Source organism: Pleurodeles waltl, chromosome 6 (assembly GCF_031143425.1).
Source record: "Pleurodeles waltl isolate 20211129_DDA chromosome 6, aPleWal1.hap1.20221129, whole genome shotgun sequence".
Classification (NCBI taxonomy): domain Eukaryota; kingdom Metazoa; phylum Chordata; class Amphibia; order Caudata; family Salamandridae; genus Pleurodeles; species Pleurodeles waltl.
In genome coordinates this window covers 1,718,212,379-1,718,281,980 of record NC_090445.1, presented here as the reverse complement: position 1 = coordinate 1,718,281,980, position 69,602 = coordinate 1,718,212,379, and the positions used below count along the sequence as shown (strand labels likewise).

Below are 69,602 nucleotides of genomic sequence, written 5' to 3'. Positions count from 1 at the left end.
TTAGCGAAACAAGTGTTATTGCCTCTTGTCTTTCTCTACATTTTTTTTTTCAAATATAAGAGAGTGTGTAAAAAAGACATCTATTTGAGAAATGCCCTGTAATTCACATGCTAGTATGGTCACCCCGGAATTCAGAGATGTGCAAATAACCACTGCTCCTCAACACCTTATCTTGTGCCCTTTTTGGAAATACAAAGGTTTTCTTGATAGCTATTTTTCACTCTTTATATGTCAGCAAATGAATTGCTGTATACACGGTATAGACTGAAAACGCACTGCAGGGTGCAGCTCATTTATTGGCTCTGGGTACCTAGGGTTCTTGATGAACCTACAAGCCAGATATATCCCCACAACCAGAGGAGTCCAGCAGATGTAACGGTATATTGCTTTCGAAAATCTGACATTGCAGGAAAAAGTTACAGAGTAAAACGTAGAGAAAAATTGATGTTTTTTTCACCTCAATTTCAATATTTTTCTTTTTCAGTTGTTATTTTCTGTAGGAAACCCTTGTAGGATCTACACACATTACCCCTTGCTGAATTCAGAATTTTGTCTACTTTTCCGAAATGTTGTGGTTTCTGGGATCCAGCATTGGTTTCATGCCCATTTCTGTCACTGACTGGAAGGAGGCTGAAAGCACAAAAAATCGTAAAAATGGGGTATGTCCCAGTAACATGCCAAAATTGTGTTGAAAAATTGGGTTTTCTGATTTAAGTCTGCCTGTTCCTGAAAACTGGGAAGCTGGTGATTTTAGCACCGCAAACCCTTTGTTGATGCCATTTTCAGGCAAAAAAACCACAAGCCTTCTTCTGCAGCCCCTTTTTCCCATTTTTTTGAAAAAAATGAAATTTTCACTGTATTTTGGCTAATTTCTTGGCCTCCTTCTGGGGAACCCACAAAGTCTGGGTACCTCTAGAATCCCTAGGACGTTGGAAAAAAAGGACGCAAATTTGGCGTGGGTAGCTTATGTGAACAAAAAGTTATGAGGGCCTAAGCGCAAACTGCACCAAATAGCCAAAAAAAGGTTCGGCACAGGAGGGGGAAAAGGCCTGGCAGCGAAGGGGTTAAACGTATTATTTTGGAATGTGTTTATTGATAAATTATTTTGCTGACTTTTTCTTCATAAAGCCACTAGCTCTGCTTTACGTAGGTTGATGTGCTGAATCCTTGCTAAAACCAATAGTCCAGCCTTTTATATTTTGGTATTCTGATTCTTTGACAAAGCCAGTAGGTCTGCCTTACTCAAAACAACATATATTTATTTTGTTACATTAAAAGGTTAAAGTAATATTATAGAAAGGTAAAAATGCTGCTTAAAACATAACTTTTTAAACTAAAAAAACATTGAAATTCACCAGTTATTGCTAACTGAAGTAACTCTAAAGCATGCCCTCGCCATACACTGCATATGACCCCAGAAATCTTTCCAAAAAGGTGCTACTCTTCAACCAGTATGTACATGGAAAGTGTTGGAGTGACCTGTCAAGTGGGCTGAGAAGAAAAGGGGGGTCGCAAAATGCAAAATCACCCACGCACTTTCCATAGACTTCCTTAGATAGGGCTACAGCAAAAACTTCTGAACAGAATTGCAACAAATTTGTCAAGAAGGTAGGACTTGGTCCGCAGATTGTGCTGAGCGTGATTTGGTGTAAATCAGTTCAGGAGGTTTTGAGAAATTAAGGTTAAAAAACTATAAATATCTGGGCAGTTGGGTCTGTGAGAGGCTAGAGAGACGTTCGCGATAGCGCCAGTTCAAAAATGAAGTGCTCTGATTGGCCTAGTGAGCATTTTTCCCTTGGGCCAATTTTCCCCTGCTGGAGTCTGATTGACCGGCAGAAGCATCTGAAACATGTTGCTGGCAGCCATTGCAGGACTCGGATCTTGGTCCCTTGCACTGGAGGGTTAAATAAAAAAAATATGTCAAATGTTAGGGTAGGGGTACCTTTCCCCCCCATGCCACTTACGTGGGGACTTACAGAAACTGCCCGGGACCAAAATAAATTTAAAAAATCAGCAATTTTTGTAGCGATCCTTGGCTGCTGTCTTTTATTAAAAGAAGGGGACTCACTTCTCACCTTGTTGAGTTTTTATAGGCCCCAGGGGGCCCACTCCTGTATTCAATAAGTGGAGGGGGCCATGTAGCTCTCCTTCCTGAACCATTATAGGCCCTGGGGAGCCCACTTTAGGGCTGAAATCATACAAAAAGGGGAAGGGAACATGCTCCCCCTCCTTGAGCCACCACATGCCCCGGGGAGACCACCCCTGCGGCTGAAATGTAATCAAAAGGAAAGAAGGGACCCCCTTACAGTGCCTTGAAAAGACCTGGGGGACCTCATCCCTCAGGCTTACTATCTTTTTTAAAAGGGATCAGGGCCCCCTTCCCTAAGCCAATAATGGCCCTAGGGACCCCAACCGCCAGGGCCAGCTCACATGCTGTGTCTGGGAGAACCCACTTCCGGGACACAGTGGTTTTCCTACGTGCACCAGCGTGGAGAGGGAAATCTGTGTTTGCTCCCACCTGGCAGGATTATTTTAAAACTCTTGCCAAACCGGAGCAAGCACTGAGGGCCTCATTACGAGTCTGGTGGTCCGTCAGTCAAATTAGGAGTTTGGCGGTCAGACTGCCAAAAGACCACCATCTCCGCTGGGAACATTTATCCCAATGGGCTGATGGTGGTCCTAGTTGTAATTAGCCAGGGCGGCACTGACACCAAGAAAAGGCTTGTGGAGAGCAAGTGCAGGTGGCCAATGGGGGGGTCCCTTCACTGCCCATGCCGGTGGCATGGGTAGTTCAGGCCTCCCCCTGCCCAGCACCCTTGTAATGTGCTCTGTCTGCTGTGCAGACAGTGCGCATTTCGAGGGTGTTGCCCCACCTTTCCAACTGGACTGACTGGCCCGGCCAGCCCAGTGGGAAAGTTATAATGAGGTCTGTGGAGAGGTCGGCAGCAACGCAGGGATCTCCCCGTCGGGGGTTTTGGCAGATGGATGTTTCCATCTGTCAAACTCACAATCAGCCCCTGAGTCTGCCCCCAATGGGTGGGAGGTTTGAAAATGCTCCTGCTGGCGGGGAGCAGACTTTTGATCTATTTCTTTGTCCAAACTGATGTGGGCAGGGAAACGTAACAAGATCTTTCTCCCATCTGGAGGGAGCAACATAAGTAGCTGCTCACTCTGGGCAGGAGCAACATCAGTGATGTCATCAACTATGTCATTTGAGACATCAACAGTAATGTCGTATATGATGTCATAGAACATGTCATGAATGAAATAATATGTGATGTCCGATGTAGTGTGTGGGAGGGACGTACGTTATAGTTAGCTCTGCATGCCCTAGACCCAGCCCTACACATGCTGCTGCATCGCTCTTCTTCATGTCTTTTCCTTGCTTTTCCCCACATTTTTTGAGTGCCTTCTTTTTGCTTTTCCTTTCTTCTGCTTTCTCCTTCCTTTTCCCCCTTGTTTTTTGTGTGCCTTCTCCTTGGTCTTCCCTTGTTTTTACTGCTTTCTCCTTGTTTTTTTCTCCCATTTTTTGAGTGCCTTCACCTTGCTTTTCTCTTGTTCTCGCTATTTTCTCTATGCTTTTAGCCTGTTTTTGTGTCAGACTTTTGTCAGACTATAGTTGACAAAAATATCATCCCACTGGGTGTAGTTTTTATATTACAAAAGGAGGGTATATATTTGCAAACAATATTTCTGTCATTGTACTTAATTTGTAAAATCATATGCAGTGGAGCACAAAGTTCGGCTGAAAAGTCCATGGCTGACACTTCGATTATCAGGGATGCTGAATGCCAAGGCTGTGTTTTCATTCTGTCTCATGGCTCTTTCATCCAACACCAGATACTCCTGTCCCCTTTATCTTACTTGTGCAGATTTGTTTTCTTCCTTACAATCCCCCTTTGTCACTGTTTTCTATCTTCCTTTTCCTCCTTCTTTCTTTTTCATTCTTGATGAAAGTCTGGGAAAAAATAAGTGCCAGTCCCCAAAAATGATTGGCCCAACCTGCAACCACTGGCTTAAATTAAGCACTGTCTGTCAGATGCCATTTTAGTTACAATATCCTGATACCATACGCCCACACGGATCAGCCTTCAGTGTCCTAGAACAGAGACAAACTGCATTAGCAAAGATTAAAACAGGATGCTGAATAGGCTATTTTTTAAGTAACTTCATTTTATTGTAGGCACATGGGTTGGTTTCTAGACGGTCTTCACAAGCAGTTCATCATTAGCCATGATGTGCATTTATGGTGTTTTTTTCATTCATGCCAACAAGACCATCCACCTCACCTTAATTCACATACACTCAGAATGTCTGAATGCCTCACAGATATACAGAGAGTATAAATTAATTATTTGCATTATAAATATCAATAATAAATACGTTGCAGTGTAGATTAGCACACAAGATGCCGTTTCAGATATACAGGAGACACAGAGCTGTAGTCCACCAGTAAGGGCTACTCATAGTTCTAGTGTCCGTTTAAGTGTGGCTGAAGACCCTCAACGCAGCCCACTTCCACCACGCAAGAGAGTGTCAATGAGTGCATAGTCTGCCCCTCTTTGCTAGGTGGAGGGAATGAGTGTAGACTTCACCCAATCTTCCCCACCAAGAAGTGTTTGGGCTGGATCACTGAGCCATAGAGGGTTTTCAGCAAATGGAGCACCAGCTTGACAGGGAGGGTGTTAGGTAGCAGAAAGTTACATTCTCTTTAGCAAACTGGGAACCTGAGAAATTATGCCTGATTAGCTTGAAGGAATGGCGATTGGGTTCATATTGTGTGCTATGGCCTCTGAGCAGGGAAGCATTAGTTTGTGCCTGAATTGCTGATGCTCAGGATGTAATCATCAGAAGGAGTCAATTCCTCAAGGGTAAAACCGATCCATTCTGCTGCTACGTTCCCCATAATCGTCATTTCTGTCTTGGTGGTGATGATCCCGGATATTGTCTTGAGCCCTATGTCTATTGCTGTGATCCAGGGTGTGGTGGTGGGATGGTTCCCATTGACTCTGAAGTTGAGGACCTCTTTGATGATAGTGAGTGTTGTATCTTGGTATGTTCGATGTCAAATCTGTCCTGGCGCTTGCAGAGCTGGCAGCTGTTAGGGAATAGGAGCCTCCGAAGATCCCAAACAAACCTCCTGAGGCAAGCTGAAAGAGAAGGAAGGAAGAATGTGTAAATAGCAGCACCAAACCAATGAGAGATGTAGTCAAGATGGAATGGCATAATTAACAGACTGATGACAAGCACTGGAAGAGATTTCTCAAAATCAAATATGGGCAACACCAGAAGACTTTTCTCAATATTAAAAACCCTGCAACCGCTGCTGCTGTGGGGAGAGCTTCATACTGAAGACATGCTCTGTGAACTTCCACAGGGGGTGTAAGTAGCTGTCCTTTTCAGAGACGTGTGTTCTTATCATACATATGTCCCTACAGAAAGATGTGTTCAAGCTGTGGAGAGATGTTTATTCACACAATTCTCAAGTTATAGAAAATATCACCATACAGAAGGACATCCTGGAGCTGTGGAAAATGGCTAGTATCAGGGACATGGCCTCTCATCATGAATGACCCCTTACAGAAGGACATACCCTGGAGCTGTGGAGAGATGTTTCCATCAGGGACACATCTTATCATAATTAATGATCCCTTTACAGAAGGACATCCTCGAGCTCTGAAGAATGATTAGTATCAGGGGCATGTCTCATCATAATTATTGACTCCTTACAGAAGGCGATATCCTGGGGCTGTGTAGAGATGTTTCTATCAGGGTCACGTCTTATCATCATTAATGACTCCCTCACAGAAAGATATCCTGGAGCTGTGAAGAATCGTTAGTATCAGGGACATGGCTGATAATCATTAATGACCCCCTTACAGAAGTACATCCTGGAGCAGTGGAGAATTTTTAGTGTCAGGGACATGTTTGGTTATAATTAATGACCCCCTTACTGGAGGAAATCCTGGAGCTGTGAAGAATCGTTAGTGTCAGGGACATGTCTTATCATCATTATTGACACCCTCACAGAAGGACATATCCTGGAGCTGTGGAGAAGTGTTAGTGTCAGGGATATGTCTTATCATAATTAATGACCCCCTTACAGGAGAAAATCCTGGAACAGTGAAGAATCGTTAGTATCAGGGGCATGTCTCATCATCATTAAGGACCTCCTTACAGAAGGACATCTTGGAGCTGTGAAGAATTGTCAGTATCAGGGACATGGCTCATAATTATCAATGACCCCCTTACATAAGTATATCCTGGAGCTGTGGAGAATTGTTAGTATGAGGGACTTGTCTTATCATCATTAATGACCCCTTACAGAAGGACTTCCTGGAGATGTGGGGAGATGTTTCTAACAGGAGCATGGCTTATCATAAAAACAAACCAGAAGAGCCAGCTGGACCTGTGCAGGGATGTTTCTTTATGCAATTGTGATTCTATATGAACTATTTTTCAACATCCTGGAGCTGTAAAAAGATATTTCTTTGAAGGAGATGTCACATAAAGTAACAATTATTCACCAGATTTAAAACTCTGGTGGCATGTTCCAAGTCTAATTTGGCCACCAGACTTAAGGCTCCAGTACATGATTTTTAATAACAATCTTTAGTAGCACTCTTACAAGTTCAGGATGGCAGAATGCCCAATAGTTTTGTAATGGCAGATTGTGTTTCCATCACATTACCAGTTCTGCCTTGCTGAATGCCCTTGGCATTACGTATCCTGGGAGACTGGGAGAGAGGAGGCACTGATCGGTCCATTGATTTATCCAACACACAGTTTAAATAACCCCCAGTAATTCAGTGTGCATGTTTCCAGTTCACAAGGCAGGTTGATGGATGGCACCATTATTTAGTTAGTTTAGTTTAGGTTTTGGGGCACAGAGATAGCCCAGTATTAGCAGCTTCCCCATATAACCTACCTTTAAGAAGTACCTGAGAACCCTCATAATCAGCATATGTTCATCCAACACTGAAGGAAACAACAGACTTCATCCCAATGAAAGCCCGCCTCACGTATCCTTAGTATATTGTGCTGTTTAGTTGGCCATACCATCAGCATTGCAGTTTGGAAACTTTCACACATACAAGATGGGTCTCTTGCTTTGCAAAAAAGCAAGCTGGGTTTTCCACCCCAGTAAAGCAGAGTGAACTTTGCAATATTTCTGCATATAATTAATTCCCCTCAGTTTCCATGTTATGCACTTATATAGAATTGGAAATGGTGCAGCATAGATAATGTGCAAGGAAGAATTATTGCCTAAACATATAACTGGGAGTTCAAGCACCTTCGCAGACCGAGCTTCCCATTGGAAGGGAAGAATGATCTTTTGGAAAATCAATTCTCTACATGACCGGTTACCCCCCAAAGGACAAATCACCCAACTTGTTTGGCCAGGACAGAAACTTAAACATAAAAAAGCTATCAGTTCCATTCCCAACAGTAGGATGAGGAACAAAAGGTGGGGCATGAGGAGTAGACCAGCGGAGACACCAGGACCTACTGATAGGAATGAATAGTGGGAGGAGTTCTCTGCATTTAAAGCATTCCTGATTCTTCCTATGTTTGAAAATAATAGGTGTAAGAAGATTCACACATTGGAGGCTTAGGTATATTACTGCAGAAAGGTCATAGGTGATGGAAACATTTGACATATTTCATAGCAGGGCAGGAGATCAAGCTTGGCACATCGCAGCAAAGAGTATTATTAAAGAAAGAACAAGATATAGGGGGTCATTCTGACCCTGGCGGCCGGTGACCGCCAGGGTCACCGACCACGGGAGCACCGCCAACAGGCTGGCGGTGCTCCCAAGGGCATTCTGACCGCGGCGGTTCAGCCGCGGTCAGAAAGGGTAAACCGGCGGTCTCCCGCCGGTTTACCGCTGCCCCATTGAATCCTCCATGGTGGCGGAGCGCGCTCCGCCGCCATGGGGATTCAGACACCCCCTACCGCCATCCTGTTCATGGCGGGAAACCCGCTGGTTTACCGCTGCCCCATTGAATCCTCCATGGCGGCGGAGCGCGCTCCGCCGCCATGGGGATTCAGACACCCCCTACCGCCATCCTGTTCATGGCGGGAAACCCGCCATGAACAGGATGGCGGTAGGGGGTGCCGCGGGGCCCCTGGGGGCCCCTGCAGTGCCCATGCCAATGGCATGGGCACTGCAGGGGCCCCCGTAAGAGGGCCCCACAAAGTATTTCAGTGTCTGCTTTGCAGACACTGAAATACGCGACGGGTGCAACTGCACCCGTCGCACCCCTGCAACTACGCCGGCTCAATTCTGAGGCGGCGTCCTCGTTGCAGGGGCATTTCCACTGGGCCGGCGGGCGCTCTTTTGGAGAGCGCCCGCCGGCCCAGCGGAAATGTTTGAATGGCCGCCGCGGTCTTTTGACCGCAGTGCGGTCATTTGTCGGCGGTACCTTGGCGGACGGCCTCTGCCGTCCGCCAAGGTCTGAATGACCCCCATAGTTTTAGATAAGTTCATCAGCAGTTTGTGGACTAACCAATTCTGCGGGTGTGGCGTCCAATTCCTCTGTGGCCATCCGGGGGTCATCACCCTATTTTCTTGATTCAGTGGAGATTAATATTGGGATGTTCGTTGGGTAGTACAAAGCTGCAGCCACCACCTTTCACTGTCCTTGCCATGCCAAAGATGGAGAGGGGCCACTTCGACTGGACCTGCGTGATCAGGTACTCTGCCGCCACCTAGCTGCGACCAGGCATTGAGGCAGCTGAGGACTGTGTAGGGCATGAGCTGTGTTCTCCTTCGACGTTAGACTAAGCCCAGTCAGAGGCCACGTCTTCTTCTATAAAAAAGTGTGTCTGCTGACCACCTGATGTACACATTTGTTCGTGGAATTATAGTGTATTTTTCATACCAAGATTTTGTAGCTTCTCCTTACCTTAGGTAAATTAATACAACATTATGTTGTATATCAATGGTATATTCTTTAACTTCGCATTTTTAACTTTAGTACAATCCTTTTTCGGACTACTATCAGAATAGCATCTCTGTCACAATAATTTTTAATTGTGGTGAAAATTGGCCTTGGTGATGATCCTGGAGGTGGAAGTCTCACTGTGTCTCTGGGAGCCTGTTCCACTACAAACTGCAAACATATGGATTCAGAAACTATATCGTTTTTTAAGGAGTCTTTAAGATAGCCAGCTGCATCTGTGCATCTGTGTCTTCAAGGCCTTTTGGCAAGCCTATAATGTGTACATTATTGCGGCTGGAGCAGAACTCTAAATCTTCAAGTCTGTCTTCCATGAATTTCACCCGCTCTGCAAGATTGTGACCCTGCCAAGCTAAAGCATCTGTGCGATAGTGCAATTTTGTGAGAGCACGGTAGGTATTTGGAGGTTTCTAAGAAGTTTGCATTGATTTTCACATAGTAGAGTCAGAGCTGAACGGGTCTCTGCTATTGTCATCAAAATCAAGTCCAGTTTATCAGGTGTTTCATCATAACCCCGAAAGAGGGCTAAAATAGTCTCAATACCTGACGTATCTGTGCTTGCAGCATAAGCAGTCCGTTGCTTATCGCTATTCGAAAGATGTTTGTTTACTTGAACTGTGGAATTCCTGCATGCCCATTTGCAACTAGAAGTGTCAGTGTAATCAATGTGGGCTATAGATCAAGAGACAAACCAATGCATGTTAGGTGTGACTAAGAATGAAAGTTGCAGGTCAGTATTATGTAGTGGCCAATAAAGAGACTGGGATTGCTGGTGGTGGTTGTGAACATGAAATAGGCCCGCCACGCCCAGTGCTTACTGGTCATTTTCATTACTCCGAAACCTGGTCTTCCTTGATCCAGTTCTGAGTCTTGCTATCCCACTTTCTGATTTTTAGGATCAGAAGAGGTTGAGAGGTTGATGAGCCAAGATACCAAGCAGAAGTATACAAATGAATCTCCTTTACATGAAAATGCGGGCCGTCACCTGAGAGAGCTTTAAGAGTAAGGCAATACATTTTAAATCTAATTATCCGCTCCCACTGCACCCAGTAGAGGGGTCTTAGGATATACCGTGGCAATTTGTGAATCAGTCTGCCTGCTTCGTTCTGAATGGCCTGAACTCTATGGCTCAACATTTTTGGAAGGAGTATTGCAATAGTCCCTAAAGCGGTCAGTGAAGTTGGAATATTGCAACACTCTCTCATGCAATCTGTGGGGGTGGAGCATTTCAAAAGTCCCCTACAGGAGCTATTAAGAGAAGAGAAGTACAATAGCGCCATAATCTGCCAATGAGGGTGGGGTATTACAATAGTCTGTAAAAACGGCCAGGGAGGGGGGAGTATTGCAATAGCACCTGAAGCGGCCAGTGAGTGTTGAGTACTGCAAATATCTATCAACATGCCCAGTGAGGATTGAGTATTGAAATAGCCCATAAACTAGTAAGTGAGGGTGGTGTATTTCAATAGCCCTTAAAGCTGCCAGTGAGGGTGGTGTCTTACAATAGCCTCTAAAGGGGTCAGTGAAGGTGGAGTATTTCAGTAACCTCAAAAACATTCAGTGTGGTTGCTGATTTTCCACAGTCCTTAAAACTCTCACTGAACGTGGTTTATGGCAATATGCTCTAACTCAGTCTGCGAGGGGTGAGTATTGCAATATCTCTGATAGCAGCCACTGAGGGTGGAATACTGCAGAAAGCAGTGAGTGAGGGTGGAAAATGTTAATAGTCCCTAAACCCTTCAGTGAAGGTGAAACACTGTGATGCTCTCTAACATGGTCTGTGAGAGTGGAAGGTGGCAAAAGCCTCTCAAGCAGCCAGTGAAGGTGGAATATACCAATAGTTTCTACGGCGGTCAGTGAGTGTGGACTCCTGCAGTAGTTTCTGAGGTGGCCACTGAGGGTAGAACATTACAATGCTCTTTGACACAGCCTCTTAAAATAGAGCATTGCCATAACCCCTAGAGCACTCAATGAGGGTGGAATATTGCAATAGTCCCTAATGGGTCAATGAGGGTGGAGTCGTTCAACATACCATAAAGTGGTATGTTTACACAATGTGAGGAAGAGTGAGAACTATCAAAACCAAGACTGAAAGAAAATCTTCAGAATGGGAACATCCAAACTCAGCGGGATCTTGGAGCCGGGTCAAAGCTTCTCCGTAGGGTTCTCCCTTGGATATTTGCAATTGACTCCCACCAAGAACAAGCACCACTCTTTGGATTAACTTTAAGATGTATTCATGGGAGAGAACCTACTATCAATCCTCTTAAAAAAAGCATGAAAACTGGTTCCACTGCACATATAATACTCCGGTGTATACTTCGCAGCACAAGCTAATTTTTTATAGTGGGTTTTGTCATTCCGTTGCTGTCACTGGTAGACTACATGTGTCACTTCCATACAAGAAAACAGGTAAATACAAGGCTGTCACCTGTTACTGTTGTCTACACAAGAATTGTGATCATTCACTCTCATTGGCTCAATGAGCATCTCTCCAACAATGACTCATAACAAAGATTCTGAAATTGGGATACCTGATTTTAATTCCACCCTCATATTCAGCATAGCATTTGACTATTTAAATGATGCCCCTCTGAATGATTGTACGTAAATGAATCTCTCATGGATATCCAGAAATCTGCTATAGATTCAGACGTTGCAGATGAGCGTGTGCGCGCCCAAAGCCAACAACACTTGTTTGATGAATCCCTGACTCCCCAACCCATAACTCAGAATTTTTAATTTCCTGTTTATCGATTCTTATTCAAAGTCCATGAATGAATACAAAATGAAGACACATTTAAATCCAAATAATGACAACCAAAAATGTCCATTAATTGACACCCAATCAGGGACTATAAATCAATTACCCTTCTGCTCTCAAACAACAACTAACAATTTATGACTACTAGTGACCCCCAGTCATTAAAGACCAAGGAGAACTTAGAAAATAAAACTTGCATCAACAGCTCTGAAAAAGTAACTAAAAATAAATGTCTCCCAGTAACCTTCAACTATTGACTCCAATTGCTGTCTCTAAATCAGTGACTCTGAACAATCAATCCAACTGATGATGTCAATTAATGATTCCTAATTAATGACTCCCAGTTCCCCAATCTAATCAACACCTACAAATCAATGTCTCTAAACTGACTCTGAATCTTTGACTCCCATTTATTATTTCCCCCAAACAATGACTCAGATTGAGGGATTGTTATTGATTATCCCCAGTGAATGAGTGCCATTCAACAAGTGCCATCCTAAGACTAAAGACTACAGCGAATGGGAGCAATTTGATGGCTCCTAACCAATGATCTCTGATTAATACTAACTGGTAACCCAATTCAATCACTCCAAACAATCACTCGGAATTAATGACACACGATTAATCACGACTTACTGCCTATCACTTGCTCCTGGTGGAGCACTCATGATCAAGGCCTCTCAAAGCATAATGCTCAGTTTGTAATTCCAGATCAATGATTTCATGTCACTGACTCCAAATCCTTGGCTGAAAGTCTCTGGAGCCTATGGTCTTTGACCCCAGATGAGGTGCCTGCCGTTGATGGTTTCTGATCGATGACTCTTATCGATGGTACCTCAACGATCCCTGCCAAATGCTACCAATCAGTCCCTTCACTCTGTAGTTACCAGTCAAAGGACATCATGAACAGACACCTGATTCAGGATCTCATTTAGTGAAATTTCTGGAATTACTCCCAGTCAGGGACCATTAAGTGATCAAACTATCCCTCTTCTGATGATCTCATTCAATGTTTCACCCTAAACGACTCTCAATTAATGACTCCCATTCAGTAATCTCCATTCACGTACCCCCATCCCATGAATCGCATTCAGTAACTCTAATTCAGACTTCCATTTAGATACTTCTATTCAGTGACTTATATTCAGTGAGTCACTCTCAGAGACTACCAGTCACTGACTCATATTCAGTGACTGATGCTCAGTGATTCCATTTAAGCAATTTCATTTCTTTGATTTCTATTCTGTCTGAGGCTCACAGTCAGTGATTCTCAATAAGTACTTTTGTTCAGTGATTCCAGTTCAGTGACCCCCATTCAGGAGGCCCTGCCCCATGTATAAGGTATTTTCACCATCCCACCAAGCCTCAGCGATGATGATGCAGCCGCCATGTTTGTCCTTACCATGCAGAAGAGGCCGACCAGTGTGGCTGCGAGCCCAATAGCCCCCAGGCTGATGAGGATGATCTGCCAGTCACTCAGACCTTCAACACTGACTGAGCCTCCTCCGCTGAGCGTGGTTGTCCCTGGGGGAAATGCAAGAAAAAGGGTTATGGGTATTGGGTGCAACAGTCTTTAGCAGTCCTTACAAGACGTCCATTAAACCAGACAGTAGTATTCTAGATGTAGATAAGGCTGGTTGCAGACCACCTCCAAGGGCACACTCAAGGGGACCAATGGATGTCATTCCGCCGTTAAGAAGATGCAGGTGGCCAGGACTGAACCCAATTCCATACCGAGTCAGGCTACTTTAGGTCAGTGTTCCTATAAGTTGGCAGTGGCAGAAAGACTACCTGAAGACTGCAGGAGCTAGGGGTGTTGCAGACACCCCCCAGGCCCAGTGGTGCGTGGCACCAGTCTCTGTCTCCTGGGGAGACCTCTCATCCCCTTGTTCCATCTTGCAGCAGGCTCCAGCCTGCTCTTCTGTGTGCAGAGACAGAGAAGCTGGTGCTGCTCTGCAAAAATTAAAGGAACAAACATTTTATTTTGTTTCAGTTTGTAAACCATGGGCATGGTCCAAGCAGCGGTCTTTTCATGTCAGAAGTGGGTGTGGGCCCATGGAGATAGGCACACAGTGGAGCAGTGAGTGAGCTGGGCCCCTCAGTCAGTGTTAACCTGAAAAGATGACACAAATCAAGAGAAATCTGTGTTTCGGTTGTATGCTTTGTCTGGAAGTGGCAGCAGCCTCTCCGAGTGACAGCTGGAAATGAGTGGAGCTACGACTCACAACTCAGCAGCTGTTGGACAGGTGAGCACAGGGTAAAGCATTCCTTATTGGCTAATTCCTTGTTGGGTTACAACACATGCCTTCACCAAGCTATGCTTTATATATATATATATATATTTTACCTGATTGCCAGTAGGTAGGATATTTTGGACCTAGTTTCCATAGGAAGAGTGTTTTTTGTTTTGCCCAGAACGTTGGTGATTCTTGATGAATCTTCACAAAATTTTCAAAACCTATACTTTAGTCAGTTCAGCTACTGTCTTAAAAGTTCCGGAGTGAATCTTCAAGCAGGGGCCTATAAAAAGGGAAGGTCCTGAAACATGTTTTCCCAATGCATTTTTCTGTAGGGATTTTGAACATGACTACAGCCCAAACCGCTGGACGGAATTACACCTAATTTGGCAGAAAGTTAGCTCTTGGTCCAGAAACAGTGCTTTTTATGACTGTATGTAAATCTGTGGAGTAGTTTTTGAAATATTAGATTTTCAAAAATATAGATATCTAGGCATGCGGCTATTCCACGGATCCAGCTGTACCTGTGCTGATATCTGATTGGCTGCCAACACTTCAACAAGTGTTGGCAGCCATCTTTGTACTTTGCTTGAGCCGAGTTGCACATATATAGCTTAAAAATGGAAAAGGGGCCAGGGTAGGGTGACCCTAAACCCCTAGCCTTGGTCTAGGGGTCCCCCACAGATCCCCGCAAGGGCTAAAAAGCAATTTTTGAAAATCAATCTCAGAAAAATTTGACCTTGTCTTTTATCTCGCTCCCTGATGGGAGTGGGACACACGTGCCTGCTCCAAGGGCTTGTTTTATCCCCAGGGATGACCACCTTCCCAAAGCAATCAGAGATAAAAATGTGGGTGGCCATGGGACCCCACCGTGCACCTGGGGACCACTAAGTCTGTGGGCCAAAACGTTATTTTGATAGGGGAAGGCCCGTATGGCCTTCCCCAGAGCCCTGGGGACCACCACCTCCCCAGGGCTAAATCGAATCTGCATTTGCGGGGCCACCACCTCCCTGGGACAAACACCAAATTAGACGTGGGGGTGCCGCATAGCCCCCCACAGCCTTGGAGACCACCACCTTCCCAGAGCAAATATTAAATTGCAAGCTGGAACTGCATGGACCCCTGCAGCCCTGGAGCCCGCCACCTCCCCAGGGCTGAAATAAAAGAATGAAGGGAGTCCGTTATGGCCCTGGGGACCACCGCCTCCCCATGGCAAATACAACCTAGGAGGGGGGGCCATGTGCTCCCCTAGTAGAGCCATACATGGCCCTGGGTACCACCACCTCCCGGGACCAGCTCTTTCTAGGTTCCCAGGTGCCCACCCCCGGGACATAGCTGTGTGCTTTTGCTTAGTGGGAACTGATAGCGCTCACCAAGCAAAAGCAAACATAACTGAGCTTCCTGCAAGTGGGAGGTGTCAAACAGCTCCTGTATGCAGAAACTGGAGTTTTCATCTGTTTCCCTGCTCACAAACATGCATGCAGGGAAACAGATGAAAACATTGCTTCCACAAGCAGGGGGTTGCTATTTAAAGCAGCTCCCTGCTTGCTGGAGCAATGCTGGCTCCCACAGGATGCCGGAAGTTACCTAGAACCATGGGGGCTATCAGGCTGCCCCCACTGCGCTCCGTTGGCAGCAAGCAACATGTCTGCATGCCACTTTGAAGTTATTCCATGGAAAGACTATGGCAATAACAACCGTCTCTCCATAGAGTGACTTCAAAGCGGCACACAAGCAAGATGTTAGCTTGCAAATGCTATAGCTTTGTTTTGGGGCTCAGCAGATGCGAGTCTCTTCTGGCCTTCTTGCAAGGCTCCTGGACTGTTACTCAGTAGGTTGAAGGTCCAAGTCCTGGTATCTCATGCAGAGTGTCAGTTTATTTACTAGTGTTTTGACTGTTCCTAATGATTAAACATTTATTTATTTTTGCCACAAGCTTGCAACGTTTTTCCTGTGGCTTAGAGGTAAAGGTCTCAGACGTTCACTCCAAAGGACGAGGGTTCCACTCTAGGTTTTTCAGTAGTCATATTCCTGTTTTATATACTTTTTAAATGCAAATATTTAGGATGTATGCTGAAATGTAATTGCACTCTTTGTATTTGAGAATTACATTTTTCTTATCAATATGGACTAAAATATATAATTTTAATTACATCATTTATTAAAGCTTAGACAAACTCTCTGGCCGTGGGTGGAGAGGGTTGGATGGATATAGGGGTTGGCTGCGTGGTGTGGGGTTGGGTGGCCACAGGCCAGACCCTGTGGCCAACCCCTGCCGTGCACTGCCAAAACATGTGTGAGGCGCAAGTTTAGGGGGTTATAGGGACTCTGCAGTCAACCTATGCCACGCACGGCTGAAGGCCATGCGCAGCAGTGATTGGATAAACGTATAGGGATTGAAATTACTTTACATTAAAAACCCTAGAAATTCACTGAAAAAAACAAAGGTTACAGGCATGTTATAGTTAGGAATAAAGAATTTAAAAAACCTTAGAAATTCACTTAAAAAAACAAAGGTTACGAGGACGTCATAGTTAGGTTCTGAATTTACTAGCACAAAACCAGAGAAATTCAACAGTTATAGTTGGAGTTATTACAAGTGACTCTAACTCCCCCCCTTTACCATCCACTGCTAATTATCCCACAAATTACAGCACTCATGACATCTTTGATAACATCATTGATAATGTCACTGTATCATCTGGAGTAAAATTACTGATCAGATACCTCTGCATGGCAGGGGTGCAAGTTATAGCTACCTTAGGGTGCGAGTTATACTTATGTATATATATATATATATGTATATATATATGTATATATATATATATATATATATATATATATACATATATTCCACCTCAATGTTTTGCTTTCCAGTTCCCTGTTGCGGCAGGTCTTAACCGGGTAGCAACTCCCCTTACATCCATAACTTCCGTTTCTGATGCCAAGTAAACAGTCACGACCACCAACTTGTCATTTCAGTAGCAGTTTATTTTCATAAATTTTACAGACCCGTGATCAAGGACACTGAGTCTCCGAAACACGTTGGGCACTAGTAGAGCTGTCACATTTATGAAAATAAATTGCTACTGAAATGACGAGATGGTGGTCGTGACTATTTACTTGGCGTCAGCGCTGACAAACAGGAGTTATGGATATATTTATAATATAGTTAGGCTCACATTTTAAGAATACGAAACCATAGAAATTCACCAGTTATAGTTAAGAGTTTCCCGAGGTAACTATAACTCCTGCCTCAAGGTAACTATAACTCGCGCCCTCGCCATGTACAGTTTTTTCATGAAAAATGTCATTGTAAATATTACATTACTCTAAAAAATGTTATCAAAGCTGTTATGTTTGTGTTGTTATGCCTTAGTTTGTGGGGTCATTAGCAGTGCATTGCAAGGGCACAAGTCATAGGTACCTTAGGGCAAGAGTTATAGTTTCTAAAGGTAACTATAACTTGTGAATTTCTATGGTTTCATGTATTTAAAATGTGAGCCTAACTATAACGTTCTTGTAACCTTTGTTTTTTTAAATGAATTTCTGTTTTTTTTTATTCTCTTTCTTAACTATAAAGTCCCTGTAAACTTTGTTTTTTTCATTGAATTTCAATGTTTTTTTCAACATATAGGGGGTTATTCTAACTTTGGAGGAGGTGTTAATCCGTCCCAAAAGTGACGGAAAAGTGACGGATTTACCACCAGCCGTATTACGAGTCCATTATATCCTATGGAACTCGTAATACGGCTGGTGGTATATCCGTCACTTTACCGTCACTTTTGGGACGGATTAACACTCCTCCAAAGTTAGAATAACCCCCATAGTAATTTTCATTACTATACGTTAATCCAACAACCGCTGTGCACTGCCATACACGGCAGCTGTGGGCCACAGGGCCCAACCTTGAGGCAAACCCTCTAGAAGCTCCCAACCTTTTACCATGCACGGCCTTCGTCTGTGTGCAGCGAAGGTTGCCCACAAGACCTGGCCTGCAGCCAGACCCCATTAACTACCCAACCCCATGCTGTGCACAGCCTTTTGGCTGTGTGCAGTGGAAGTTGGCTGCAGCCTCTCTGCGTGAACAATAGGTGTGGGAAGGTGTATCTGGGGGTGAGATTGGCTGTGAGAGTGTCTGTCTGAGTGTGAAAGTGCATACATCAGTACTTTAGTGAGTGTGTGTGGGCAGGATTGTGAGTGGGTGCATGAAGCTGTCAGTGGGTCTGTGGGTGGGTACGTAACTGTCTCAGAGGTTCTGTGAGTGGGCGCGTGAGGGTCTGACTGGAGATATGTAAGTGTGTGCACAAGGGACTGAGTGGGTCTGTGAGTGGGTGCGTAACTGTCTGAGTGGGTCTGTGAGTGGGTGCGTGAGGGTCTGACTGGAGATATGTAAGTGTGCACAAGGGACTGAGGAGGTCTGTGAGTGGGTGCGTGAGGGGCTGAGAGGGTCTGTGAGTGGGTGCGAATGGTATGAGTGCATGTGTGAGTGGGAGAAAAAGATTGAAAGAGAGAGAAAAAGAGCGAGAGGGAGAGAGATAGAGATTTTTTTAGGTTTTGATGTCTGATCTACTTAGAATACAATATTTCTGTACAATTTAAAATAAACAAGTATCTGTCATTCTTTTGCAATTTTGCAAATTAAAATATTTTGTAATAAAAAAATGAAAGCGATTCTGGCTGGACTTAAACCCTCGCACTGAGATATTGTTTTTTTTTTTCAATAGTTTTTTTGCCTTTGTAGCCTTTTTTGGGCTATCTGGGACCGCAAAGGATCCCTCAAGGGCTCCCCAGCGTTCCCTACATATTAATTCATGTATTTATGTTTTTGCTTCACAAAAATGCTATCCGGCACTGCAGGGGAAACCTTAAGGCTTCCCTCGTGGTGCCATTGCTTCAGCAAGCAAAGAGCTGCTTTAGCAGGAAATACAAATTTGAATTTCCCTTAAATTCTCAGAAACTACTGAATGGATTTACCGTAACCGCAATCTGCATACCGAAATCTAGCTTTCTGCCGAATTTGGCGTAATTCCTTCCAGTGGTTCAGGCTGTAGATATGTCTAAAGGTCCTATGGGAATTAACATGGGAAACACAACTTTTTTGAACCCCCCTTTTTTTCTCATCCTCCACTTGATGGATCACCCCGAAACTTTCCATGTGCAATAAGAACCACCGCAAAATGGTTTCTTTTGGAAAATGTTCATGAAAAGACATCAGAGGGTTAAAGATATAGACAAGTAAAAAAATGCTTTTACTATGGAAACGTGGTCTTTACTATAACTACAGAATGACATCCACCACTAGGTAAAATATATATATAAATATGTATTACGTTTCTAAAATGTAATATATTTTTTTTTCCATGGGGAAATTCCAAACACCCCTTTTCTTTTTAATTTACTCGTAACCGCCCTTTACCACTACGCTCCCCATTGCACTAAAATTAACTTTACCCTCCTTTGCCTTTACAGGAGGTACTCCCCCAGTTTTATACCCTGAGAATTGCTGGATTCTCATCTTTTTCTGCTCAAGCTCCTGAACTTCTAAGCTATCCTAGGTGCAGTTGATTTGTGACAAATTACTTGAGATGGAAAAGCTTCACTGTCACATTTTTCTTCTCAGTTCACTTAGAGGAGGCCAGTGTGCAAATAAGGCTTTTGTTATTCTGGTTAACTCTGACTGTCGTCATTGCGCCACCCTGTCCTGGCTCCACACCTCATGGCCGTGCCCCATTTTGCCACCAGTCTCCGCCTCACTCCATATGCGGGTTCCCAAAATAGGATTGTCTTGTTCACGCATTGGTCCACCAAGCTCTCACACTGACTTTATCTTCTAGCAAAGAACATTCTCTAGCAATACAGCTCAGTGTAATGATGTACCTCCTATACTAGCGGCTGTGTTGCCTCCTGTGGTGCTGGTCGTAGTGGTACCCCCAGCAGTGGTGATAATGGTGTCTCCATCAGAGGAAGTAGTGGTGCCTCCTGTGGTAGTGGTGGTGCCTCCTGTGATAGTGGTGGTGCCTCCTTTGATAGTGGTGGTGCCTCCTGTGGTAGTAGTGCTGCCCCCAGCAGTCGTAGTAGAGGTGCTACCAGCAGTGGTAGTAGTGCTGCCCCCAGGAGTGGTAGTAATGGTGCCTCCAGCAGTCGTAGTAATGGTGCCTCCAGCAGTGGTAGTACAGGTGCCCCCAGCAGTCGTAGTAATGGTGCCTCCAGCAGTGGTAATAGTGGTGCCTCCAGCATTGGTAGTAGAGGTGCCCCCAGCAGTCGTAGTAATGGTGCCTCCAGCAGTGGTAATAGTGGTGCCTCCAGCATTGGTAGTAGAGGTGCCCCAAGCAGTCGTAGTAATAGTGCCCCCAGCAGTGGTAATAGTGGTACCCCCAGCAGTGGTAATAATGGTGTCTCCATCAGAGGAAGTAGTGGTGCCTCCTGTGGTAGCGGTGCTGCCCCCAGCAGTGGTAGTAGAGGTACTACCAGCACTGGTAGTAGAGGTGCCTCCAGCAGTGGTAGTAATGGTGCCTCCAGCAGTGGTAGTAGTGGTGCCCCCAGCAGTGGTTGTAATGGTGCCTCCAGCAGTGGTAATAGTGGTGCCTCCTGTGGTAGTAGTGGTGCCTCCAACAGTGGTAGTAGTGGCACCTCCAGCAGTGGTAGTAGTGGTGCCCCCAGCAGTGGTAGTAATGGTGCCTTCAACAGTGGTAATAGTGGTGCCTTCTGTGGTAGTAGTGGTGCCTGCAGCAGTGGAAGTAGAGGTGCTACCAGCAGTGGTAGTAATGGTGCCTCCAGCAGTGGTAGTAGTGGTGCCTCCTGGTGTAGTAGTGGTGCCTGCAGCACTGGTAGTAAAGGTGTCTCCAGCAGTGGTAGTAGTGGTGCCTCCAGCAGTTTTAGTAGTGGTGCCTCCAGTAGTAGTAGTAATGGTGCCTCCTGTGGTAGTAGTGGTGCCTTCAGCAGAGGTAATAGTGGTGGCTCCTGTGGTAGTAGTGGTGCCTCCAGCAGTGGTAGTAGTGGTGCCCCCGGCAGTGGTAGTAGTGGTGCCTCCAGTAGTGATAGTAATGGTGCCTCCTGTGGTAGTAGTGGTACCCCCAGCAGTGGTAATAACGGTGTCTCCATCAGAGGAAGTAGTGGTTCCTCCTGTGGTAGTGGTGGTGCCTCCTGTGATAGTGGTGGTACCTCCTTTGATAGTGGTGGTGCCTCCTGTGGTAGTAGTGCTGCCCCCAGCAGTCGAAGTAGAGGTGCTACCAGCAGTGGTAGTAATGGTGCTACCAGCAGGGGTGGTAGTGCTGCCCCCAGGAGTGGTAGTAATGGTGCCTCCAGCAGTGGTAGTAGTGGTGCCCTCGGCAGTGGTAGTAGTGGTGCCTCCAGTAGTGATAGTAATGGTGCCTCCTGTGGTAGTAGTGGTACCCCCAGCAGTGGTAATAACGGTGTCTCCATCAGAGGAAGTAGTGGTTCCTCCTGTGGTAGTGGTGGTGCCTCCTGTGATAGTGGTGGTACCTCCTTTGATAGTGGTGGTGCCTCCTGTGGTAGTAGTGCTGCCCCCAGCAGTCGAAGTAGAGGTGCTACCAGCAGTGGTAGTAATGGTGCTACCAGCAGGGGTGGTAGTGCTGCCCCCAGGAGTGGTAGTAATGGTGCCTCCAGCAGTGATAGTAGTGGTGCCTCCCGTGGTAGTAGTGGTGCCCCCAGCAGTGGTAATAATGGTGTCTCCATCAGAGGAAGTAGTGGTGCCTCCTGTGATAGTGGCGCCTCCTGTGGTAGAAGTGGTGCTTTTAGCAGTGGTACTTGTAGCACCTCCTAGGGTAGTAGTACGGACACCTCCATCTGTGGTAGTAGGTGTGCCCCCAGCAGTGGTAGTAATGGTGCCTCCAGCAGTGGTAGTAGTGGTGCCTCCTGTGGTAGTAATGGTGCCTCCAGCAGTGTTAGAAGTGGTGCCTGCAGCAGTGGTAGTAATAGCACCTTCAGCAGAGGTAGTAGAGGTGCCTCCTGTGGTAGTAGTGGTGCCTTTAGCAGTAGTACTTGTAGCACCTCCTAGGGTAGTAGTAGTGACACCTCCATCTGTGGTAGTAGTGGTGCCTGCAGCAGTGGTAGTAGAGGTGCTACCAGCAGTGGTAGTAATGGTGCCTCCAGCAGTGGTGGTCGTGGTGCCTCCAGCAGAGGTAGTAGTGGCGCCTCCAGCAGTGGTAGTAGTGGTGCTACCAGCAGAGGTAGTAGTGCTACTCCCAGCAGTGGTAGTAATGGTGCCTCCAGCAGTGGTAGTAGTGGTGCCCCCAGCAGTGGTAGTAATGGTGCCTCCAGCAGTGGTAGTAGTGGTGCCTCCTGTGGTACTAGTGGTGCCCCCAGAAGTGGTAGTAATGGTGTCTCCATCAGAGGTAGGAGTGGTGCCTCCTGTGATAGTGGTGGTCCCTCCTGTGGTAGTAGGGGCGCCTCCAGCAGTGTTAGTAATGGTGCCTCCAGCAGTGGTAGTAGTGGTGCTACCAGTAGTGGTAATAATGGTGTCTCCAGCAGTGGTAGTAGTGCTGCCCCCAGCAGTGGTAGTAATGGTGTCTCCAGCAGTGGTAGTAGTGCTGCCCCCAGCAGTGGTAGTAATGGTGTCTCCAGCAGTGGTAGTAGTGGTGCTACCAGCAGAGGTAGTAGTGCTACTCCCAGCAGTGGTAGTAGTAGTGCTACCAGCAGTGGTAGTAGGGCTGCCCCCAGCAGTGGTAGTAATGGTGCCCCCAGCAGTGGTAAGAGTGGTACCCCCAGCAGTGGTAATAATGGTGTCTCCATCAGAGGAAGTAGTGGTGCCTCCTGTGGTAGCGGTGCTGCCCCCAGCAGTGGTAGTAGAGGTACTACCAGCACTGGTAGTAGAGGTGCCTCCAGCAGTGGTAGTAATGGTGCCTCCAGCAGAGGTAGTAGTGGCGCCTCCAGCAGTGGTAGTAGTGTTGCCCCCAGCAGTGGTAGTAATGGTGTCTCCAGCAGTGGTAGTAGTGGTGCTACCAGCAGAGGTAGTAGTGCTACTCCCAGCAGTGGTAGTAGTAGTGCTACCAGCAGATGTAGTAGTGCTACCCCCAGCATTGGTAGTAATGGTGTCTCCAGCAGTGGTAGTAATGGTGTCTCCAGCAGTTGTAGTAGAGGTACTACCAGCACTGGTAGTAGAGGTGCCTCCAGCAGTGGTAGTAATGGTGCCTCCAGCAGAGGTAGTAGTGGTGCTACCAGCAGAGGTAGTAGTGCTACTCCCAGCAGTGGTAGTAGTAGTGCTACCAGCAGTGGTAGTAGGGCTGCCCCCAGCAGTGGTAGTAATGGTGCCCCCAGCAGTGGTAATAGTGGTACCCCCAGCAGTGGTAATAATGGTGTCTCCATCAGAGGAAGTAGTGGTGCCTCCTGTGGTAGCGGTGCTGCCCCCAGCAGTGGTAGTAGAGGTACTACCAGCACTGGTAGTAGAGGTGCCTCCAGCAGTGGTAGTAATGGTGCCTCCAGCAGAGGTAGTAGTGGTGCCTCCAGCAGTGGTAGTAATGGTGCCTCCAGCAGAGGTAGTAGTGGCACCTCATGCAGTGGTAGTAGTGGTGCCCCCAGCAGTGGTAGTAATGGTGCCTTCAACAGTGGTAATAGTGGTGCCTCCTGTGGTAGTAGTGGTGCCTGCAGCAGTGGAAGTAGAGGTGCTACCAGCAGTGGTAGTAATGGTGCCTCCAGTAGTGGTAGTAGTGGTGCCTCCTGTGATAGTGGTGGTGCCTCCTGTGGTAGTAATGGTGCCTCCAGCAGTGGTAGTAGTGCTGCCCCCAGCAGTGGTAGTAATGGTGTCTCCAGCAGTGGTAGTAGTGGTGCTACCAGCAGAGGTAGTAGTGCTACTCCCAGCAGTGGTAGTAGTAGTGCTACCAGCAGAGGTAGTAGTGCTACCCCCAGCAGTGGTAGTAATGGTGCCTCCAGCAGTGGTAGTAGTGGTGCCCCCAGCAGTGGTAGTAATGGTGCCTCCAGCAGTGGTAGTAGTGGTGCCTCCCGTGGTAGTAGTGGTGCCCCCAGAAGTGGTAGTAATGGTGTCTCCATCAGAGGTAGGAGTGGTGCCTCCTGTGATAGTGGTGGTCCCTCCTGTGGTAGTAGTGACACCTCCAGCAGTGGTAGTAGTGGTGCCTCCAGCAGTGGTAGTAGTGATGCCTCCAGCAGTAGTAGTAGTGGTGCCTCCAGTAGTGGTAGTAATGGTGCCTCCTGTGGTAGTAGTGGTGCCTTCAGCTGTGGTAATAGTGGTGGCTCCTGTGGTAGTAGTGGTGCCTCCAGCAGTGGTAGTAGTGGTGCCCTCAGCAGTGGTAGTAGTGGTGCCTCCAGTAGTGATAGTAATGGTGCCTCCTGTGGTAGTAGTGGTACCCCCAGCAGTGGTAATAACGGTGTCTCCATCAGAGGAAGTAGTGGTGCCTCCTGTGGTAGTGGTGGTGCCTCCTGTGATAGTGGTGGTACCTCTTTGATAGTGGTGGTGCCTCCTGTGGTAGTAGTGCTGCCCCCAGCAGTCGTAGTAGAGGTGCTACCAGCAGTGGTAGTAGTGGTGCTACCAGCAGGGGTAGTAGTGCTGCCCCCAGGAGTGGTAGTAATGGTGCCTCCAGCAGTGGTAGTAGTGGCACCTCCAGCAGTGGTAGTAATGGTGCCTCCAGCAGTGGTAGTAGTGGTGCCCCCAGCAGTGGTAATAATGGTGTCTCCATCAGAGGAAGTAGTGGTGCCTCCTGTGATAGTGGTGCCTCCTGTGGTAGTAGTGGTGCTTTTAGCAGTGGTACTTGTAGCACCTCCTAGGGTAGTAGTAGTGACACCTCCATCTGTGGTAGTAGTGGTGCCCCCAGCAGTGGTAGTAATGGTGCCTCCAGCAGTGGTAGTAGTGGTGCCTCCTGTGGTAGTAATGGTGCCTCCAGCAGTGTTAGAAGTGGTGCCTGCAGCAGTGGTAGTAATAGCACCTTCAGCAGAGGTAGTTGAGGTGCCTCCTGTGGTAGTAGTGGTGCCTTTAGCAGTAGTACTTGTAGCACCTCCTAGGGTAGTAGTAGTGACACCTCCATCTGTGGTAGTAGTAGTGCCTGCAGCAGTGGTAGTAGAGGTGCTACCAGCAGTGGTAGTAATGGTGCCTCCAGCAGTGGTGGTAGTGGTGCCTCCAGCAGAGGTAGTAGTGGCGCCTCCAGCAGTGGTAGTAGTGGTGCTACCAGCAGAGGTAGTAGTGCTACTCCCAGCAGTGGTAGTAGTAGTGCTACCAGCAGAGGTAGTAGTGCTACCCCCAGCAGTGGTAGTAATGGTGCCTCCAGCAGTGGTAGTAGTGGCACCTCCAGCAGTGGTAGTAATGGTGCCTCCAGCAGTGGTAGTAGTGGTGCCTCCTGTGGTACTAGTGGTGCCCCCAGAAGTGGTAGTAATGGTGTCTCCATCAGAGGTAGTAGTGGTGCCTCCTGTGGTAGTGGTGGTGCCTCCTGTGATAGTGGTGGTGCCTCCTGTGATAGTGGTGGTCCCTCCTGTGGTAGTAGTGGCGCCTCCAGCAGTGTTAGTAATGGTGCCTCCAGCAGTGGTAGTAGTGGTGCTACCAGCAGTGGTACTAGTGCTACCCCCAGCAGTGGTAGTAATGGTGTCTCCAGCAGTTGTAGTAGTGCTGCCCCCAGCAGTGGTAGTAATGGTGTCTCCAGCAGTGGTAGTAGTGCTGCCCCCAGCAGTGGTAGTAAGGGTGTCTCCAGCAGTGGGAGTAGTGGTGCTATCAGCAGAGATAGTAGTGCTACTCCCAGCATTGGTAGTAGTAGTGCTACCAGCAGTGGTGGTAGGGCTGCCCCCAGCAGTGGTAGTAATGGTGCCTGCAGCAGTGGTAGTAATGGTGCTTCTAGCAGTGGTAGTAGTGGTGCCTCCTGTGGTAGTAATGGCTCCTCCAGCAGTGGTAGTAGTGGTTCCCCCAGCAGTGGTAGTAGTGGTTCCCCCAGCAGTGGTAGTAATGGTGCCTCCAGCAGTGGTAGTAGTGGTGCCTCCTGTGGTAGTAATGGTGCCTCCAGCAGTGTTAGAAGTGGTGCCTGCAGCAGTGGTAGTAGTGGTGCCTCCTGTGGTAGTAGTGATGCGTCCAGCAGAGTTATAAGTGGTGCCTGCAGCAGTGGTAGTAATGGTGCTTCTAGCAGTGGTAGTAGTGGTGCCTCTTGTGGTAGTAATGGCACCTTCAGCAGAGGTAGTAGTGGTGCCTCCTGTGGTAGTAGTGGTGCTTTTAGCAGTGGTACTTGTAGCACCTCCTAGGGTAGTAGTAGTGACACCTCCATCTTTGGTAGTAGTGGTGCCCCCAGCAGTGGTAGTAATGGGGCCTCCAGCAATGGTAGTAGTGGTGCCTCCTGTGGTAGTAATGGTGCCTCCAGCAGTGTTAGAAGTGGTGCCTGCAGCAGTGGTAGTAGGGGCACCTTCAGCAGAGGTAGTAGTGGTGCCTCCTGTGGTAGTAGTGGTGCTTTTAGCAGTGGTACTTGTAGCACCTCCTAAGGTAGTAGTAGGGACTCCTCCATCTGTGGTAGTAGTGGTGCCCCCAGTAGTAATGGTGCCTCCAGCAGTGGTAGTAATGGTGCCTCCTGTGGTAGTAATGGTGCCTCCAGCAGTGCTAGAAGTGGTGCCTGCAGCAGTGGTAGTAATGGCACCTTCAGCAGAGGTAGTAGAGGTGCCTCCTGTGGTAGTAGTGGTGCCTTTAGCAGTAGTACTTGTAGCACCTCCTAGGGTAGTAGTAGTGACACCTCCATCTGTGGTAGTAGTGGTGCCTCCAGCAGTGATAGTAGAGGTGCTACCAGCAGTGGTAGTAATGGTGCCTCCAGCAGTGGTGGTAGTGGTGCCTCCAGCAGAGGTAGTAGTGGCGCCTCCAGCAGTGGTATTTGTAGCTCCTCCTAGGGTAGTAGTAGTGACACCTCCATCTGTGGTAGTAGTGGTGCCTCCAGAAGTGGTAATAGAGGTGCTACTAGCAGTGGTTGTAATGGTACCTCCAGCAGTGGTAGTAGTGGTACCTCCTGTGGTAGTAGTGGTGCCTCCTGCAGTGTTAGAAGTGGTGCCTGCAGCAGTGGTAGTAGTGGTGCTATTAGCAGTGGTACTTGTAGCACCTTCTAGGGTAGTAGTATTGACACCTCCATCTGTGGTAGTAGCAGTGGTAGTAGTGGTGCCTCCAGAAGTGGTAGTAGTGATGCCCTCAGTGGTCGGTCCCTGCAGCAGTAGTAGTGCTAGAGCCTCATATAGTAGCAGTAGTAGTTGTGCTCTCTGTGGTAGCAGCATTCCCTCCTGTGGTTACTGTGTCATCTGAGCTGTTGTTCCCACTCCTGTCATTGTAGTGGCTGTTGCTGCTGGAATGGCACCGGTTGTGGCTGCAGTTGTGGCTACTGTTGTGGCTGCTGTTGTCCTTGTTGTGGTGGCAGCTGTTGTTGCTCATGTTGTTGCTTCTGTTGTTGCCAGGAGTGGTTCATGGGGCTTTGATGGGTGATGGGTGGTGCATGTGGGAGGTGTGGGGCTGGGTGCGGGGGCGAATGAATTAAAAAAAAAAAAATCACTTACCTGCTTTGCTGCCGCCGCACCGCTCCTCTCCTGCACTACAGGCTCCCAGCCTGCCCTGCAGCCAATCCGAACGCTGCTGACGGCAGCATTTGGATTGGCTGGGAGAACCCAGCCAGGGCGCTCCCAGGCAGATTAGAAGACTGTGCTTGCTCTCTCCCAGTGCGCATGTGTGTTTGGCCGGCCCGCGATGGCCGGCCAAACATACATGCGCACGGGGTGGGGGAGTGCAGAGCACTGTACCTCGTTCCCATTATAGCCCGTGGCTCCGCCCTTTTATTACAAAACAATAATAAATATAGTTTATTATCATTTTGTAGTAAACAGTTTGCAGTTGCTACTACTGGCGGGGTGACTCTCCTCCGCCATAGCGGAAGAGCCTCGCCTGGTTGTTGCAGCTGTTGTTATTGCTGTTGTAACTGCTGTTGTTGCAGCTGTTGTGGCTGTTTTTGTACCTGCTGTAGTGGCTGCTGCTGTTTCTCCTGTTGTTGCAGCGGCAGTTGCTGCTGTTGTTGCTGCTGTGCTGGGAGCTGAAGTGGCTGCTGTTGTCCCTGCGGTGGTTGCTGCTGTTGTGGCAACTGTTGTTGTTGCTGTGGTGGCAGATGTGGTAGGAGCTATTGTTGCTGTTGTTGTTGCTGCTGTGCTCCCTGCTGTGGTTGCTGCTGTTGTGGCAGCCGTTGTTGCTGCTGTGGTGGCAGCGATTGTTGCTGCAGTAGTGGCAGCCGTGGTGACAGCTGGTGTTGCTGCTGTTGTGGATGCTGTTGTTCCTGTTATGGCTGCTGTTGTTGCTGCTGTTGTTGCTGCTGTTGTGGTAGCTGTGGTTGCTGCTGTTGTGGCTGCCGTGGTTGCTGCTGTTGTGGCTGCTGTTGCTGCTGTTGTGGCTGCTGTGGTGACTGTTGTTGTTGCTGTTGTGGCAGCTGTGGTTGCTGATGTAGTTGCTGTTGCTGTGGAAGCTGCTGTTGTAGCACCAGTTGTTCCTGTTGTACTGGCAGCTGTTGTAGCAGATGTTGTTGCAGCTGTTGTTCCTGCTGTAGTGGCTACTGTTGTTGCAGCAGGTGTTGTTGCTGTTCTGGTTGCTGTTGTTGCAGTGGTTGTTGTTGCAGTGGTTGTTGCGGCAGTAGTGGCTGCTGTTGCAGCTGCTGTAGTTACTCCCATTGTTGCTTCTGTGGTGGCAGCTGTGGAAGAGGCTGTTGTGGCTGCTGTGGTTACTGCTGCCGTAGCTGCTGTGGTAGCTGCTGTTGTTGTTGATGTTGTAGTTGCTGCTATGGTTGCTGCTGTTGTTGCTGCTGTGGTGGGAGTTGTTATGGCTGATGTGGTTCCTGCTGTTGTTGTTGCTGTTGTGGCTGCTGTGGTTTCTGCTGTTGTGGCTGCTGTGGTTCCTGCTGTTGTAGCTGCTGTGGTTCCTGCTGTTGTGGCTGCTGAGGTTGCTGCTGTTGTTGCCACTGTGGTGGGAGCTGTTGTGGCTGCTGTTGTTCCTGGTGTGGATGCTGCTGTACTGGCAGCTGTTGTAGCTGCTGTTGTTGCAGTTGTTGTGGCTATTGTTGTGGCAGTGGTTGTTGCTGTTGTACTGGCAGCTGTTGTGGCTGCTGTTGTAGCCGCTGTTGCTGCTGTTGTTCCTGTTATGGCTGCTGTAGTTGCTGCTGTTGTTGCTGCAGTTGTGGTAGCTGTGGTTGCTGCTGTTGTGGCTGCTGTGGTTGCTGCTGTTGTGGCTGCTGTGGTGACTGAAGTTGTTGCTGTTATGGAAGCTGTGGTTGCTGATGTAGTTGCTGTTGCTGTGGTTGCTGCTGTTGTAGCAGCAGTTGTTCCTGCTGTACTGGCAGCTGTTGTAGCAGATGTTGTTGCAGCTGTTGTTCCTGCTGTAGTGGCTACTGTTGTTGAAGCAGGTGTTGCTGCTGTTGTGATAGCTGTTGTGGCTGCTGTTGTTGCTGCTGTTGTGGTTACTGTTGTTGCAGTGGTTGTTGCAGCAGTTGTTGCTGCTGCTGTAGTGACAGCTGTTGTTGCAGGTGTTGTTTCTGCTGTGGTGGCAGCTGCTGTGGATGCTGTGGTGGCTGCTGTTGTAGCTGCTGTTGCTGCTGTGGTGCCAGCCGTTGCAGCTGCTGTTGTTGCAGCTGTTGCTGCTGTATTGGCAGCTGTTGTTGCAGTTGTTGTGGCTACTGTTGTGGCTGCTGTTGTTGCAGGTGTTGTTTCTGCTGTTGTGGCTGCTGTAGATGCTGCTGTTGTTGCTGCTGTTGTGGTAGCTGCAGTTGCTGCTGTTGCTGCTGCTGTAGTGGCAGCTATTGTTGCAGGTGTTGTTGCTGCTGTTGTGGCTGCTGTGGTGGCAGTTGTTGTGGCTGCTGTAGTTGCTGCTGTTGTAGCTGCTGTTGTTGCTGTTATAGTTACAGGTGTTGTTGCAGCTGTGGTTTCTGCGGTTGTGGCTGCTGTTGTGGCTGCGGTTGTGGCTGCTGTTGTAGCTGCAGTAGTTGCTGCTGTTGTTGCTACTGTTGTTGCTGCTGTTGTAGCTGCTGTTGTTGCTGTTATAGTTACAGCTGTTGTGGCAGCTGTGGTTTCTGCAGTTGTGGCTGCTGTGGTTGCTCCAGCAGTGGCAGCTGTTGTGGCTGCTGCAGTTGCTGCTGTTGTTGCTGCTGTTGTGGCAGCTGTGGTAGCGGCTGTTGTTGTTGCTGCTGTTGTGGCTACTGTTGTGGCTCCTGTTGTTGCAGGTGCTGTTTCTGTTGTTCTGGCTGCTGTAGTTTCTGCTGTTGTTGCTGCTGTAGAGGCAGCTGCTGTTGTAGCTGTTGTGGCTATTGTTGTGGCTGTTGTTGTTGCAGGTGTTGTTTCTGCTGTGGTGGCAGCTGTTGTGGCTGCTGTTGTGCCTGCTGTAGTTGCTGCTGTTGTTCCTGCTGTTGTGGCTGCTGTAGTTGCTGCTGTTGTTGCTGCTGTTGTGGCACCTGTGGTAGCGGCTGTTGTTGTTGCTGTTGTGGCTACGGTTGTGGCTGCTGTTGTTGCAGGTGTTGTTTCTGCTGTTGTAGCTGCTGTAGTTGCTGCTGTTGTAGCTGCTGTTGTGGTAGTTGTAGTTGCTGCTGTAGGGGCACCTGTTGTTGCAGGTGTTGTTTCTGCTGTGGTGGCAGCTGTTGTTGCTGCAGTTGTGGCTACTGTTGTGTCTGCTGTTGTTGCAGGTGATGTTTCTGCTGTGGTGGCAGCTGTTGTTGCTGCTGTTGTTGCTGCTGTTGTGGCTACTGTTGTGTCTGCTGTAGTTGCTGCTGTTGTTGCTGCTGTTGTAGCCACTGTTGTGGCTGCTGTAGTTGCTACTGTTGTTGCTGCTGTAGTTGCAGCTGTTGTGGCAGCTGTGGTTTCTGCGGTTGTTGCTGCTGTTGTCGCAGTTGTGGTAGCGGCTGTTGTTGCTGCTGTTGTGGCTACTGTTGTGGCTGCTGTTGATGCAGATTCTGATGTTGTGGCTGCTGTAGTTGCTGCTGTTGTTGCTGCTGTTGTGGTAGCTGTTGTTGCTGCTGTTGTTGCTGCTGTAGTGACAGGTGTTGTTGCAGCTGTTGTGGCTACTGTTGTGGCTGCTGTTGTTGCAGGTGTTGTTTCTACTGTTGTGACTACTGTAGTTGCTGCTGTTGTTCCTGCTGTTGTAGCTGCTGTTGCGGCTGCTGTAGTTGCTGCTGTTGTTGCTGCTGTTGTTGCAGCTGTTGTGGCTGCTGTAGTTGCTGCTGTTGTTGCTGCTGTTGTGGCTACTGTTGTGGCTGCTGTTGTTGCAGGTGTTGTTTCAGCTGTGGTGGCTGCTGTTGTAGCTGCTGTAGTTGCTGCTGTTGTTGCTGCTGTTGTAGGTGTTGTTGTAGTTGCAGCTGTTGTGGCAGCTGTGGTTTCTGCAGTTGCGGCTGCTGTGGTGGCTCCTGCAGTGGCAGCTGTTGTGGCTGCTATAGTTGCTGCTGTTGTTGCTGCTGTTGTGGCACCTGTGGTAGCGGCTGTTGTTGCTGCTGTTGTGGCTACTGTTGTGGCTCCTGTTGTTGCAGGTGTTGTTTCTGTTGTTGTGGCTGCTGTAGTTGCTGCTGATGATGCTGCTGTTGCTGCTGTAGAGGCAGCTGCTGTTGTAGCTGTTGTGGCTATTGTTGTGGCTGTTGTTGTTGCAGGTGTTGTTTCTGCTGTGGTGGCAGCTGTTGTGGCTGCTGTTGTGTCTGCTGTAGTTGCTGCTGTTGTTCCTGCTGTTGTAGCTGCTGTTGTGGCTGCTGTAGTTGCTGCTGTTGTTGCTGCTGTTGTTGCAGCTGTTGTGGCTGCTGTAGTTGTTGCTGTTGCTGCTGTTGTGGCTACTGTTATGTCTGCTGTTGTTGCAGGTATTGTTTCTGCTGTGGTGGCAGCTGTTGTGGCTGCTATGGTGGCAGCTGTTGTGGCTGCTGTAGTTGCTACTGTTGTTGCTGCTGTTGTAGCTGCTGTTGTTGCTGTTATACTTACAGCTGTTGTGGCAGCTGTGGTTTCTGCGGTTGTGGCTGCTGTTGCGGATGCTGTGGTGGCAGCTGTTGTGGCTGCTGTAGTTGCTGCTTTTGTTGCTGCTGTTGTAGCTGCTGTTGTCGTTGTTATAGTTACAGCTGTTGTGGAAGCTGTGGTTGTGGCTGCTGTTGTAGCTGTTGTAGTTGCTGTTGTTGTTGCTGCTGTTGTAGCTGCTGTTGTAGCTGCAGCTGTTGTGGCAGCTGTGGTTTCTGCAGTTGTGGCTGCTGTGGTGGCTCCTGCAGTGGCAGCTGTTGTGGCCGCTGTAGTTGCTGCTGTTGTTGCTGCTGTTGTGGCAGCTGTGGTAGCGGCTGTTGTTGCTGCTGTTGTGGCTACTGTTGTGGCTACTGTTGTGTCTGCTGTTGTTGCAGGTGTTGTTTCTGCTGTTGTGGCTGCTGTTGATTCTGCTGTTGCTGCTGTAGAGGCAGCTGCTGTTGTAGCAGTTGTGGCTACAGTTGTGGCTGCTGTTGTTGCAGGTGTTGTTTCTGCTGCGGTGGCAGCTGTTGTGGCTGCTGTTGTGGCTGCTGTAGTTGCTGCTGTTGTAGCTGTTGTTGTGGCTGCTGTGGTTGCTGCTGCTGTTGCTGCTGTTGTGGAACCTGTGGTAGCAGCTGTTGTGGTTGCTGTTGTGGCTACTGTTGTGGCTGCTGTTGTTGCAGGTGTTGTTTCTGCTGTGGTGGCAGCTGTTGTTGCTGCAGTTGTGGCTACTGTTGTGTCTGCTGTTGTTGCAGGTGATGTTTCTGCTGTGGTGGCAGCTGTTGTTGCTGCTGTTGTTGCTGCTGTTGTGGCTACTGTTGTGTCTGCTGTAGTTGCTGCTGTTGTTGCTGCTGTTGTAGCCACTGTTGTGGCTGCTGTAGTTGCTACTGTTGTTGCTGCTGTAGTTGCAGCTGTTGTGGCAGCTGTGGTTTCTGCGGTTGTTGCTGCTGTTGTCGCAGTTGTGGTAGCGGCTGTTGTTGCTGCTGTTGTGGCTACTGTTGTGGCTGCTGTTGATGCAGATTCTGATGTTGTGGCTGCTGTAGTTGCTGCTGTTGTTGCTGCTGTTGTGGTAGCTGTTGTTGCTGCTGTTGTTGCTGCTGTAGTGACAGGTGTTGTTGCAGCTGTTGTGGCTACTGTTGTGGCTGCTGTTGTTGCAGGTGTTGTTTCTACTGTTGTGACTACTGTAGTTGCTGCTGTTGTTCCTGCTGTTGTAGCTGCTGTTGCGGCTGCTGTAGTTGCTGCTGTTGTTGCTGCTGTTGTTGCAGCTGTTGTGGCTGCTGTAGTTGCTGCTGTTGTTGCTGCTGTTGTGGCTACTGTTGTGGCTGCTGTTGTTGCAGGTGTTGTTTCAGCTGTGGTGGCTGCTGTTGTAGCTGCTGTAGTTGCTGCTGTTGTTGCTGCTGTTGTAGGTGTTGTTGTAGTTGCAGCTGTTGTGGCAGCTGTGGTTTCTGCAGTTGCGGCTGCTGTGGTGGCTCCTGCAGTGGCAGCTGTTGTGGCTGCTATAGTTGCTGCTGTTGTTGCTGCTGTTGTGGCACCTGTGGTAGCGGCTGTTGTTGCTGCTGTTGTGGCTACTGTTGTGGCTCCTGTTGTTGCAGGTGTTGTTTCTGTTGTTGTGGCTGCTGTAGTTGCTGCTGATGATGCTGCTGTTGCTGCTGTAGAGGCAGCTGCTGTTGTAGCTGTTGTGGCTATTGTTGTGGCTGTTGTTGTTGCAGGTGTTGTTTCTGCTGTGGTGGCAGCTGTTGTGGCTGCTGTTGTGTCTGCTGTAGTTGCTGCTGTTGTTCCTGCTGTTGTAGCTGCTGTTGTGGCTGCTGTAGTTGCTGCTGTTGTTGCTGCTGTTGTTGCAGCTGTTGTGGCTGCTGTAGTTGTTGCTGTTGCTGCTGTTGTGGCTACTGTTATGTCTGCTGTTGTTGCAGGTATTGTTTCTGCTGTGGTGGCAGCTGTTGTGGCTGCTGTGGTGGCAGCTGTTGTGGCTGCTGTAGTTGCTACTGTTGTTGCTGCTGTTGTAGCTGCTGTTGTTGCTGTTATACTTACAGCTGTTGTGGCAGCTGTGGTTTCTGCGGTTGTGGCTGCTGTTGCGGATGCTGTGGTGGCAGCTGTTGTGGCTGCTGTAGTTGCTGCTTTTGTTGCTGCTGTTGTAGCTGCTGTTGTCGTTGTTATAGTTACAGCTGTTGTGGAAGCTGTGGTTGTGGCTGCTGTTGTAGCTGTTGTAGTTGCTGTTGTTGTTGCTGCTGTTGTAGCTGCTGTTGTAGCTGCAGCTGTTGTGGCAGCTGTGGTTTCTGCAGTTGTGGCTGCTGTGGTGGCTCCTGCAGTGGCAGCTGTTGTGGCCGCTGTAGTTGCTGCTGTTGTTGCTGCTGTTGTGGCAGCTGTGGTAGCGGCTGTTGTTGCTGCTGTTGTGGCTACTGTTGTGTCTGCTGTTGTTGCAGGTGTTGTTTCTGCTGTTGTGGCTGCTGTTGTTTCTGCTGTTGCTGCTGTAGAGGCAGCTGCTGTTGTAGCAGTTGTGGCTACAGTTGTGGCTGCTGTTGTTGCAGGTGTTGTTTCTGCTGCGGTGGCAGCTGTTGTGGCTGCTGTTGTGGCTGCTGTAGTTGCTGCTGTTGTAGCTGTTGTTGTGGCTGCTGTGGTTGCTGCTGCTGTTGCTGCTGTTGTGGAACCTGTGGTAGCAGCTGTTGTGGTTGCTGTTGTGGCTACTGTTGTGGCTGCTGTTGTTGCAGGTGTTGTTTCTGCTGTTGTGGCTGCTGTAGTTGCTGCTGTTGTAGCTGCTGTTGTGGTAGTTGTAGTTGCTGCTGTAGGGGCAGCTGTTGTTGCAGGTGATGTTTCTGCTGTGGTGGCAGCTGTTGTTGCTGCTGTTGTTGCAGCTGTTGTGGCTGCTGTAGTTGCTGCTGTTGTTGCTGCTGTTGTGGCTACTGTTGTGTCTGTTGTAGTTGCTGCTGTTGAAGCCGCTGTTGTGGCTGCTGTAGTTACTACTGTTGTTGCCGCTGTAGTTGCAACTGTTGTTGCTGCTGTTGTTGCTGCTGTAGTGACAGCTGTTGTTGCAGCTGTTGTGGCTACTGTTGTGGCTGCTGTTGTTGCAGGTGTTGTTCCTGCTGTTGTAGCTGCTGTTGCGGCTGCTGTAGTTGCTGCTGTTGTTGCTGCTGTTGTTGCAGCTGTTGTAGCTGCTGTAGTTGCTGCTGTTGTTGCAGGTGATGTTTCTGCTGTGGTGGCAGCTGTTGTTGCTGCTGTTGTCGCAGTTGTGGTAGCGGTTGTTGTTGCTGCTGTTGTGGCTACTGTTGTGGCTGCTGTTGATGCAGGTGTTGATTCTGCTGTTGTGGCTGCTGTAGTTGCTGCTGTTGTTGCTGCTATCGTGGTAGCTGTTGTTGCTGCTGTTATTGCTGCTGTAGTGACAGCTGTTGTTGCAGCTGTTGTGACTACTGTTGTGGCTGCTGTTGTTGCAGGTGTTGTTTCTGCTGTAGTGGCTGCTGTAGTTGCTGCCGTTGTAGTTGCTGTTGTGGTTGTTGTAGTTGCTGCTGTTGTTGCAGGTGTTGTTTCTGCTGTGGTGGCAGCTGTTGTTGCTGCAGTTGTGGCTACTGTAGTGTCTGCTGTTGTTGCAGGTGTTGTTTCTGCTGTGGTGTCAGCTGTTGTTGCTGCTGTAGTTGCTGCTGTTGTTGCTGCTGTTGTGGCTACTGTTGTGTCTGCTGTAGTTGCTGCTGTTGTTGCTGCTGTTGTAACCACTGTTGTGGTTGCTGCAGTTGCTACTGTTGTTGCTGCTGTAGTTGCAGCTATTGTGGCAGCTGTGGTTTCTGCCGTTGTTGCTTCTGTTGTCGCAGTTGTGGTAGCAGCTGTTGTTGCTACTATTGTAGCTACTGTTGTGGCTGCTGTTGATACAGGTGTTGGTTCTGCTGTTGTGACTGCTGTAGTTGCTGTTGTGGTTGCTGCTGTCGTGGTAGCTGTTGTTGCTGCTGTTGTTGCTGCTGTAGTGGCAGCTGTTGTTGCAGATGTTGTTTCTGCTGTGGTGGCAGCTGTTGTAGCTGCTGTAGTTGCTGCTGCTGTTGCTGCTGTTGTGGCTACTGTTGTGACTGCTGTTGTTGCAGGTGTTGTTTCTGCTGTGGTGGCAGCTGTTGTGGCTGCTGTAGTTGCTGCTGTTGTTGCTGCTGTTGTAGCTGCTGTTGTGGCAGCTGTAGTTTCTGCTGTTGTGGCACCTGTGGTAGCAGCTGTTGTTGCTGCTGTTGTGGCTGCTGTTGTTGAAGGTGTTGTTTCTACTGTTGTGGCTGCTGTAGTTGCTGCCGTTGTTGCTGCAGTTGTGGTAGCTGTAGTTGCAGGTGTTGTTGCTGCTGTAGGGGCAGCTGTTGTTGCAGGTGTAGTTTCTGCAGTGGTGGCAGCTGTTGTTGCTGCGGTTGTGGCTACTGTTGTGTCTGCTGTTGTTGCAGGTGTTGTTTCTGCTGTGGTGGCAGCTGATGTGGCTGCTGTTGTGGCTGCTGTAGCTGATGCTGTTGTTGCTGCTGTTGTTGCAGCTGTTGTGGCGTCTGTAGTTGCTGCTGTTGTCGCTGCTGTTGTGGCTACTGTTGTGTCTGCTGTTGTTGCAGTTGTTGTTTCTGCTGTGGTGGCAGCTGTTGTGGCTGCTGTTGTTGCTGCTGTTGTAGCTGCTGTAGTTGCTGCTGTAGTTGCTGCTGTTGTTGCTGCTGTTGTGGCTACTGTTGTTGCAGGTGTTGTTTCTGCTGTGGTGGCCGTTGTTATGGCTGCTGTGGTGGCTGCTGTTGTAGCTGCTGTTGTTGCAACTGTGGTGTCAGCTGTTGTAGCTGCTGTTGTTGCAGCTGTTGCTACTGTAGTGACAGTTGTTGTTGCAGCTGTTGTAGCTACTGTTGTGGCTGATGTTGATGTAGGTGTTGTTTCTGCTGTTGTGGGTGCTGCAGTTGCTGTTGCTGCTGTTGTGGTAGCTGTAGTTGCTGCTGTTGTTGCTGCTGTAGTGGCAGCTGTTGTTGCTGGTGTTGTTTCTGCTGTGGTGGCAGCTGTTGTGGCCGCTGTGGTGGAAGCTGTTGTGGCTGCTGTAGTTACTGCTGTTGTTGCTGCTGTTGTGGCAGCTGTTGTTGCAGATGTTGTTTCCGCTGCGGTGGCAGCTGTTGTGGCTGCTGTTGTGGCAGCTGTTGTTTCTGCTGTGGTGGCATCTGTTGTGGGTGCTGTTGTGGCTGCTGTAGTGGCTGCTGTAGTTGCTGCTGCTGTGGCTACTGTTGTGTCTGCTGTTGTTGCAGGTGTTGTTTCTGCCGTGGTGGCAGCTGTTGTGGCTGCTGTTGTTTCAGGTGTTGTTTCTGCTGTGGTGGCAGCTGTTGTGGAAGCTGTTGTTGCTGCTGTTGAGGCTGCTGTAGTTGCTGCTGTTGTTGCTGCTGTTGTTGCTGTGGTTGCTGTAGTTGCTGCTGTTGTTGCTGCTGTTGTGGCAGCTGTTGTTTCTGCTGTGGTGGAAGCTGTTGTGGCTGCTGTTGTGGCAGCTGTTGTTTCTGCTGTGGTGGCAGCTGTTGTGGGTGCTGTTGTGGCTGCTGTTGTAGTTGCTGATGTGGCTGCTGTAGTTGCTGCTGTTGTTGCTGCTGTAGTGGCAGCTGTTGTTGCAAGTGTTGTTTCTGCTGTGGTGGCAGCTGTTGTGGCAGCTGTTGTGGCTGCTGTTGTGGCTGCTGTAGTTACTGCTGTTGTTGATGCTGTTGTGGCAGCTGTTGTTTCTGCTGTGGTGGCAGCTGTTGTGGCAGCTGTTGTATCTGCTGTGGTGGCAGCTGTTGTGGGTGCTGTTGTGGCTGCTGTAGCGGCTGCTGTAGTTGCTGCTGCTGTGGCTACTGTTGTGTCTGCTGTTGTCGCAAGTGTTGTTTCTGCTGTGGTGGCAGCTGTTGTGGCAGCTGTTGTTGCTGCTGTTGAGGCTGCTGTAGTTGCTGCTGTTGTTGCTGCTGTTGTAGTTGCTGATGTGGCTGCTGTAGTTGCTGCTGTTGTTCCTGCTGTAGTGGCAGCTGTTGTTGCAAGTGTTGTTTCTGCTGTGGTGGCAGCTGTTGTGGCTGCTGTTGTGGCTGTTGTAGTTGCTGCTGTTGTTGCTGCTGTTGTGGCAGCTGTTGTTTCTGCTGTGGTGGCAGCTGTTGTGGCTGCTGTTGTGGCAGCTGTTGTTTCTGCTGTGGTGGCAGCTGTTGTGGGTGCTGTTGTGGCTGCTGTAGCGGCTGCTGTTGTTGCTGCTGCTGTGGCTACTGTTGTGTCTGCTGTTGTTGCAGATGTTGTTTCTGCTGTGGTGGCAGCTGTTGTTTCAGGTGTTGTTTCTGCTGTTGTTTCTGCTGTGGTGGCAGCTGTTGTGGCAGCTGTTGTTGCTGCTGTTGAGGCTGCTGTAGTTGCTGCTGTTGTTGCTGCTGTTGTAGTTGCTGATGTGGCTGCTGTAGTTGCTGCTGTTGTTTCTGCTGTAGTGGCAGCTGTTGTTGCAAGTGTTGTTTCTGCTGTGGTGGCAGCTGTTGTGGCTGCTGTTGTGGCTGCAGCAGTTGCTGCTGTTGTGGCTGCTGTTGTGGCAGCTGTTGTGGCTGCTGTTGTTGCTGCTGTAGTTGCTGCTGTAGTTACTGATGTTGTGGTTACTGTTGTGTCTGCTGTTGTTGCAGGTGTTGTTTCTGCTGTGGTGGCAGCTGTTGTGGCTACTGTTGTTTCAGGTGTTGTTTCTGCTGTGATGGCAGCTGTTGTGGCAGCTGTTGTGGCTGCTGTAGTTACTGCTGTTGTTGCTGCTGTAGTTGCAGCTGTTGTTGCTGCTGTTGTTTCTGCTGTGGTGGCAGCTGTTGTTGCCACCGTGGTGGCAGCTGTTGTGGCTGCTGTTGTTTCAGGTGTTGTTTCTGCTGTGGTGGCAGCTGTTGTGGCAGCTGGTGTGGCTGCTGTTGTGGCTGCTGTTGATGCTGCTGTAGTTTCTGGTGTTGTTTCTGCTGTGGTGGCAGCTGTTGTGGCAGCTGTTGTTGCTGCTGTTGTGGCTGCTGTAGTTGCTGCTGTTGTTGCTGCTGTTGTGGCAGCTGTTGTTTCTGCTGTGGTGGCAGCTGTTGTGGCTGCTGTTGTGGCAGCTGTTGTTTCTGCTGTGGTGGCAGCAGTTGTGGGTGCTGTTGGGGCTGCTGTTGTAGTTGCTGATGTGGCTGCTGTAGTTTCTGCTGTTGTTGCTGCAGTAGTGGCAGCTGTTGTTGCAAGTGTTGTTTCTGCTGTGGTGGCAGCTGTTGTGGCTGCTGTTGTGTCAGGGGTTGTGTCTCCTGTGTTGGCAGCTGTGGTGGCAGCTGTTGTTGCTGCTGTTGAGGCTGCTGTAGTTGCTGCTGCTGTGGCTACTGTTGTGTCTGCTGTTGTTGCAGGTGTTGTTTCTGCTGTGGTGGCAGCTGTTGTGGCTGCTGTTGTTTCAGGTGTTGTTTCTGTTGTGTTGGCAGCTGTTGTGGCAGCTGTTGTTGCTGCTGTTGAGGCTGCTGTAGTTGCTGCTGTTGTTGCTGCTGTTGTAGTTGCTGATGTGGCTGCTGTAGTTGCTGCTGTTGTTGCTGCTGTAGTGGCAGCTGTTGTTGCAAGTGTTGTTTCTGCTGTGGTGGCAGCTGTTGTGGCTGCTGTTGTGGCTGCTGTAGTTGCTGCTGTTGTTGCTGCTGTTGTGGCAGCTATTGTTTCTGCTGTGGTGGCAGCTGTCGTGGCTGCTGTTGTTTCAGGTGTTGTTTCTGCTGTGATGGCAGCTGTTGTGGCTGCTGTAGTTACTGCTGTTGTTGCTGCTGTAGTTGCAGCTGTTGTTGCTGCTGTTGTTTCTGCTGTGGTGGCAGCTGTTGTGGCTGCTGTTGTTTCAGGTGTTGTTTCTGCTGTGGTGGCAGCTGTTGTGGCAGCTGTTGTGGCTGCTGTTGTGGCTGCTGTTGATGCTGCTGTAGTTTCCGGTGTTGTTTCTGCTGTGGTGGCAGCTGTTGTGGCAGCTGTTGTTGCTGCTGTTGTGGCTGCTGTAGTTGCTGCTGTTGTTGCTGCTGTTGTGGCAGCTGTTGTTTCTGCTGTGGTGGCAGCTGTTGTGGCTTCTGTTGTGGCAGCTGTTGTTTCTGCTGTGGTGGCAGCAGTTGTGGGTGCTGTTGTGGCTGCTGTTGTAGTTGCTGATGTGGCTGCTGTAGTTTCTGCTGTTGTTGCTGCAGTAGTGGCAGCTGTTGTTGCAAGTGTTGTTTCTGCTGTGGTGGCAGCTGTTGTGGCTGCTGTTGTTTCAGGTATTGTTTCTGCTGTGTTGGCAGCTGTTGTGGCAGCTGTTGTTGCTGCTGTTGAGGCAGCTGTAGTTGCTGCTGCTGTGGCTACTGTTGTGTCTGCTGTTGTTGCAGGTGTTGTTTCTGCTGTGGTGGCAGCTGTCGTGGCTGCTGTTGTTTCAGGTGTTGTTTCTGCTGTGATGGCAGCTGTTGTGGCAGCTGTTGTGGCTGCTGTAGTTACTGCTGTTGTTGCTGTGGTTGCTGTAGTTGCTGCTGTTGTTGCTGCTGTTGTGGCAGCTGTTGTTTCTGCTGTGGTGGAAGCTGTTGTGGCTGCTGTTGTGGCAGCTGTTGTGGCAGCTATTGTTTCTGCTGTGGTGGCAGCTGTTGTGGGTGCTGTTGTGGCTGCTGTTGTAGTTGCTGATGTGGCTGCTGTAGTTGCTGCTGTTGTTGCTGCTGTAGTGGCAGCTGTTGTTGCAAGTGTTGTTTCTGCTGTGGTGGCAGCTGTTGTGGCTGCTGTTGTTGATGCTGTTGTGGCAGCTGTTGTTTCTGCTGTGGTGGCAGCTGTTGTGGCAGCTGTTGTATCTGCTGTTGTGGCAGCTGTTGTGGGTGCTGTTGTGGCTGCTGTAGCGGCTGCTGTAGTTGCTGCTGCTGTGGCTACTGTTGTGTCTGCTGTTGTCGCAAGTGTTGTTTCTGCTGTGGTGGCAGCTGTTGTGGCAGCTGTTGTTGCTGCTGTTGAGGCTGCTGTAGTTGCTGCTGTTGTTGCTGCTGTTGTAGTTGCTGATGTGGCTGCTGTAGTTGCTGCTGTTGTTCCTGCTGTAGTGGCAGCTGTTGTTGCAAGTGTTGTTTCTGCTGTGGTGGCAGCTGTTGTGGCTGTTGTAGTTGCTGCTGTTGTTGCTGCTGTTGTGGCAGCTGTTGTTTCTGCTGTGGTGGCAGCTGTTGTGGCTGCTGTTGTGGCAGCTGTTGTTTCTGCTGTGGTGGCAGCTGTTGTGGGTGCTGTTGTCACTGCTGTAGCGGCTGTTGTTGTTGCTGCTGCTGTGGCTAATGTTGTGTCTGCTGTTGTTGCAGATGTTGTTTCTGCTGTGGTGGCAGCTGTTGTGGCTGCTGTTGTGGCTGCAGCAGTTGCTGCTGTTGTGGCTGCTGTTGTGGCAGCTGTTGTGGCTGCTGTTGTTGCTGCTGTAGTTGCTGCTGTAGTTACTGATGTTGTGGTTACTGTTGTGTCTGCTGTTGTTGCAGGTGTTGTTTCTGCTGTGGTGGCAGCTGTCGTGGCTGCTGTTGTTTCAGGTGTTGTTTCTGCTGTGATGGCAGCTGTTGTGGCTGCTGTTGTGGCTGCTGTAGTTACTGCTGTTGTTGCTGCTGTAGTTGCAGCTGTTGTTGCTGCTGTTGTTTCTGCTGTGGTGGCAGCTGTTGTTGCCACCGTGGTGGCAGCTGTTGTAACTGCTGTTGTTTCAGGTGTTGTTTCTGCTGTGGTGGCAGCTGTTGTGGCAGCTGTTGTGGCTGCTGTTGATGCTGCTGTAGTTTCCGGTGTTGTTTCTGCTGTGGTGGCAGCTGTTGTGGCAGCTGTTGTTGCTGCTGTTGTGGCTGCTGTAGTTGCTGCTGTTGTTGCTGCTGTTGTGGCAGCTGTTGTTTCTGCAGTGGTGGCAGCTGTTGTGGCTGCTGTTGTGGCAGCTGTTGTTTCTGCTGTGGTGGCAGCAGTTGTGGGTGCTGTTGTGGCTGCTGTTGTAGTTGCTGATGTGGCTGCTGTAGTTTCTGCTGTTGTTGCTGCAGTAGTGGCAGCTGTTGTTGCAAGTGTTGTTTCTGCTGTGGTGGCAGCTGTTGTGGCTTCTGTTGTGGCAGCTGTTGTTTCTGCTGTGGTGGCAGCAGTTGTGGGTGCTGTTGTGGCTGCTGTTGTAGTTGCTGATGTGGCTGCTGTAGTTTCTGCTGTTGTTGCTGCAGTAGTGGCAGCTGTTGTTGCAAGTGTTGTTTCTGCTGTGGTGGCAGCTGTTGTGGCTGCTGTTGTTTCAGGTGTTGTTTCTGCTGTGTTGGCAGCTGTTGTGGCAGCTGTTGTTGCTGCTGTTGAGGCAGCTGTAGTTGCTGCTGCTGTGGCTACTGTTGTGTCTGCTGTTGTTGCAGGTGTTGTTTCTGCTGTGGTGGCAGCTGTCGTGGCTGCTGTTGTTTCAGGTGTTGTTTCTGCTGTGATGGCAGCTGTTGTGGCAGCTGTTGTGGCTGCTGTAGTTACTGCTGTTGTTGCTGTGGTTGCTGTAGTTGCTGCTGTTGTTGCTGCTGTTGTGGCAGCTGTTGTTTCTGCTGTGGTGGAAGCTGTTGTGGCTGCTGTTGTGGCAGCTGTTGTTTCTGCTGTGGTGGCAGCTGTTGTGGGTGCTGTTGTGGCTGCTGTTGTAGTTGCTGATGTGGCTGCTGTAGTTGCTGCTGTTGTTGCTGCTGTAGTGGCAGCTGTTGTTGCAAGTGTTGTTTCTGCTGTGGTGGCAGCTGTTGTGGCAGCTGTTGTGGCTGCTGTTGTGGCTGCTGTAGTTGCTGCTGTTGTGGCAGCTGTTGTTTCTGCTGTGGTGGCAGCTGTTGTGGCAGCTGTTGTATCTGCTGTGGTGGCAGCTGTTGTGGGTGCTGTTGTGGCTGCTGTAGCGGCTGCTGTAGTTGCTGCTGCTGTGGCTACTGTTGTGTCTGCTGTTGTCGCAAGTGTTGTTTCTGCTGTGGTGGCAGCTGTTGTGGCAGCTGTTGTTGCTGCTGTTGAGGCTGCTGTAGTTGCTGCTGTTGTTGCTGCTGTTGTAGTTGCTGATGTGGCTGCTGTAGTTGCTGCTGTTGTTCCTGCTGTAGTGGCAGCTGTTGTTGCAAGTGTTGTTTCTGCTGTGGTGGCAGCTGTTGTGGCTGTTGTAGTTGCTGCTGTTGTTGCTGCTGTTGTGGCAGCTGTTGTTTCTGCTGTGGTGGCAGCTGTTGTGGCTGCTGTTGTGGCAGCTGTTGTTTCTGCTGTGGTGGCAGCTGTTGTGGGTGCTGTTGTGGCTGCTGTAGCGGCTGCTGTTGTTGCTGCTGCTGTGGCTAATGTTGTGTCTGCTGTTGTTGCAGATGTTGTTTCTGCTGTGGTGGCAGCTGTTGTGGCTGTTGTTGTGGCTGCAGCAGTTGCTGCTGTTGTGGCTGCTGTTGTGGCAGCTGTTGTGGCTGCTGTTGTTGCTGCTGTAGTTGCTGCTGTAGTTACTGATGTTGTGGTTACTGTTGTGTCTGCTGTTGTTGCAGGTGTTGTTTCTGCTGTGGTGGCAGCTGTCGTGGCTGCTGTTGTTTCAGGTGTTGTTTCTGCTGTGATGGCAGCTGTTGTGGCTGCTGTAGTTACTGCTGTTGTTGCTGCTGTAGTTGCAGCTGTTGTTGCTGCTGTTGTTTCTGCTGTGGTGGCAGCTGTTGTTGCCACCGTGGTGGCAGCTGTTGTAACTGCTGTTGTTTCAGGTGTTGTTTCTGCTGTGGTGGCAGCTGTTGTGGCAGCTGTTGTGGCTGCTGTTGATGCTGCTGTAGTTTCCGGTGTTGTTTCTGCTGTGGTGGCAGCTGTTGTGGCAGCTGTTGTTGCTGCTGTTGTGGCTGCTGTAGTTGCTGCTGTTGTTGCTGCTGTTGTGGCAGCTGTTGTTTCTGCTGTGGTGGCAGCTGTTGTGGCTGCTGTTGTGGCAGCTGTTGTTTCTGCTGTGGTGGCAGCAGTTGTGGGTGCTGTTGTGGCTGCTGTTGTAGTTGCTGATGTGGCTGCTGTAGTTTCTGCTGTTGTTGCTGCAGTAGTGGCAGCTGTTGTTGCAAGTGTTGTTTCTGCTGTGGTGGCAGCTGTTGTGGCTGCTGTTGTTTCAGGTGTTGTTTCTGCTGTGTTGGCAGCTGTTGTGGCAGCTGTTGTTGCTGCTGTTGAGGCTGCTGTAGTTGCTGCTGCTGTGGCTACTGTTGTGTCTGCTGTTGTTGCAGGTGTTGTTTCTGCTGTGGTGGCAGCTGTTGTGGCTGCTGTTGTTTCAGGTGTTGTTTCTGCTGTGTTGGCAGCTGTTGTGGCAGCTGTTGTTGCTGCTGTTGAGGCTGCTGTAGTTGCTGCTGTTGTTGCTGCTGTTGTAGTTGCTGATGTGGCTGCTGTAGTCGCTGCTGTTGTTGCTGCTGTAGTGGCAGCTGTTGTTGCAAGTGTTGTTTCTGCTGTGGTGGCAGCTGTTGTGGCTGCTGTTGTGGCTGCTGTAGTTGCTGCTGTTGTTGCTGCTGTTGTGGCAGCTATTGTTTCTGCCGTGGTGGCAGCTGTTGTGGCTGCTGTTGTGGCAGCTGTTGTGGCTGCTGTTGTTGCTGCTGTAGTTGCTGCTGTAGTTACTGATGTTGTGGTTACTGTTGTGTCTGCTGTTGTTGCAGGTGTTGTTTCTGCTGTGGTGGCAGCTGTTGTGGCTGCTGTTGTTTCAGGTGTTGTTTCTGCTGTGATGGCAGCTGTTGTGGCTGCTGTTGTGGCTGCTGTTGTGGCTGCTGTAGTTACTGCTGTTGTTACTGTTGTAGTTGCAGCTGTTGTTGCTGCTGTTGTTTCTGCTGTGGTGGCAGCTGTTGTTTCTGCTGTGGTGGCAGCTGTTGTGGCTGCTGTTGTGGCAGCTGTTGTTGCTGCTGTTGAGGCTGCTGTAGTTGCTGCTGTTGTTGCTGCTGTTGTAGTTGCTGATGTGGCTGCTGTAGTTGCTGCTGTTGTTCCTGCTGTAGTGGCAGCTGTTGTTGCAAGTGTTGTTTCTGCTGTGGTGGCAGCTGTCGTGGCTGTTGTAGTTGCTGCTGTTGTTGCTGCTGTTGTGGCAGCTGTTGTTTCTGCTGTGGTGGCAGCTGTTGTGGCTGCTGTTGTGGCAGCTGTTGTTTCTGCTGTGGTGGCAGCTGTTGTGGGTGCTGTTGTGGCTGCTGTAGCGGCTGCTGTTGTTGCTGCTGCTGTGGCTACTGTTGTGTCTGCTGTTGTTGCAGATGTTGTTTCTGCTGTGGTGGCAGCTGTTGTGGCTGCTGTTGTGGCTGCAGCAGTTGCTGCTGTTGTGGCTGCTGTTGTGGCAGCTGTTGTGGCTGCTGTTGTTGCTGCTGTAGTTGCTGCTGTAGTTACTGATGTTGTGGTTACTGTTGTGTCTGCTGTTGTTGCAGGTGTTGTTTCTGCTGTGGTGGCAGCTGTCGTGGCTGCTGTTGTTTCAGGTGTTGTTTCTGCTGTGATGGCAGCTGTTGTGGCAGCTGTTGTGGCTGCTGTAGTTACTGCTGTTGTTGCTGCTGTAGTTGCAGCTGTTGTTGCTGCTGTTGTTTCTGCTGTGGTGGCAGCTGTTGTTGCCACCGTGGGGGCAGCTGTTGTAACTGCTGTTGTTTCAGGTGTTGTTTCTGCTGTGGTGGCAGCTGTTGTGGCAGCTGTTGTGGCTGCTGTTGATGCTGCTGTAGTTTCTGGTGTTGTTTCTGCTGTGGTGGCAGCTGTTGTGGCAGCTGTTGTTGCTGCTGTTGTGGCTGCTGTAGTTGCTGCTGTTGTTGCTGCTGTTGTGGCAGCTGTTGTTTCTGCTGTGGTGGCAGCTGTTGAGGCTGCTGTTGTGGCAGCTGTTGTTTCTGCTGTGGTGGCAGCAGTTGTGGGTGCTGTTGTGTCTGCTGTTGTAGTTGCTGATGTGGCTGCTGTAGTTTCTGCTGTTGTTGCTGCAGTAGTGGCAGCTGTTGTTGCAAGTGTTGTTTCTGCTGTGGTGGCAGCTGTTGTGGCTGCTGTTGTTTCAGGTGTTGTTTCTGCTGTGTTGGCAGCTGTTGTGGCAGCTGTTGTTGCTGCTGTTGAGGCTGCTGTAGTTGCTGCTGCTGTGGCTACTGTTGTGTCTGCTGTTGTTGCAGGTGTTGTTTCTGCTGTGGTGGCAGCTGTTGTGGCTGCTGTTGTTTCAGGTGTTGTTTCTGCTGTGTTGGCAGCTGTTGTGGCAGCTGTTGTTGCTGCTGTTGAGGCTGCTGTAGTTGCTGCTGTTGTTGCTGCTGTTGTAGTTGCTGATGTGGCTGCTGTAGTCGCTGCTGTTGTTGCTGCTGTAGTGGCAGCTGTTGTTGCAAGTGTTGTTTCTGCTGTGGTGGCAGCTGTTGTGGCTGCTGTTGTGGCTGCTGTAGTTGCTGCTGTTGTTGCTGCTGTGGCAGCTATTGTTTCTGCTGTGGTGGCAGCTGTTGTGGCTGCTGTTGTGGCAGCTGTTGTGGCTGCTGTTGTTGCTGCTGTAGTTGCTGCTGTAGTTACTGATGTTGTGGTTACTGTTGTGTCTGCTGTTGTTGCAGGTGTTGTTTCTGCTGTGGTGGCAGCTGTTGTGGCTGCTGTTGTTTCAGGTGTTGTTTCTGCTGTGATGGCAGCTGTTGTGGCAGCTGTTGTGGCTGCTGTTGTGGCTGCTGTAGTTACTGCTGTTGTTACTGCTGTAGTTGCAGCTGTTGTTGCTGCTGTTGTTTCTGCTGTGGTGGCAGCTGTTGTTTCTGCTGTGGTGGCAGCTGTTGTTGCCACCGTGGTGGCAGCTGTTGTGGCTGCTGTTGTTTCAGGTGTTGTTTCTGCTGTGGTGGCAGCTGTTATGGCAGCTGTTGTTGCTGCTGTTGTGGCTGCTGTTGATGCTGCTGTAGTTTCCGGTGTTGTTTCTGCTGTGATGGCAGCTGTTGTGGCAGCTGTCGGGGCTGCTGTAGTTGCTGCTGTAGTTGCTGCTGTTGTTGCAGCTGTTGTTGCAGGTGTTGTTTCTGCGGTGGTGACAGCTGTTGTTGCCACCGTGGTGGCAGCTGTTGTGGCTGCTGTTGTATCTAATGTTATAGCTACTGTAGTTGCTGGTAGAAAAAAAAATAAAAGAAATACACATTTAGCAATTTATATCCATCAAATATTAAGTTAAAAAGCACTTTCTGAAGGGAAAGCCCCCAGTACACCGAAGCACAGACCTGGTGGCAACAGCCTGGATATGAAGTGAAATGAGCAAAGCCACCAAGCAGAGTGAGGGGCATGAAGATGGGAGATACACAGCTTACAAGTAGAAGTGAAGTAATAAGGGGCACTAGTGGCTTGGGGCGAAGGCCTGTGTCCAGCTGGAGAGATCATATGCACCAGGTAGAAGTCTTAAATCACTACAGCCTTTAACCAACATTTTTCTACAGGACCACAAACAGGTCCAACCCTATATCTCCATTTTTGTGTCTCACTGGACCTTGATACAGGTAAAATCAGTAGGCATTCAATTATCTCACTAAGTGGTTACAATTTAGGGGTTTTCACACAGACCCTCCTTGTACCTTCCTTCTCTTTTTGCCCCATCATCTCAATCTTTAAAAACGTCATTGTTCTCCGTATTCTTCAACATTCTTGAAAATTAAACAACATTCTAGCTACAGTCTGTGAGAAAGTCCTTTTTGCGCTGATCATCCCAATTTTGCCTGATACTGGTTACAGACTCTGATTGCGCCCTGCGTCCTGCTAACCAGTCCCAGGGCCAGTGCCCTGTTTAAAAAGTTATATGGGAGTTAGGAGTAATTACAATTGGTTTTGACAACCTACTAAGGGGGTCATTCCGACCCTGGCGGTCATGGGACCACGAAAGCACCGCCAACAGGCTGGCGGTGCTTCCAGGGCCATTCTGACCGCGGCGGTAAAGCCGTGGTCAGAAAAGGGGAACCGGCGGTTTCCCGCCGGTTTTCCCCTGGCCCAGCGCAGCGCCGCCATGGGGATTCCGACCCCCTTCCTGCCAGCCTGGTTCTGGCGGTTTACACCGCCAGAACCATGCTGGTGGGAACGGGTGTCGTGGGGCCCCTGGCATGGGCAGTGCAGGGGCCCCCTAACAGGGCCCCATGTAGATTTTCACTGTCTGCTTTGCAGACAGTGAAAATCGCGACGGGTGCCACTACACCCGTCGCACCCCTGCAACTCCGCCGGCTCCATTCGGAGCCGGCTTCCTTGTTGCAGGGTCTTTCCTGCTGGGCCGGCGGGCGCCCTTTTGGCGGTCGCCCGCCGGCCCAGCGGGAAAGTCGAAATGACCCCCACGGTCTTTTGACCGCGGAGCGGTCTTTCGACGGGGGAACTTTGGCGGGCGGCCTCCGCCGCCCGCCAAAGTTTGAATGACCCCCTAAGTCCTTAGTATGTGGAAGGCATGTAGGTTTAGAGGCCCGGTAGATTTAATGCCCTTAAGTTTGCGCTGCTCTGTTGCCTGCTGTCATTTTAAGAGCCAGCCTGCCGAGCCCTTGCGTGCAGACTGCTTTTAAATTAAAACTACATGCAAATGGAATTAAATGTACTCCCGAAATGTTTACATAAAAGTCACCCCTACGTTCCCTCCTAGGTGCCCCAGGGATAGGGTGCTTTACAATTAGAAGCATGGGCCTTATAAAGGAAGTTTTCTCTGCCCTGGTGAGGGGAAAAACGACCAGTTTTGTTTTTCTCATTGTAGTGCATTAGCTCCATAAGGTAACAAGGGAGGACTTTGTTTAACTTTAATAAAGTCTAACCTTTGACTGGAGTGAGCTAAAATAATATTTCAAAGTATGTAAATATTACTTAGAATAAATCCAACAACTTGCCAAGGTCAGAGTTATTATAACTATGGGAGAAAGGAAGTTACAGAACTTGTTTTTCTGATGTGCTTAAATCCAGAGCTAGAGCAACCTCTTCATCTTTGAAAAATCATGGCTCCGGTTCTCTGCATTGGTTTTTTGTCATTTTGTTGTCCTCTTAATCAACAAAATGTGTTCTATTCTTATAAAGTAGTGTTTGATTTTTATTTTTATTTTTACTGCATTGTTGTGTTCTAATACGATACACACCTTTCTCCTATGCTAAGCCTGTCTGCTCTGAGACAGACTGCCAAGGGTTGAGCAGGGATTCATCTATTGACATCTTAAGGGATACTTATTTGTGATTTTAGTGCCAGACATAGTTTGAGCCACTAGCCCCCTCACCCTAGCACCACTCTCAGGTTTACACGACTTGCACAAGTTCTCCGTTCTGCCATTTACTCCAGTGGATTTGATTCAAACCTGTTTTTATATAATACCCACAATTAACGCCTCCCATAATCACACAGCTATCCCTACTGCCCACTCAAACCTGAGTTTATGGTTAATCTACCTACTACCTTTATTTCAGTGCTAGATCACCCCAATATTATCAAAGGGCTTGTTTTTCCAGAAATCCTTCTAGGTTCATTACTGTGGGGGAACCCTGTTGTTGGACAACAATTTACTGAAGTATCTGACACAGTTTTATAAATAAATTCCTTGCTGTCCATTTCTAAGCATACATTGTTTTACCTTCACAATTCTTTCAGCTCCAAACAATAGCTTATCTCATGATGTATGCGGAAGGTCACCCTTGAGACACTTCTGTTACTTGACTAGCATGATTGTTGTGACACTAGTCTGACCACTGGCCACGAGGGATGATTTTAATACTTGAAAAGAGAATCCTTCAATTTTTATCTCATATAAATGTTCTGTTGATTAATGTTGCAGCCTTGAGAAAGCCCAAGGCCTGAGCACATCAAAAGGGCGAAACATGTGCTGTCTGTGGGATGCGCTTTCAACCTCACCTCTTATGGGTCCCAATAGGAGTATTCGTTCAGAACTAGACCACGGAAATTGACCAGATCTGACATCATACACAGCTGTACCATTCGACTCTAGTGCCTCTGAGTATCTATGGTACTTAAGCACGAACACTGTATACATTTATTATTGCTTAAGGTGTAGAGCTTGTTTTACATCATAAGACTAGACATTTTCTGAAAGGACAAATATATAGAAGGGATTGTGGTGTTTTTAATTAATGTCAGCACCCCAGCATTCCTTTGATCTAGTCTGGGCTTGAGTGCATCACACCGCTGGCTACTAAACATAAAGAATGGGCTACCACTAGTCAGAATTGGAGTAGAGGCCTCTTCTCTTTTACCATTAAGGAGGTGGGGGGGCTGGCGCTGCAGGGCCCCGGAGACAGGCTTACACCAGCCTCGTATTAAAGGTCAGGGACCCAGACCTGAGTGTTCCCTTCTTTAGGTGGTGCATGCAACCTCGGATTGAAGATTCTTTCACATAATAAATATTTAGTGGCACTTAGATAACATAAAGCATGTTTTAAAACTGTATTTGGAGACTTCTGATTGGTCTAATTGATTTCTTAATTATGAGAGCATGTGGTGTCTGGGTGGGTGATAGGGAAGCAGGAAGGCACCAATGAGAACACGAGGGTGGTTGATAGGGAAGCAGGAAGGCACCAATGTGAATACGAGGGTGGGTGACAGAGGACCAGGAAGGCACCAATGAGAACACGAGGGTGGGTGATAGAGAACCAGGAAGGTGCCAATGGGAACACAAGGGTGGGTGATAGAGAACCAGGAAGGCACCAATGGGAACACGAGGGTGGGTGATAGAGGAGCAGGAAGGCACCAATGGGAACGCGAGGGTGGATGATGGAGAGTCATGAAGGCACCAATGAGAACACGAGGGTGGGTGAAAGAGAACAGGAAGGCACCAATGAGAGCACGAGGGTAGGTGATAGAGAACAGGAAGGCACCAATGAGTGCACGAGGGTGGGTGATAGAGAACCAGGAAGGCACCAATGGGAACACGAGGGTGGGTGACAGAGAACCAGGAAGGCACCAATGGGAACGCGAGGGTGGGTGACAGAGGAGCAGGAGGGCGCCAATGAGAACACGAAGATGGGTGATAGAGGAGCAGGAAGGGACCAGGATCTGAATGCTGAACACTGAGAAATGAGATGCCTGGTTTGCTACAAGGCACTTGAAACGGAGGGAAGGGGTGCAGTGAACATACATATAGGTGTGTTTGTAAAGACTTTTAAAAATCTGTCTAAAAGTAAAGATGTTAAGAAGTAAAAGTCATGAGAGGCTTGACTTACTGCTGCCCGCAGCTGTTGCATCTGTAGTACTTTGTCCAACTGTGGAGATAAAAAGTCATTATTAGAACATTCAGTTGAATTTTTAGGATGGGGTCGCTGCCATCAATGTTACATTAAGGATGCCATAAGATTCCAGAATCTCACATAGAACAAATATAGAACATGCATTTGCAATGTAACGGGTCTCGCGTTTGCTCCCATTAGAGCTATTAGTGTTGTAAACTCCTCACCGGACTTTTCTTGCCACATACACTAATAAAGAAAAGTCAAGCAGTTTCACATATGCAAGCCGATGGCTGTCATGCCATGTAAAGCGCTCAAATTCTGCCCAGCAAGATCACGCTGCACAGGAAATGAAAAGAAAAAGTAGTCCAGAAACCAGTTGAAAACTCAGAGCCTCCTATGTTTTCAGTAGTTTACTGTGCACTGTAGGAGGGCTAAACACCGGAAAAGGCATGACGTATGCATACCTTTCACAAATGGAGTCAATCGATTTTTTTAAAGGCTACAAACTAATGAAAGTGACGGGCGTGACATGGGTGTGGTTAGATGCCCACATAGAGATCACAACATGGTGTAGAGCGCTTGCGTGCGCTTGACCCTAAAAATGACCCACCCCCATTCAGCAGCAGAGTGGTAGTGGTGAGGTATGCAGCTTATGGCTGAAAATAGGTTAGTAGTGCACGGTGTGGTAACACAGCGGCATTTACAGGCAGCATATTTTCCACTGAAGTGGCCACTACATTTCCACAGACAAACAGTTGAACTGATAAAACTATACAGCATCCCCACCATAATGTCAGGAAATTGGTACCAGTAAATATTTATCATGTGCGCATGACCAAGGAAACTGTGTTTGTCTTGGTCCTGTTAAAATATTTGTTTCCATCATAAATCAGAATTACACAGAGTGTGCTTAATTTGTCCTTTCCTAAATACTTATCTATTTGAAATGTGTGTACAGTTTATTTCCAGATAGTTAAACTGTGCTGGGTTAAAAAAGGCATCTGCAGCCTTTCCTTTGACACTCGCTGTACCCAGCAACCTTCTCACGCACCCCACTCCACAGAAGTCTCTTAATTTCTAGTCAGAGAAAAAAGTAAAAATAAACCTCAATTTTCAAGGAATTGGCGCCATTTTGTGAAGTTACTGCAGCTGGCTGTCCAGTATTTAGTGCATGGCCACCTTGCTGTTCTCCCTCCTTCCAATAGGTGTCGGAGCATGACTTGACTGCAATGACTTCTTGCTTCCACTAGATGGCAGAGAGAGTACTGCAAGAGTTCTCTGCACTACCTCTGGAGGTCAGGGCAAAGCACAGTTGCACGTCTCCATCCTTCCACTAGAGGGCAGAGAGAGTACTGCAAGAGTTCTCTGAGCTACCTCTGGAGGTCAGGGCACAGCACAGTTATAGGTCTCCACCCTTCCTCTAGAGGGCAGAGAGAGTACTGCAAGAGTTCTCTGCGCTACCTCTGGATGTCAGGGCACAGCACAGTTGTAGGTCTCCACCCTTCCTCTAGAGGGCAGAGAGAGTACTGCAAGAGTTCTCTGCGCTAATGTGGATGTCAGGGCACAGCACAGTTGTAGGTCTCTACCCTTCCTCTAGAGGGCAGAGCGAGTACTGCTAGAGTTCTCTGTGCTACCTCTGGATGTCAGGGCACAGCACAGTTGTAGGTCTCCGTCCTTCTTCTAGAGGGCAAAGAGAGTACTGCAAGAGTTCTCTGCACTACCTCTGGAGGTCAGGGCAAAGCACAGTTGCACGTCTCCATCCTTCCACTAGAGGGCAGAGAGAGTACTGCAAGAGTTCTCTGAGCTACCTCTGGAGGTCAGGGCACAGCACAGTTATAGGTCTCCACCCTTCCTCTAGAGGGCAGAGAGAGTACTGCAAGAGTTCTCTGTGCTACCTCTGGATGTCAGGGCACAGCACAGTTGTAGGTCTCCACCCTTCCTCTAGAGGGCAGAGAGAGTACTGCAAGAGTTCTCTGCGCTAACGTGGATGTCAGGGCACAGCACAGTTGTAGGTCTCTACCCTTCCTCTAGAGGGCAGAGCGAGTACTGCTAGAGTTCTCTGTGCTACCTCTGGATGTCAGGGCACAGCACAGTTGTAGGTCTCCGTCCTTCTTCTAGAGGGCAAAGAGAGTACTGCAAGAGTTCTCTGCTCTACCTCTGGATGTCAGGGCACAGCACAGTTGTACGTCTCCATCCTTCCTCTAGAGGGCAGAGAGAGTACTGCTAGAGTTCTCTGTGCTACCTCTGGATGTCAGGGCACAGCACAGTTGTAGGTCTCCGTCCTTCTTCTAGAGGGCAAAGAGAGTACTGCAAGAGTTCTCTGCGCTACCTCTGGATGTCAGGGCACAGCACAGTTGTAGGTGTCTGCCCTTCCTCTAGAGGGCAGAGAGAGTACTGCAAGAGTTCTCTGCGCTACCTCTGGATGTCAGGGCACAGCACAGTTGTAGGTGTCTGCCCTTCCTCTAGAGGGCAGAGAGAGTACTGCAGGAGTTCTCTGCGACACCAACCAGCACTTGCACATTTAGAAATTCCATAAAGAAAGAAAGAACCCCAGCCTTGCAGAAAAACAAATACTTAAAGCAGCCCTTCTCAGGAAGTGCTCCCAGAGTGTAGTAATCTACAGTACCTGACTTTAAAAAACTCCATCCCATGAGTCACTACAAAGGAACTAAAATCCTGCTATTTCAGCACCATTTCCAGATGTAACTGGTGCAGGTACCTGGAAGGAAAGCATTGCGTCAACTGTACAAGCTGCTAAAGGAACTGCTCTGACTATGGCAAGAAGAGCTCCCCTAGTGCAGTCTAAAGTTTCTACGTTGCAGTGCAAAGGTGCAGAACAGAACCTTCTTGTGTTCTGTAAGAACTCAAGTCTGGACCTACTGGTTACAGACGACATTCATCCTAGACCACCGACTACAGATCTTTACTTTGTGTTAAAATGTCAAAGATGCTCCACACATATAAGTGTAAAGATTCCAAAGTAAATCTACATTACACCTTTACACAGTGTTTATATTGTATAATTGTATGCTTTTGGGTAAACAACCTATTGCAGAAGCATGGGAACATTAAGAAAAAAGTTTAAAAAAGTAAACAGCTGTTGTTCCCAGCTGTTTTCTTTTACACTATGGCTGTCATTATGACCGTGGCGGATGGGGGAGAAATGGCGGTAAAACCGCCAACAGGCCAGCGGAAAAAAAAATGGAATTATGACCATGGCGGTTACCGCCATGGTCATCCACCACTTCTCCATTCCGACCGCCAGGGCGGTGACGACCGCTAGACTGGAGACTTCAGTCTCCAGCCCGTGGGCCGTCACCAGACCGCCGGCGGTATCACAACCCTGCATACCGCCATGGATTTCAGGTGGTTTGGAACCGCCATGAAATCCATGGCAGTAGGCACTATCAGTGCCATGGAATTCCTTCCCTGGCACTGATAGGGGTCTCCTCCACCCCTTCCCCCACTCTCCTCCCCAACCCCGAGTCCTCCCCCCACCCCTCCCACCCCCCTGTTACCCCCAAAGGTGGCAGTATCCCCGTCCCCACCCCCACCCCCAAAATGCACATACACACAGCCCCTCCCCATCCCCACCCCCAAAATGCACATACACACACCCCTACACGCACACATACACTACTACAACAGATACCCGCACACATACAAACAGACATGCACACAGACCGACCCACACACATTTCCCATACACACAACACACCCCGCATGCATACACACACCTCCTCTACATACTCAAACGCACACCCCCATGCATGCACACAACACACAACACCCCCACACCCCCTCCCCTAACAGACAATCAACTTAACTTGTCCGTTGATCCTCCTGGAGGGGACGGGATCCATGGGGGCTGCTCCGCCGCCAGCTCCCCATCACCAGAACACCACCACACCGAATCATGGGACGTGATTCGGTGGGCGGTGTTCTGATGACTTGGCGGTGGAGGTGGAGCAGCCTCCACTTCCCCGCTGACCGCCAGTATGGCTGCTGACGGCTCTCCGTCCGGAAAAAGACAGAGGGCTGCCAGCAGTCATAGTACGCTGCGTGGAAAACCACCTGCACAGGCGGTCTTCCGCACAGTGGTACCTCGGCGGTCTTTAAAAAAGACCACCAAGGTCGAAATGAGGGCCTTTGTGTTTAGGGGCATAGTTATACTAGATTTGCACTAAATTAGCGTCATTTTTTATGACGCTAATTCAGCACAAACCTACCTCCATATTTATATTTTGGCGCTAGACCCGTCTAGCGCCTAAGTTATGGAGTTAACATCGTTTTCTGGACGGGAAAACCTACCTTGCGTCAAGGAGATGCAAGGTAGGTGTTCCCGTCCAGAAAAGGATGATATGGCCTTACCGCCATATATATCCCCCCGTGCTAAAATCCAGCAAGGGCGGATAGGGGCCTTAAATAATGGCGCCAAGCTTGCTTAGCGCCATTATTTGAGGCCTGGGTATCGGCAGGCGTTAGGGGACCCTAGGCATATTTCCTTGGTCAGAGACCATGGAAAGAGCCCACAGGTGCCCTTCCCTGGCCCTCAGGGACACCCCCCCACACCAGAGAGATACCACAGGATGGGGGATCCATCCCAGGTAAGTCCCAGTAAGTATTTTTTTTTATTATTTTTTCACGCTCTGGGGCCCTGACTTGGGGCCCCCACAAAAGGCACGTGCCCCAACGGCTATGCCTAGGGGACATTTGTCCCCTGGGCATGGCCATTGGGGCGGTGGGCAAGGCTATGGGGGTCATTCTAACCCTGGCGGTAAAAACCGCCAGGGCGAATGACCGCGGTAGCACCGCCAACAGGCTGGCGGTGCACCGCTGGGCATTCTGACTGCGGCGGTTCAGCAGCGGCCAGAAACGGAAAGTCGGCGGTGTACCGCCGACTTTCCGCTGCCCTTGAGAATCCTCCATGGCGGCGGAGCGCGCTCCACCGCCATGGGGATTCTGACACCCCCTACCGCCATCCTGTTCCTGGCAGGTCTCCCGCCAGGAACAGGATGGCGGTAGGGGGTGCCGCGGGGCCCCTGGGGGCCCCTGCAGTGCCCATGCCAATGGCATGGGCACTGCAGGGGCCCCCGTAAGAGGGCCCCACCTTGTATTTCAGTGTCTGCTTTGCAGACACTGAAATACGCGACGGGAGCCACTGCACCCGTCGCACCTTCCCACTCCGCCGGCTCAATCCTGAGCCAGCGTCCTTGTGGGAAGGCTGTTTCCCACTGGGCTGGCGGGCGGCCTTTTGGCGGTCGCCCGCCAGCCCAGTGGGAAACCCAGAATGACCGCTGCGGTCTTTCGTCCGCGGTACGGTCTTCTGGCGGTTCCCGCTTGGCGGGCGGCTTCCGCCGCCCGCCAACATCAGAATCACCCCCTATGACCTTTACTAAGACAGGAGCCATGTCCATGGGGGTTGTGCATCAGAAAATGGCGTTACTCTTCTCAGAGGCAATTTTTTGGCTTCTAAACAGTGTAGCGCCATAATCCGGCGCACAACCTCCAGTTCCCCCTACGCTTCCCACACCCAGTTAGCGTCATTCATAATGCCAGCGCTATACTTCTACACGCAAAACCTCGCAGTTTTGCGTGTAAAAGTATAAATATGGGACTTCGTATGAAAGAAATCGTTCTGTGCAAAATGGTCTGAAGACACATTTAGCACTAAACTTTAGAGGAAAGTGACAGACTGGCCTTTTGCTTTAAATGCCGGTAATTTTGTATTGCAACACAAAATGAAATTGGTGTCTGACAGAGTGTTCAATCATACTGTCCGTTATTTAAGTGACGATATTGATAACTGCACTCTTTGACTGGGCTGACATCAAACTTCCAAACCACAAAAGTGACAGGTTTAGCTGTAACCAGCTCAAAGGCGCTCATTGTATCCACCCTGGAAGGATGAGAGGCTAAGTTTAATTGTCCGCACTAACAGCTGTCGCTGGCTATTAAAGTACCTCTCTCTAGCTGGAGGTGTGAAGACGTAGAACCAGCAGAAGGATGATGCCGGCTAAGGGGACGTTTGATCCTAGTCCACCCCGGGCCATGACCCCAGAATCCGCACTCCACAAATAGCTCCACAAATATCCTCAATGAAGTAGAGGGTTTGGTGCGACCTTTGTAATCGCATATGTGTCAGTGTGTACACACAGCAGTGATCATCCCCGACACACCCGCATTGTCTCATGGGAGTGGCTCTCAGTGGTGGCGCAGACTTCAGTCACTCATTGTCTGAAAACTCAATTATTGAAATTGACAGCACCAAAATAGACGCTTTGGGATGTGATGAATGAGTGAATAAATGCTGTCTGAAACTGGAATGTTGTGAGTCAGCGGGACCCGAAGTCAGGTGAAACGTGCGGCTCATCTCTGGCAGGAGTCTTCGAAGACATTGAATCACATGGAGTTAAGTGATCTTTTAATAACTCACATGTTATCATAAAGAGGCACTTCAGTTTCAGATGTCCGTTAACACAATTACACAACTGTTTAACAACGAATCACCGTGTCAACGAAAAACAAAATGTAAGACAAACTCTAGATTCAGCCTGTGCATTAATCACCTGAACAACCAGTCCTGACACAACTTCCCACCAATGCAGAATAAAAGTCAGGTTACACTTAGGTTATTTTCTTTCCAGAAAACTATCAACAATAAAAAGAAATATTTCAGATGCAAGCAATTTACAACAAAACATGTTTCTAGTTGAAATTGGTCAGTCATAAAAATCTATTTTAAAGCATACAATTAACACTTCCAGGTAAATACAATTACCAACAAAACATCCTTCCAGATTCAACGCTAGACAATAAAATGCAATTCCAGATGCAGTCAACTGTAAATAGTTTCTGTATAGGAGGGTCCTACCATAAAATCATTCCAGAAACACACTTTGACAACACAATGGGGGTTATTCTAACTTTGGAGGAGGTGTTAATCCGTCCCAAAAGTGACGGAAAAGTGACGGATTTACCACCAGCCGTATTACGAGTTCATTATATCCTATGGAACTCGTAATACGGCTGGTAGTATATCCGTCACTTTACCGTCACTTTTGGGACGGATTAACACCTCCTCCAAAGTTAGAATAACCCCCAATATATTGTCCATACGCTGAGAAGCAACACAACACCATCCCCGAAGCAATTGCTCAACCATAAAAATCATTACAGAGACTATTTGTCAAACCAGTGTTTGAATAATAGTGAAACATCACAGTTTATTCAGTGTATAATAAAATGCAATTCCATTTACAACTGTTATATCATTAAAGAACCGAACTACATAAACTAATCAACAATAATCACCATTCCAGACACAGATGTTGTTCAATGATACATCATTCCATGAAATTGTTTCAGTAATAAAACTCCATATTTAACTCAACAATAAATGTCTTTCCAGATGTGTTCAGCAATAAAACACCACCAACAACGAACAATGAGAAACCTTCTGCAAAGAACCATTAATCAATTCTAGATACAACAAAAGGGAATTCCAGACACTACCATCAACAATATACAAATGATTCTAGAAAGAAACAAGAAACAACACAACTCGTTTTGGATAAATCCAGTTACTAAAACCCATTATCTGTACACCTTGACACCAATACAATGTTTTGCAGATACGGCTTTTCCACAATCTAACACCGCTCTAGTCCAACTGTTTTATAATAAACACTGTCTCAGATACAGTCATTTGAAGCATTACTGTGAACAAAGCTATACATCCCTAAATCACTATTCCAAACGGAACTATTCAGTATTAAAACAACAGTCAATTTTCAGTTGTTCCAAAATAAAACACTTTTGCAGACTGAACTGTTCAACAACAAAATACAATTCTAGGTTATGAATGAAATTAAACAGCAACCCAGATCTGGTTTACCTATGATGCATGTTTAAAGACACAGCTTTTCAATCATAAAATCCATTCCAGATGTGTACATTAAAACACTACTATGGGCCTCATTATGACCCTGGCGGGCGGCGGAGGCCGCCCGCCAGGATCCCGCCCTCCAAATTACCGCGCCGTGGTCAAAAGACCGCGGCGGGTATTACGAGTTTTCCCCTGGGCTGGCGGGCGGTTCCAGTTAAACCGCCCGCCAGCCCAGGGGGAAAACGACCTTCCCACGAGGATGCCGGCTCGTAATCGAGCCGGCGGAGTGGGAAGGTGCGACGGGTGCTACTGCACCCGTCGCGTATTTCACTGTCTGCAAGGCAGACAGTGAAATACATTTTGGGGCCCTCTTACGGGGGCCCCTGCCGTGCCCATGCCATTGGCATGGGCACGGCAGGGGCCCCCAGGGGCCCCGCGACCCCCCCTACCACCATCCTGTTCATGGCGGCTTTCCCGCCATGAACTGGATGGCGGTAGGGGGGGTCAGAATCCTCATGGCTGCGGAGCGCGCTCCGCAGCCATGGAGGATTCCAATGAGCAGCGGAAAGTCAGCGGGAGACCGCTGACTTTCCGCTTCTGACCGCGGCTGAACCGCCGCGGTCAGAATGCTCATTGGAGCACCACCAGCCTGTCGGCGGTGCTCCCGTGGTCGGTGGCCCTGGCGGCCACCGGCCGCCAGGGTCAGAATGACCCTCTATATGTACAACCAATGAAAAGGAGCCATCACTTCACATATTCTGTACAAGTGCACACAGCTGTGCAATATTGAGACACCATTCAAGTCTCAGAGCTTTCACAATGTGTTCCAGGTGCAACTGTTAACAATAAGAAGCTGCTCCAGGGTCCAAAGTCCAGCAGTGAGGCACATTCCCACATGCAGCCATTCAAGATGAACTGTGCTTTAGCTATATCTGTCCAACAATAAAGTAACATTCTAGATACAACCTGTCAACAGTAAGATGCCATTCTGAGCTTGGCTGTTCATCATTCCAGATGCAGTCATAAGATAATAAAAGGCGGATACAACTATTCAATAAGAAGACGCCGCTCCTCCAACGACTGGTCCTCAGCCCAGCTTAACATAAAACAAACCTTTACTAAACATCTCTAGCACAGCCATTGAACTGTGCAATGCAGATTCACATCCTGCTTTGAATCTCACATTCAATGATGTAACCGTCATTCCTGCCATTGTTTGACCCTCTGAGTGCACTCACACGAGTTCTCACCTCTTCTCCCTGACACAATCTCACTGAGGTCCTGGATTCTCTGAGACGTCACTTGGACCTTCCCCTCCTGCCACGTGCACGGTTCCCACAAGCAACTTTCACCCTTGTCCCGTGAGGATTAGTTGGAGTCCCTCCAGTGAGTCTCTTTGATTGAATGACTTCCATGAACACTCCTCCACTCCTGAGTGCCCACGCAGGACCTGGCGTCACACTCCCATACTGCCCTTCACCATAGGTCACCAGGCGCCACGCAGGACCTGGCGTCACACTCCCATACTGCCCTTCACCGTAGGTCACCAGGCGCCACGCAGGACCTGGCGTCACACTCCCATACTGCCCTTCACCGTAGGTCACCAGGCACCACGCAGGACCTGGCGTCACACTCCCATACTGCCCTTCACCGTAGGTCACCAGGCGCCACGCAGGACCTGGCGTCACACTCCCATACTGCCCTTCACCGTAGGTCACCAGGTGCCACCCAGGACCTGGCGTCACACTCCCATACTGCCCTTCACCATAGGTCACCAGGTGCCACGCAGGACCTGGCGTCACACTCCCATACTGCCCCTCACCATAGGTCACAAGGCGCCACGCATGACCTGGCGTCACACTCCCATACTGCCCTTCACCGTAGGTCACCAGGCGCCACCCAGGACCTGGCGTCACACTCCCATACTGCCCTTCACCATAGGTCACCAGGCGCCACGCAGGACCTGGCGTCACACCCCTATACTGCCCTTCACCGTAGGTCACAAGGCGCCACGCAGGACCTGGCGTCACACTCCCATACTGCCCCTCACCATAGGTCACCAGGCGCCACGCAGGACCTGGCGTCACACTCCCATACTGCCCTTCCCCATAGGTCACCAGGCGCCACGCAGGACCTGGCGTCACACCCCTATACTGCCCTTCACCGTAGGTCACCAGGTGCCACGCAGGACCTGGCGTCACACTCCCATACTGCCCTTCACCGTAGGTCACCAGGCGCCACGCAGGACCTGGCGTCACACTCCCATACTGCCCTTCACCATAGGTCACCAGGCGCCACGCAGGACCTGGCGTCACACCCCTATACTGCCCTTCACCGTAGGTCACCAGGTGCCACTCAGGACCTGGCGTCACACCCCCGTACTGCCCTTCACCGTAGGTCACCAGGTGCCACGCAGGACCTGGCGTCACACCCCCATACTGCCCCTCACCATAGGTCACCAGGCGCCACGCAGGACCTGGCGTCACACTCCCATACTGCCCGTCACCATAGGTCACCAGGCACCACTCAGGACCTGGCGTCACACCCCCATACTGCCCCTCACCATAGGTCACAAGGTGCCACGCAGGACCTGGCGTCACACTCCCATACTGCCCTTCACCGTAGGTCACCAGGTGCCACGCAGGACCTGGCGTCACACTCCCATACTGCCCTTCACAGTAGGTCACCAGGTGCCACGCAGGACCTGGCGTCACACCCCTATACTGCCCCTCACCGTAGGTCACAAGGCGCCACGCAGGACCTGGCGTCACACTCCCATACTGCCCTTCACCGTAGGTCACCAGGCGCCACGCAGGACCTGGCGTCACACTCCCATACTGCCCTTCACCGTAGGTCACCAGGCGCCACGCAGGACCTGGCGTCACACTCCCATACTGCCCTTCAGCATAGGTCACCAGGCGCCACGCAGGACCTGGCGTCACACTCCCGTACTGCCCCTCACCATAGGTCACCAGGTGTCACGCAGGACCTGGCGTCACACCCCCGTACTGCCCCTCAGCATAGGTCACCAGGCGCCACGCAGGACCTGGCGTCACACCCCTGTACTGCCCCTCACCGTAGGTCACCAGGTGCCACGCAGGACCTGGCGTCACACTCCCATACTGCCCTTCACCGTAGGTCACCAGGCGCCACGCAGGACCGGGCGTCACACTCCCATACTGCCCCTCACCATAGGTCACCAGGTGCCACGCAGGACCTGGCGTCACACCCCCGTACTGCCCCTCACCATAGGTCACAAGGTGCCACGCAGGACCTGGCGTCACACCCCCGTACTGCCCCTCACCATAGGTCACCAGGTGCCACGCAGGACCTGGCGTCACATCCCCGTACTGCCCCTCACCATAGGTCACAAGGTGCCACGCAGGACCTGGCGTCACATCCCCGTACTGCCCCTCACCATAGGTCACCAGGTGCCATGCAGGACCTGGCGTCACACCCCCATACTGCCCCTCACCATAGGTCACAAGGTGCCACGCAGGACCTGGCGTCACACCCCCATACTGCCCCTCACCATAGGTCACCAGGTGTCCCGTGAGGATTAGTTGGAGTCCCTCCAGTGAGTCTCTTTGATTGAATGACTTCCATGAACACTCCTCCACTCCTGAGTGCCCACGCAGGACCTGGCGTCACACCCCCATACTGCCCCTCACCATAGGTCACCAGGTGCCATTCTTCCCCGAGGACATTAAGGCCCATATTCATACTTCTTTTGGTGCCTCATTTGCGCCGCTTTTGACAGAAAACAGGCGCAAAGGTACAAAATCCAATTGTATTTTGTAAGTTTGCGCCTCTTTTGCGTAAAAAACAATGACGCAAACGCAGTGCAAGAAGAGTATAAATGGGGGCCTCAGTCATGAAAAGGTCTTCATGTGCCACTGGAGCCGTCACTCAGGACACCGCTCCCCGAAGCATCCGTTAGCGTTCTTTGGTGTCTTCATTACAAACCTGGGACCAGCAGCAAAGCTCTGACACGAAGCAGCTGAAACTATTGTTAATCTTAAACACCTAATCTCAGTCTTGACCATGAGTTGCCTTTATGCCCTCTTCACAAGGAATACGAATTATTCAATGTGATTGTGATGGTAACTTTGGTGGAGGGCTTCCATTGTTGGACTGGAGGGCTTGCATTGATGGACTGGACGGCTTGCACTGTTGGACTGGAGGGCTTGCACTGCTGGACTGGAGGACTTGCATTGTTGGAATGGAGGCCTTGCAGTGCTGGACTGTAGGGCTTGCATTGTTGGACTGGAGGGCTTGCATTGCTGGACTGGAGGGCTTGCAGTGTTGGACTTGAGGGCTTGCAGTGTTTGACTGTGGGGTTTGCATTGCTGGACTGGAGGACTTGCAGTGTTGGACTGGATGGCTTGTAGTGTTGGACTTGAGGGTTTGCATTGTTGGACTGGATGGCTTGCAGTGGTGGACTTGAGGGCTTGCAGTGTTGGACTGGAGGGCTTGCATTGTTGGGATGGTGCGCTTGCAGTGTTGGACTTGAGGGCTTGCATTGTTGGACTGGAGGGCTTTCATTGATGGACTAGAGGCCTTGCATTGCAGGACTGGAGGACTTGCAGTGTTGGACTGGATGGCTTGCAGTGTTGGACTTGAGGGTTTGCATTGTTGGACTGGATGGCTTGCAGTGTTGGACTGGAGGGCTTGCATTGTTGGACTGGGGGGCTTTCATTGATGGACTGGAGGGCTTGCAGTGTTGGACTTGAGGGCTTGCAGTGTTGGACTGGAGGGCTTGTATTGTTGGACTGGATAGCTTGCAGTGTTGGACTTGAGGGCTTGCATTGTTGGACTTGAGGGCTTGCATTGTTGGACTGGAGGGCTTTCATTGATGGACTGGAGGGCTTGCAGTGTTGGACTTTAGGGCTTGCAGTGTTGGAATGGAGGGCTTGCATTGTTGGGATGGTGCGCTTGCAGTGTTGGACTTGAGGGCTTGCATTGTTTGACTGGAGGGCTTGCACTGTTGGGCAGGAGGGCTTTCCTTGATGGACTGGAGGGCTTGCAGTGTTGGACTGGATGGCTTGCAGTGTTGGACTGGCATATCTGGCATGCTGGCACTCTGGCAGTGCTTCAGTGTCCAACAGGCCAGCCCTACATTGAAGGCTTGCACTTTCTGCAAAATCTTGCTTCATTGCAAAGGCTTCCTGTTGACCCAGACTCCTCTTTCTAATGAAAGAACCTGGAAATTAAACTGTCAAACTCTCCCCATCAGATTATCTGTAATTTAACACCTCCTTCCACAATGATGGAACAATTAATGAGCCAGCTAATCTTGTTTTACTGCAATGTGTTCCTATGTTATTTTCCTCTTCTCGTGGGCCGTCCATGTAACAGAGCTGCCAACCTGGGCACCTTTATCACAGTGTGCAACTAGATTGTCCAACAGTGTTTGAAACCTACATATTAAACTTTTCATTCTTGATTCATTTATTTCTAAAAATAATTTCTTCTCCTCAATTTCCCAATCCACGTTGATTTGTATGACTGATTTTATACACTTTCTATCCTGTGATTTGCAAAAGGCAAAACATTTGATGAAAGGTGAAAAGGATATAATATTGACATCATCATCTTAGCACTAAACGGCTGTTAGAAATGGGGCCTTGGGTTGGCAGTCAGGTTACCGCCTGTCCAAGCAAGGACCCTCACTCTAGTCAGGGCAAAGGAGAACCACCCCCAGTAACCCCCACCCACCCCCTTGGTAGCTTGGCACGAGCAGGCAGGCTTAAATTCAGAAGCAAGGTGTAAAGTATTTGTACCAACACACAGTAACCCAGTGAACCCACTACAAAATGACACAACACAGGTTTAGAAACATAGGTAGTATTTATCCAATTGTATTTTGTAAGTTTGCGCCACTTTTGCGTAAAAAAACTGACGCAAACCCAGCGCCAAAAAAGTATAAATGGGGGCCTCAGTCATTAAAAGGTCTTCATGTGCCACTGGAGCCGTCACTCAGGACACTGCTCCCCGAAGCATCCGTTGGCGTTCTTTGGTGTCTTCATTGCAAACCTGGGACCAGCAGCAAAGCTCTGACATGAAGCAGCTGAAACTATTGTTAATCTTAAGCACCTAATCTCAGTCTTGACCATGAGTTGCCTTTATGTCCTCTTCACAAGGAATACGAATTATTCAATGTGATTGTGATGGTAACTTTGGTGGACGGCTTCCATTGTTGGACTGGAGGGCTTGCATTGATGGACTGGAGGGCTTGCAGTTTTGGACTTGAGAGCTTGCACACTGTTATTGCAAAAAAGTACCTGGGCAGCGTCAAATACAGCTGCACAGGTGAGTGTGCGTCGGAAAAGGCCAGCGATGCATCGATTTCTCACTCACAAGTAAGAACGTGCATTGTTCCTCCTTCAGTCGGGTCGGCATGCGTTGTTTCTTCTCTCCCACAAGAGAGCGATGCATTGATCCGGATGGGCACCTAGGGTCCGGGCAGGCTTTGCGTTGATTTTCCGCGCCCAGCGATGTTGTGTTGAAATCCGGGCGCACAGTGTCCAGAAACCGCACTGCGTGGAGGCTTGCGTCATTAACAGCAGCCGCTGCTGCAAGTAGTTTCTCCAGCCGCATTGTGTCGTTCTCCCAGTCGCAATGCAGGTGGAGCATCGATTTTAGTCGCGAGGCCAGCAGCACGTCATTTAGCAGCAGTGAGGCAGGTGGTGCATCAAGAGTTCCCCCGCACAGCGTTCTTTGCGTGGATGTCTGTCCTTCTTATACCCCTTTCTGCCTTTGAAGTAGGCATACTTCAAAGAGAAGTCTCTGTTGTTTTCAAGATGCTGGCTTGCACAGGCAAAGCCCCAGTCACACACCGTGGGGTTGGAGACTGCATTGTGTGAGGGCAGGCACAGCTCTTTCAGATGTAGGTGACCACTCCTCCCCTCAGCCCAGATGGCTGATCAGGATATACAGGCTACACCCCTGCTCCCTTTGTGTCACTGTCTAGAGGAGAGGTGCAAACAGCCCAACTGTCAAACTGACCCAGACAGGGAATCCACAAATGGGGTAGAGTCACAGAATGGTTTAAGCAAGAAAATGCCTACTTTCTAAAAATGACATTTTCAAAGACACAATCTAAAAACCAACTTTACTAAAAGATGTAATTTTAAATTGTGAGTTCAGAGACCCTAAACTCCACATTTCTATCTGCTCCCAAAGGGAATCTGCTCTTTAATCACATTTGAAGGCAGTTCACATGTTAACCTATGAGCGAGATAGGCCTAGCAACAGTAAAAACAGAATTTGGCGGTATTTCACTGTCAGGACATGTAAAATACATAAGTACATGTTCCACCTGTAACATACACTGCACCCTGCCCATGGGGCTACCTATGGCCTACCTTAGGGGTGACTTACATGTATAATAAAGGAAGGTTTAGGACTGGCAAGTGGGTACACTTGCCAAGTCGAATTGACAGTTTAAAACTGCACACACAGACACTGCAGTGACAGGTCTGAGACATGATTACAGAGCTACTTATGTGGGTGGCACAACCAGTGCTGCAGGCCCACTAGTAGCATTTGATTTACAGTCCCTGGGCATCTCTAGTGCACTTTACTAGGGACTTACCAGTAAATCAAATATGCCAATTATGGAAATCCAATCAACAGTACAATTTACACAGAGAACACATGCACTTTAGCCCTGGTAAGCAGTGGTAAAGTGCCCAGAGTTCTAAAGCCAACAAAAACAGGTCAGGAAAAATAGTCATAAAAATAGGAGGAAGGAGGCAAAAAGATTGAGGATGACCCTGCAAAAAGGGCCAGGTCCAACAACGGCATGATAAGTATGCATGCAACGTGAAGAATGGATGCTATATCTTGCGCTGTCATGATTTTAAGGCCACCATAACTCACTATAGCAAGCACCTCTAAAGCTAGTTTCTAAGCGTTACATAGAAGTGTGAGGGTATTGGCCCATGGTCACAACCCTAGCGTCCTTAGGGATGCTACAAGATTCTCTAGAAGGTAGATGCTTAATAAGAAAGCTTCATATAGAAAATCTCGGATCAACGCTCCGAACAAGTGATCTAGGCAACTCTTAAAGTTTGAATTATTAACTACTGATCCTACACCTTCCTTTAAAGATCCGTATACAAAATAAGAACTTTCATGAGAAAGTTAAATGCATTGATCTCTCTTTCTCTTTGCTTCCTAATCTACCAAACACCTGTGCAGCCAAACAAATGAAATCTATAGTGACATTTAAATGAATCTGATGGCTTGCTGAAACCATTGGAAAGGTAAAATCCTGAAATAATTTCACAGACCCAACTCTGGCAGATACCACTAAAGACCAGGACTAGTAATGAGTATCATGTGGAAAGAGGTGCAATCCTGACTCCTGTGAGACGGGCCCCACTTGTCTCTTGCATCTGCCCACAACTGCTGGTTATTTAACCGAGAAATGTTCATGAAAACATGTCTCTGTTTCTTTCATGGACACTGCCAGTGTGCAGGTCAGTCCACTCAACCTCTCCACCAGGCTCCTGGTGGCATCCACAGAACATGCCGCCTGTGGGTGGATGCCTGGATTGAGAGGGAGGGTTGCTGGTTCCACAGTCCAGGTCTGGATTCCTGCTTTGCTATTGCCATGAAGTTTCCAAGTTGCCAGCAAAGTATACAAGGTAAGTACAAAAAATCTAGTGAGTGAATATGTTTGTGAGTGATTGTGAGTTAAAGCCTAAGTTTAATTGTCAAGATTAACAGTCGTTGCTGGCTAGTAATGTACTGCTCTAACTGCAAGTGCGCATTAATAGTTAAGGTTCTTACCTGCCGTGTGGAGACGTAGAGCCAGCAGCAGGAAGATGCCCACTAGGGGGACCTTAGAGCCTGGTCCTCCCCGGGCCATGGCTCCTGAATCCCTTCCTTGGCTCCCTCAGAATCCTCTCTCCACCAACAGCTGGACCAGAGATGCATGCACAAGTCAGTGGGGTGAGTGGTATCAGCTTTATATATGTATATATATATATATGTATGGGCACACACCAAGCGATCATCCCCGACACACCCGCATTGTGTCTGAAATGATGGGAGTGGCTCTCAGTGCTGGCACAGAGTTAAGTCACTCATTTTCTGAAAACTCAATTATTGAAATTGACAGCACCAAAATAGAAGCTTTGAGATGTGATGATTGAGTGAAAAAATGTTGTTTGAAACTGGAATGTTGTGAGTCAGAGGGACTTGAAGTCGCATAGAATGTGGGAATCACGTGAAACGCAGGCTTCTGAAAACAGAAGAATATTAGGACTTCCACCTACAGTTGATTCAGAAAAAAACAGGTCTAGCCGTCTGCAAAAACACCTTTACAGAAAACTATTGAATGAAAAGTAATAGTTCATACTTAACATATGTAAAGGGTGAACAACAAAACATGATTCCATTTAAAATTGTTCAATCACAAAACAACATTCTGAGAGCAGACAATTAGCAATTAACCAGTGTTCCAGGTAAAACCAATTACCAACAATGCATCATTCCAGATTCAATGTTAGTAAATAAAATGACATTCCAGATGCAAGCAGTCAACTGTAAACAGCTTCTGTAAACCACTGTTCCAACAATGAAACCAATCCAGAACTCGCTGACAACATAAATTGTTCATAATCTGATAACCAATAAAACACCACAACACATACAATTGTTCAACCGTAAAAAACTCATTGTAGAGACTATTGATCAAAGCTACATTTATATAACAATGACACATGAGAGTGCATTCAGCGAACAATGAACTGCCGTTCCAGTTGCAACGGCTGCAGTAGCAAGGGCCTGAGTACGATCTTGGCGGACGGGCTTACTCCGTCTCAGACACGCCGGATACTCTGTTGCCAGGGTATGATCTCCATAGGATATAATGGGATTGTAATATCGGCGGACCGGAACCCATCCTCCAAGTTCGTGCTCCGGCCCCAAAGAGCCAAACTATATGCAAATAATCAAGAATAACCACCGTTCCAGGAACAAATGTTCAAAAATGGTGCATCATTCCATGCAATGGTTTTAATAATACAATTCTGTCCCTGACTCAACTCAACAATGAACAGGTTTCCAGCAAGAAGTGCTGAACAATAAAACACCATCCAAGAAACAATGCTCACTGAGAGACAATCTGAAGAGAACCTGTTAGACAATAATACACTCTTCTAGGTACGACTGCTGAATAATGTAAGATATTTCGCAGCTGCCACTAATCGTGTACACGTGAATATACAAAGAAACAATGAACACTGAGAGACAATCTGAAAAGAACCTGTTAGTAAAAGACTCTTCTAGATACAACTGTTGAATAACATAAGACATTTCACAGCGCCACTAATACTGTACACATGAATAAAGAAAGAAACAATGCACTACTCAAAATATTTTCAATAAACGTAACTAACAAATCACATTATACATCCACCTGTTCACAATCCAGTGTGTTGGTAGATACAGCTCTTCAACAATAAAACACTTTTTAAGATCCAACTGCTTTACAATGAAACATTGCTTCAGGAGCAACCAGTCATGTGAAGCATGACTGAACACCTCTAAATCACCATTAGGAACTGAACCTTTGACTATTGAAACACCTGTCAATCTTCAAAAGTTCCAAAACAAAACACCTTTGCAGACAGAACTGCCAACAACAAAATACCATTCTAGGTTATCAATGAAACCAAACAGCAAACCAGACATGGTTTAACTATGAAGCATGCTTTAAGACACAGCTGTTCAATCATAAAAACCATTCCAGCTGAGTCCATTAAAACACTATTCTAGATAAAACCAATTAAAAAAAGCCATCACCCCAGACGTTCGGGACAACTATAAAACACCATTCTAAATATAAGCCCTCATTATCACAATGGCGGTAAAAACCACCTACCGCCCCAGTGACGGC

General features: G+C 49.0%; 2 protein-coding genes across 2 annotated transcripts; both read right to left on the bottom strand.

Annotated features, from left to right (window-relative positions):
• Positions 1-13,133: 13,133 nt before the first annotated feature.
• LOC138301833 (homeobox protein 2-like) lies at positions 13,134-67,568 on the bottom strand. Its single transcript, XM_069242331.1, has 4 exons — positions 67,490-67,568; positions 60,161-61,589; positions 27,888-31,082; positions 13,134-13,249 (listed from the first exon to the last, which is right to left on the bottom strand). The coding sequence occupies exons 1-4, from the start codon at positions 67,566-67,568 to the stop codon at positions 13,210-13,212; spliced, it is 4,743 nt and encodes a 1,580-aa protein (XP_069098432.1). The 3' UTR covers positions 13,134-13,209.
• Positions 19,826-27,686, bottom strand: LOC138302235 (mucin-22-like). The gene is made up of 2 exons (XM_069242555.1): positions 27,676-27,686; positions 19,826-23,360 (listed from the first exon to the last, which is right to left on the bottom strand). The coding sequence occupies exons 1-2, from the start codon at positions 27,684-27,686 to the stop codon at positions 19,826-19,828; spliced, it is 3,546 nt and encodes a 1,181-aa protein (XP_069098656.1).
• Positions 67,569-69,602: the final 2,034 nt, after the last annotated feature.

Bases quoted from the DNA above. Each gene is read 5' to 3' on its own strand.
- LOC138301833 (XM_069242331.1), bottom strand. From the start codon at position 67,568: ATGGCCCGGGGAGGACCAGGCTCTAAGGTCCCCCTAGTGGGCATCTTC. The intron at 61,590-67,489 runs GTAAGAACCTTA...CCTATGCTGAAG, and splicing joins TCTACGTCTCCACACGGCAG to GGCAGTATGGGAGTGTGACG. The intron at 13,250-27,887 runs GTACAAAAACAG...CATTTCCCCCAG, and splicing joins AGCAGCAGCCACTACAGCAG to GGACAACCACGCTCAGCGGA.